The sequence below is a fragment of the Castor canadensis genome, chromosome 5, assembly GCF_047511655.1.
Source record: "Castor canadensis chromosome 5, mCasCan1.hap1v2, whole genome shotgun sequence".
In the NCBI taxonomy this organism is placed as follows: domain Eukaryota; kingdom Metazoa; phylum Chordata; class Mammalia; order Rodentia; family Castoridae; genus Castor; species Castor canadensis.
Window position 1 is genome coordinate 47705063 of NC_133390.1, and position 72089 is coordinate 47777151.

General features: G+C 37.1%; 1 protein-coding gene and 2 long non-coding RNA genes across 6 annotated transcripts in view; 2 read left to right on the plus strand and 1 right to left on the minus strand.

The window, feature by feature from the left end:
• Window positions 1–24531: 24531 nt before the first annotated feature.
• Window positions 24532–36570, minus strand: Cpox (coproporphyrinogen oxidase). Its single transcript, XM_020182809.2, has 7 exons — window positions 35882–36570; window positions 34015–34158; window positions 33670–33780; window positions 32287–32428; window positions 30932–31150; window positions 26439–26543; window positions 24532–25802 (listed from the first exon to the last, which is right to left on the minus strand). The coding sequence occupies exons 1-7, from the start codon at window positions 36399–36401 to the stop codon at window positions 25715–25717; spliced, it is 1329 nt and encodes a 442-aa protein (XP_020038398.1). The 5' UTR covers window positions 36402–36570; the 3' UTR covers window positions 24532–25714.
• Window positions 36571–36586: 16 nt separating this feature from the next.
• Window positions 36587–38449, plus strand: LOC109698532 (uncharacterized). Of its 4 annotated transcripts, none has more exons than XR_002213545.2 (3): window positions 36587–37182; window positions 37283–37372; window positions 37519–38449. It is a non-coding gene; the product is annotated as an uncharacterized lncRNA (long non-coding RNA). The 4 variants fall into 4 exon arrangements; XR_002213547.2 differs by having other exon boundaries at window positions 36588–37182; window positions 37522–38449; XR_002213546.2 differs by having other exon boundaries at window positions 36589–37172.
• Window positions 38450–71261: 32812 nt separating this feature from the next.
• Window positions 71262–72089, plus strand: part of LOC141423054 (uncharacterized) — a 1857-nt gene continuing 1029 nt past the window's right edge. Inside the window, exons 1-2 of the long non-coding RNA XR_012447712.1 lie at window positions 71262–71392; window positions 71911–72054. This is a non-coding gene — a long non-coding RNA (uncharacterized lncRNA). The remainder of the gene's footprint in view (window positions 71393–71910; window positions 72055–72089) is intronic.

Sequence of the window (72089 nt, forward strand, 5' to 3'; positions counted from 1 at the left end):
TAGTTGAAAACTTATTTCTACACCAGGATGTCTAATAACCATACGGAAGTAACTGATTCTTACTGATAAATCCTTCTAAAGTCAGTGTAGCCCAAACTCAATTTTCCCTTAGTCAGATCTCCAGAATGCCTTCAGCAACTCCAGACCCACCTATATGAAAGGAGACATTTCTTGTTGTGATGTGTGAGAGTTGGCAAAACCATTTAGCAAGAGCCAGTTGTGCCTATTTTTTTCCTAACTCTGTGTCCTGTGAAGTCATATTGGGAGCTTGAAATTGGACATGGTGGGAGTGCTCACACTTTAGAAATTGGCAAATACTAGAAATCAGGGCTTTTGTTGTTATTATTGTTGACAGTCAATTTCCCAGTTACTAGTGTTGGTAGGAAAAAAACAAAAGATTTAAACTATAATATAATGTGGTCTTTTTTCTTTTAATCATTTTAAGTGAGTTAGAAAAAGCTATTTATAAAATCCCAAATCTTTTTAAAAGCTACATTATACCAAAAAATTAAAGAGCTTATGCCCTGAAAAATTTTCATAAAGAATGTTGTAAAAAAAAGTTTTACAACAGTGAAAAATATGTGTACAAATAAAAGAGAGCTAATTTTCTTATGATAAAAAGAACTCTAACAGGAAAAATAAGGGAAATCCAATACAAGGATAAGCAAAAGACACCAATTAGCAGTTAAGAGAAATATAAATATGAATGGACAAAAATATATAAGAAATGCTCACCCTCATACATAGTTAAGTTCAAATTTTAAAAAGAAATCTTTTAAATTCTTTAAATTCTACTGTAAGCTACAATGTTGCTGGGTTGGTATTGGAAAGTCTACTCATTCACTATAACATATTGTTAAATAGTATATTATTAAAATTCATATTGCTTTTAATTCTCCTCAATTCTACTTCTAGAATTTGTCTTACACACGTTCATGAGCAGATGTGAATGATCATTGTGGTACTCTTTGTCTATTAGTTATGTACTGCTACATTAAAAATCACCCCAAAGCTTAAAAGCAGAAAGCCAAATTAAACACTATGATCCCATATAGTTTCTGTGTCTTGGTAATTGTAAAGCAGGCTGTAGTCAATGTGCCGGTGGAGACTATAGTCATCTGGGGTCTAACTGGGGCAAGAATGTCCATTTCCAATGGGATTGTCTCATGGGGTTGCCAACTTGTAGGAGGTCTAAAATCCTCACCCACAGACCTCTTAATATGACCATTGGAGAGTCCCCATGATATGCTACTTGTCAACCAGTGTGAGTGATTCAAGGGAGAGCAAAGCAGAAATCACCATGATTTTTATGGTCTAGTTCTGGAAATCACAACCTGTCATTTCCACAACATTTACACAGGTCAGCACACTCAACATGAGAAGGGAATACACAAGGGCATGCATGCCAGGAGATAAAGCTCAGTGGTGGCCATCTTTTGTGACTGCCTACCATAGCTTGGAAGAACAAAAAAGAAAGAAACAAAAAGTCTGTCAATATCCATTATTAAGGTATTGACTAAATACATTTTTAAATTTTGTGGAATGTTATTAAGTTATTAACAAGAAAACAAACTATTTGTGCTACTGCGAAAAATGCCCAAAATATAAAGTGTGTAAAGCACATGTATACATACTTATAAGATTGCTTCAGTATTTTTTATAAAAATAGACATCAATGCATAGTTATATGAATAGGAGTGAGAAATTTCTGCAACACTTTACAATGAGATCTATCAGTGTGTGGTGGAACCAGAGGTGGTAGTGATTAGGGACATATAACATTTCATTTTATGCTCTATATTTATACTAATTTTTTAAATGTTAAAATTCAAATTAAGTTTCCAACACATGAAATCCCATTTCATGTATTAGAAACTCAATTCTCAAAGTCATATATATTAATGGAATTTGATAGGTGGAACTTCTGGGAGATAATTGGGTTATGAGGACTGTCCTCTCATGAGTGGAATTCATTCATAGATGAATGGGTTATTAAGGAAATGTCTTTGTTATAAAGGGAGCTACATCCAGCATGCTTGCTGTGCCTCACATGTGATGCCCTATGCTGCCTCAGGACTCTGCAGAGCCCCTGCCAGCAGGAAGGCCCTCCCCAGATGAAGCGCCTTGATTTTGTGTTTCTCAACCCTCAAAACTGTTAAATAGAAATACATTACTTTTCTTTATAAGTTACACACTTTTAAGTATCTTGTTACAGCAGCCCAAAATGGAGTAAGATAATTCCCTTCTATAACAAAGATCTGATGATCCTATGAGAATAGAGACTCCACTTTGCTATCCTTCAGGTTGAAGTGAGTTGATGCTTCTGTATGCAAAATGCCAAAATAAGTTTATTTCTTGAAACTGTGACATTTTAATAACCGTGAATACTTTTTATGCACCAAAGACTGTTTTACATATATTAACATAGGAATCCTTTCTACACCATATTTAGGTAGCTATTATTTATATAGAATTAAATGGAATTCTAACCTCAAAATCTTAATACCAATTCCAGCACTCAATAATATTTATGTTTCATTTAGTACATAGTTACAAATACACGAGCGTGCAAGTAGAGAAAGGTTAGCTCCAACACTGCAGATAAATGAATAAACAGATGCAGGAAGTGGTTTGTTGCATAATACTGAGTTTCTATCCATAATTCTATAGTTGTATCATCAAATCACAGGTCTGAAAACAATCAGTGCCAAAAACATCTCAATATTATTAACATTCCTAACTTCTGAAGTCAGCAAGTCAGATTAATTTAAATCTTTAAATTTAAAATAAAAAATTCTAAAGAGAAAACCATAGAGGATTCATAGAATACAAGTTCTCTAGACTCTTTTTTTTCTTACTTTCTTTGTTTCCATAACTATAGGATTTGTTTTCACAGAGCACCAACCACAAGACATTTACAAATCCTTTGGAGATTTCCTACATCAGTGGCTCTGAGTGTAACCTCAGAACCAGACTTCTTTTGGCCAACACTTTGCTTTGTGGTATTGAGCAAACACCTCACATATACAATGAACTAACTCCCTTACAGAACTCTTTGAAATATTGAATAAGTTCACATGAAATTTTAGAATAGTGCCTGGCACATAGTGACCCATCATTTAGTGATAGCTTCAGTATTAGCTGGTATGAGAGGAAGTGGAGTGTTTAAGGCAAATTTAAATTTTCAAAGAGATAAATAATGTTACCAGATGTCATGGGAGTCAGATGAGAGTTATAGATAACAAATATGCCTGGGTTCAAAGTGGGGTGAGATCGTTAAGGGTGGGAGTATTTGGGGCCATTGGTGTAGATTCTCAGTGTTAGAAGATTTGAGCAGGGCCAGGAAACAGACTATTTGGTCCATCTTTGATGTGGCACAGGTGCACACATTGTCACAGTATAATGTTTTCAGCTACATTAAGGTGGACTATGGTGTTCAATTGACCACAGAAAACAAAGAGAATAAAAGTGTCAAATAATAAGTAGAAAACAATGCTAAAGAAAATAATTAAAATGTACAGAAGGCAACATGTTTTCTTTCCAAGTAAAACATATAAAATATGTATAATGTTTGATGTAATTATAAATACTTATCACTGTTTTTTTTACTTTTTGAACCAAATTCCTCTATCAGATTACACAAATTTTTAGCATAAAAATAGTTATTTTTGATGTTGACCAAAGAAAGTAAAAAGCAAACTACTTTTGCACTATCAATATAATGTAAACATATATACCCACTGGGAAAGGAACAAACCTGACATGAAAATGAATAAACTCTTTTTTCTGAATAATCTGATCTACATCTTCTTACATTTAAGGGGCTTACCAACCATATGACAGTTTCCTATATTTGAAATATCTAATCATTGGTTTCAATGTTTTCAGTATGGCTTTAACTGATTAAAAGAATACCTAACACACATATATCACTTAACAGTTTACAGAACTCTTTCCCATATATTATTTCATTACTTCTCACAGTGATTTTTGGAGGTACATATTACTCTCCACATTTTATGCATGGGTTAACTTGAGAGTAGATTCTTTCTGATGTCCCCAACACTGCTGTGACTAGTCTGAAATCTGGGCTCAAATAGTATGGAAATACTACAAAAGCTTTCAGAAATGATCATTATGTATTTAAGGATCCTCTGATGTTGGGTTGAAGAGGAAAAGAGGGACAATAAAGACTTACATTCAAATCTCAACCTATAAAGTTTTCTCGTGTTGTCACTTGTCTTATTTTTTAATTTTTGTTCTCCTGAAAAAAAAAAAAACTAGAGCTATTTTTCCTCATAAGCTTCAGAATCCTGACAGGTACAGCATCTGATTCCCATAACCTCTGAGTATGACCGAGGCTCCTATTCTCAGAGGAGCAAGAGGTAGACTGGTGAATCAAGCTCTTCTTATAGCGGAGAGACGCTGGACTATGTAGTCTTGAGAATGTTTCCCTAGGAACTGTCCTTCTCACTCCACCCTCATGAGGCATTGACAGAAGTAGTTAAAGCCGCATCCCTGTGTCCAGGCTCAATTATTACTACCCAGAAAATGTAGCCTAGTGTAGCAAAGCTAATTCCAACTGTAAAACCCTTTAGCAGAAGTAGCTAATGACAGGCCTGCAATAACAAAAGGAAGTTGTACAAGAGCTGGAAGGTAGGGAAAGACAGGGTGGTAGAGCTACTGGAGGAGAACCAACCTGGAAAACCAAGATAGCCCACCCATGAAGGCAGAGAAAGTTCACCCAGCCTGAGAAATATGAACTCATGACAATGTACCCTCTGAAATCCTGAGTTTGTTTAATGGAAGGTGCAAAAAATAAAAAGAAGTGAAGTATAGGTGAGGGTTCTTGGATTTTGGAGAATAGAAAGGGGGCATGTAGGAAGGACAAGAAATACAAGATGGAGGGTAGGGGCAAGTGGTAGACCCTAGTGGTGGGGTGATGAATTTAATGTGGCTACATGGCTGTGACACAATGCCCAGATATGTATCAAATATTCATTTTTCTGGATGTTTCGGTGAAAACATTTTTGAAAGAGATTTATATTTAAACCTCCAGAATTTGATGATGGCAGTCTGCCTTCCATAATGTGTGTGGGCCTCATCCAATCAGTGTACTAAACTGAACAAAATGCTGACCTACCTCCCTCAATCAAGAGGGAATTCTGCCAGTACACCAGACCTGCAGAATTTGGACTTTCCAATCTTTGCATTCATGAGTCAGTTCCTTAAAATAAGGCTCTTCTATATATAAACACACATGCATCCTATTGCCTCTGTTTCTCTGAAGAACCCTAACTAATACAACTAGGTTGTGACTATCAGGCTACAAACTGAGGGACTTAAAGCTGGTCAAAAACAACAACAACAACAACAATAAACCCAGGGACATAGCACCAAATCTGTGGCTATAAGTATTTGGATACCTCACTCTTGGTCTCATCTTAATTTCTCATTATTAGTTTCCTTTTGCTAACTTTTCTTATTTTTAATTGGATTAATCCCATTATATTTTATGATCTAGTACATTTCATCTTAATTCCTTTCTTGGAGGGGGGACAAATTAGGAGTTTAAATAAATAGATTCACATCCAATGAAGCAATTATGTAAGGTTAGACTTAGACTTTCTATGTACAAGGAAGGGGAATATGAATTATACAAACTTAAGAAGAGAGTGATGACAAGATATAGAAGTCCAAGTGTGTATCTAAGAGAAAGTATTTTAGTAATAAAACAGAAAGTATTGAGATTAATCTATGGTATAAACATCAAACCACAGAAGTATAAGCAAAAACCAAAAATTCTCCTTTAACAAAGGCGATGTATGAAAAAAGGGAAAATGAGTTTTGTGTTACTATGCCTACCTATATTTTTATGAGCATTACATTTTTTTAAATATTTTCCGATGGGAAAAAATTAAAGTGTTCAAGGATGAAGACATACAAGTAAAAACTTTTGTACATAGCTGCTTCTAACTCTATATTTTTCCAAACTAATAAAAATCCAGATACAGTTTTGTGCTTTTCCATAAGAGAAGTTTGTGCATTTCTGACTTTAAGTTTATAGCAAAGCACTAAAACATTGAGGAACAAACAACAGTGAACGCAGAATGTCACACCACAAAAGCAGAGTAAAAATAAGATAATGCCACCCAAACTAGCCACACAAGACCCTGGCCAGTGTATAAACCAAACCATGTCATATTTATAGGAAGCCCAAGGATTTCAGGAAGAAGCATTTTTCCTAATCAGAAATTGTCCTTCAATCTTTGCTCATCTGGGTTATATCTCACACCAGTTCCACAAAATAATATAAAGCTGTGGTAACGCACACACTTTGTGTGACAGTCCACCAAGCAAGCAGGCCAGGTGTTTTCTGTAGGCTCCAGACTGGCTCATTCTCTTGGCTAAACTTCCTCTGATTTGGTGGGGATGGAGGAGGAGCACAGAGGGGTTGTGAGGGTTTCTTCTTTAATTGGGCTACCTTACTTTCATTTTACAGTTCTACTGATTGCCAAGAAAACAATGAGGTTTTGCAACTGTTGATAGTATCTCCTTCAAATTGTCACTAAAATATAAAACACATGTATGCATAATCTCCTCTAGAACTCATGAAATGTTTTCATGGTTGAGTCAGAGTTTAGAAAACACAACCCCAGAAACAGCGTTCAAGTTGTTTAACAATCATTGATTTAGATGCAACTCTAAACTCTCAGGCAAAATATTTCAAAAGGTCATACATCTTAGACATAGTCTAGCACCAGCCTTCAGAAGTAACTTCCTGTGTGGCCTGAAGTGTACAAAAACTGTGATTTCAATTGCTTCCATTTCTTTTCAGAATAAAGTATGTACACTTTATTTTTTAAATATTTTTTAAAGTTTTAATTCAATAAATCTTCACTACTTAAACACACTTGTATAAGCAGCATTTCGCATAAAGGAATCAGAATATTATTGGCATTTCTGAAACACATCAGGGACCCTCTCCCCACTTCTTATGCTTTAATGTCAGTATGCAGTTTCCTCACAGAACTGTTAGTCAGGCTTCTGGTATAGCGTGAGTTCACATTTCTTGTCTTTTTTTTTTAACATGATATGAAGAGATTCAATAAAGATATATGTATTCTTGTGTGTGACATCTTTCACTGAACATCAGGTATCTGAAATTTATCCATATTATTGAGCATAGCAATGGTGGTGTATTTTCATTACTATATAGTATTTTATTCTATGAGTCATCATTTCCACTGTTGTTTTCTTTTATTTACTTATTTATTAGCATATTGTAGTTGTACTGGGGTACATTGTGACATTTACAAAAGTACTTACAATAAATCTTAGTTAGGTTCACCCCCTCCATCTTTCTCCTTTAGTCCTCCTCCCCCATTCTGAGAATAGTTTCAATAAGTCTCATTGTTCCATTTTCATACATGAATACATTATATGAACAGTAGTTTTGCTTAATAGCATAAGAAGCAAACATACCACACAGAAGTTCTTTGAATCTTTAGAACCATTAGAACCTATTAGTAATTCTTTTCTCTGAGCATATCTAACTGCTTAAAATAAAAACTAGTTAGAAGATGTTATTTAATTAACCTTAACAGTGAGGTAAAAAACAGTAAGAGGTCTTTTAAAATACTGATAATGACCACTCATAAAAAATCAATGTAACAGGATGGTGAGCTCTTTTTGATAAAAAAAAAAATCTATATAATGGAAACATATATACGATTATAATGATGTTTTGAGGGCCAAAAAAATCCATGGCCTTTACTTTGCAATATTTTTAAAATTTGCTAGTATATAATAGCTGTACAGGGAGGATTCATTGTGACATTTACATATGTTCTTATAATACATCTTGGTTAGATTCACTGCTCATTCTCCCTCCCCCCTTCTTAGAACAATTTCAGCAGGTTTCATTGTTTTATTTTCATACAAGTATACAAGGTACACCCACCATATTTCCCCTCCTTCACCCTCTCCACTTTCCCACCCCCTTCCTACTGGTACCCACCTGGTAGGACCTGTTTTACCTTCCTGTCCTTCATTTTTTTAAGTGTCTATTGATATTCGCAGGGCTTTCACATTGGTATTTCACACATGTATTAACCTAATAAGTGCAATCAGTTACAAAAATCAAATAGTTGTGAAAACTAATAATGAAAAACATTAATTTCTTTCCCATTTTATCCTTATCCTGCTGTCCAAAAGCAGCCACTTTGAAATTGTTCCAGTCTTTTATTTATCTCCATATTTTGTAATAAAAAGTTCAATCTTATATCTGTCTGAGGATATTAGAAGTCTGTTTGTGTCAGTCTGCTCATTTTTTCTCTCATATTTGGAGATTTTCCACAAATATCTAAAGATTGTTGGCCATCCAATCATATTACAAAACAGTAAGAAGCTAATTAGAACCTCTGAGGTAGAAGGAAACTTAGGGGCAAAGAAAGAGCTAGTCATTTTATGATGAAAATACCAAAGCCTCCAGCTGTAAAATGTTAAAATGTTTTTTCCTCTGGAACTATTCATTTTCTGCAGGAAAAAAGCCCATGATTCTCCTGCCCAGCTAGAGGTCAAGATCCCATGGAGGACTGGGTAAGTGATGGATTAGGGCCCCCAATCAGTAGCTCACTTTCAGGAAAGCCCCTATTTTCAGTCCCAGTCTGTCCTGTGCCTTTGAAGTTTTAAATTACTTGGAGTAACATTTAAGGTGTAAAGTTAAGGGAGAGAAACCAAGATACAAAATGATATGTAAATACCCAGTATGATTTAACTATACAAAATATGCATAAATAGTTAGAAAGAAATACAATAAAATATGGAGTTGTCAAGGTTTTTTCTGAGTATTGCAGTAAAAATGTGATTGTTATTATCTTCTAGGTACTTTCACTTTCCAAAATTGCCACAAGTATAACTTGTTAATTTACATATTAGGGAAAATACTTGATTTTCAAAGAAACACGTATCAAGATGCCAACAAGAAAACACACCAAAATAAATGCTAGCAGTATCAGAGTAAAAAAGTTTTTCTGCTTTTAATTTAAATTAAATTATTTGATATATATTGATATTTATAAAATATAAGTAAGATGTTGAGATACAGCTATGGACATATTGAAATGGCCACTTGAGTATCAGAGCCCAGCTCAAGAAAACTTTGAAGCCCTTCATGAATCCTGCTTCAATCCCACCCCTTTCTCACTTGAATTTGGTGTTTGCCATGGGCTTTTCATTGGCTCTTTTGTGTGTGTCTCCAAATAACTTACGTCCTAGCTTTGCATCTTTTAGATTTTATACAAATGGATTCATTCTATATATATTATTCTGTGGATTTCTCTATGTTCCTTTAAGATTATGTTTGTGATAGTCAGCCATATTAATCTTTACTTCTCTATAACATATACATACAGAATTCATAGCATTCTCTTTGATTAATGTATCATTACTAATCTATTATCATAGTGAATAAACGGGTTGTTTATAGATTTTATTAAAACAATTTACCTCTTTTCTAAAAGAGTACTTTTAATTCTCTTTTCTAAATTTATTAGGTTGGCATTTCTCTTTTTCTAATACTGGGGTTTGAACTCAGGGCCTCCTGCTTGGTAGGAAGGTACTCTACCACTTCAGCCCCTCTACTAGCCCTGTTTTATACTGGGTTTTTTGGAAATAGGGTCTCACAAGCTATTTGCCTTGGGCTAGTTTCTAACTGTGATTCCCTTGATCTTTGCCTCCTGAGTAGCTAGGATTACAGGCCTGAGTCACTGGAGCTGGGCAAGCTTGGCATTTCTAATGCAGCGCCTAATAATAGTGATACCGGGCATGCTTGGCGTGTTCCAGCTTACTGATTTATTCCTTTACTTTGTTGTGTCTTTTATCACTTCTTAGTTAAGAAGTGATTTGTTTTTATTCTCTCTTATTTATCAATATAAATATTTATTGCCTTAAGAAAATGCTGTATTAGTTATGTCCCATAGGTCCTAGACTATATTGTTCATACTATCACTACTTCCTATTGAATAATTTTGGTTTATATTTCTCTTTGATGTAAAACTCTACTAAAATATTTTAATTTGCATATGTAGTTTTTAATTTACTTATTTATTTTTGTTTATATTATGATTTGAGAATATTGTCAAAAGTTATTGTGTATTCTCCCATGTAGTTGGGATTACAGGCATGAGCCACCACTGTATTTTAAGTGTCCTTCACTTTCTTACTTTATGCTTTTAGATGTGAATTCCGTGGTGGCTGTTTCACCATAACTCCTCCATACTGTAAATTTGTACTTGCCTGGTTTAGCTATCATTTTTATTTTCTAAGCATTTTGTCCTAAGTATATCTCTTATACATAGTATATTTTAGTTTTGCTTTTTAGGTACATCTGAAATATTTCATTTAAAGAGGTGTGCTTGCTTAGCTTTATCATATTGTTTTATATTATATATTTTAAATTTATGTTTAAAGTCTCACTCTAGTTTGGCTTATATTATACCTTTATTTAATATCTTAGTTCTACATTCATTTAGATGGTACCTATTAGTCCACTCTAAACCAATGTGAAATTACCATATTTCCATTTCCTCCCCTCTAATTCCAGCCAGAGGTAAGAAGCCAAGGTTTGTCATTATGTTTTCTTTCTCTGATTTATTAAGATGTTCTGCTTTCTGTTTTTCCACCTTCATTTTAAATTCCTAAAATTTAAAAATCTATAAACTATGTGGACAAATAATTTTGAAATTTTTATTATGGTCTACTGATTTTGTACCCCCAAACTATGCTTGCTTACTTCTGAAGTAAATATATGCTTTTCTTTGTACTAATTTAATGTGGACATAATTTATCTACACATCAAAACAGACCATTGAAGCTAAAGTGTTTTCTTGCCTTTCCTCCCTGAAGACCATATGCAAAAGTATAAACACCCTACTTTGTAAAAGCAAATTTGGACACTCCAATAGTTCAGTAGTTTCTCAGGATCACATGCTTTTGAGAGTCAAACTGTCATTGTACATTCTCAGAAAAATATACACATTTTCTTATGATGTTAGGCAACTCCCTAGTTCAGAAACTCCCTAGGAACTCAAAAGAAATCTACTTTAGTCATTCAGTATTATTGGAACTGTGGACAGTGCCACTTTTAGAATCTTCCAGTAATAATATGAAATATGAAGCATAGTAAAGACATCTGACCAGATATAAGCAAATTAATCATACTTGCTTGAATATGATATGCCTCCTTTAGATAATCTTTCCAGCAGCAGCATAGTTCAAGGAAGTTTAGGTTGCAAATAATTCTCACTCCTCCCTCTTTTCCTGCCTCCCTCCTCTTTGACTGTCCTGTTCAACTCTTCCAGTCCCCTCCTGTTTTTCCCTCTTTTCACTCTCTCCTTCTTCCTTATATCTGTGTACTTTCTCCTCCCCTTACCCCCTACAAAACCCAGGGATTAGATTCTTTTGAGCAAACCTGCTCCACCTACTGGTTCTTTCAAGACCATAATGTTTAAGCACAATTTGAGAAATGGGAACACTATCTGAATGTCAATAGACATAACTTTATCAACTAATTTTAGTACCTGAGAAGACCTTTGTAATTAATAGACTAGGATAATTTTTTAAAGTGAGTCTAATTCCAAACTTACAAACATATTAACATAGAGTATATACCACATTCACATTTTCTCTTATATTCACAAGCAGCCACTAAAGGTTTTAAACCTTATTACTATACACTCAACTCATCCTTCAGTTCCCTTCCTTATTCCATATGTTTGCATTGCTTCTTATCCTCTTTCCTTGGTCCTGTGCTCATTTCTCTGCCCCCATTTCAGGCCATGCTCTATTTTCTTATTATACTGCATGTACTTCCTTAGGCAGTTCATCTTCTTCCAATTTTTCAATTATTACCATTATAAAAACAAGAGTACAGACTTACATCTCTAAATAATAGTATAGATGACTTGCAGACATTTCAAGCTCATAATTACTCCCCTCACTTTTGTTAATGGCATCTAACATGTTCTAACTATCTATTGCTTAACAAACCACATTTAGTGAGTTACAACAGCAACTATCTTATCATTCTGAGTCAGGGATTCTGATAGGGCCAGGGCACAGCAGGGATGGCTTGTCTATACTCCACACACTGAGGCGTCAGCTAAGAAGACTGTCTTGCTGTTAACAAGAAAGATATCACATCATTCACATTACTAAAGTGGCAGGGGTGACAGGGCAGGAAAGTAAAGATGAAAAGTAGATCCTTGTTCTTTGCTTCCTAGAAATAAATAGCTTTTTAAGTACTACCTTCATGTTAAGTAGCATAAGATCAAGTACACATTAAAGAATAAAAACTACTTTCAGCAGGAGTTAGTTCATTCATATTGTAGCTATTACTTAAAATGTTGTTTGAGGATATCTTCTGTGTTGGGGATAACAGTGAGGACAGCCATGTTAGGACCAGACCCCTCCCCACTTGTAAGTGGCATACTGGAAACTCCCCACCTGACCCCATAGACTAACAAAGGGGCAGTTGTTAACCTTTGTCTCCCCAGATGGGTGCCCAGGACAGTTGAGCAGACAGTAACCTAGCTACAACTTATCTTTCTTGGTTACCTAGCAACTGTATCCCTTAGTGACCTTCCTGGTACTACCCCCACTAGCCCCCTATATTTAGCCCATACCGGTGTGTGGCAATGGGCTCCAGCTCTCTTGTTGGGGACCCTTCCACAGGGCTCCTACCAGAACAACACACCCTGTGCTGGTGTTTGAGCTGTCTCTCTGCCTCTTCCATGCCTCTTTCATTTTCTAACATTCTGAAGTAGTTATTTTTAATAGTTAAGCTACAACATGAATTTTTAGAACTTGGTTAAGTTGGATTGGATTTGCACATTACACTCATTCATGGCTAGGAGTGTTACTGGAAAAAAAGGTCTTGAAAATTACTTCAGTTACTGTGCCCAGCAGAAGAATTCAAGCGAGATGCAAAGATTTAGTAAAAGTAACAGTAAAATTTATTAGGAGAGGAACAGGGAGAAGAAGAGAGAGAGAGAGAAGCATTTCCTATTCCCCACACAGGAAATGAAAGCAAAGACTCAAAATGGTGGTCCTCAACTCCTAGTTTTATACTGGAGAGCTGGGGAAAATAACGTGGTCAAATATAACGAATCTGGGTGGGTGGTATGGCTAACAAAGCAGGAAAGGGTCACCCTCCCAAATCACCCCCAGTCATACCCACATCCCTCCCAAGTCACAGAGACAAAAGGTGTGCTCTGGAACTTCCCTTTGATTATACTGTACTCATCCAAGGATCCTGGTAGCTTGTAAACATCTGAAAGAGGAAAGCAGAAGCAGATAGCTCCTCTTTATCTTCCTGTTCCTGTAACTTTATCATCTAAAAGATGGGTGGGAGCTAGTTGCTCTGGCTCTCCTTGTTCCAATGTCAGAGTCTGACCCTTCAAATATTTATTTAAAATTATATAATTTCCCTGTCTCCTCTTATGGCCACTAATTATGTCTAACTGCTACCTTTCAGGAGGATGTCAAGTGCTTGCTGGCATAGAACAGATTTTTTTTTTAAAAAAGCTTTCTGCCTCTGCCTCACCCACTTGGAAAATGGAAGCAACCTTGACTGGCTATGCACACAGATAAATCACTATGAAGAAACTTATGAATGATTTATTATAACAAAGACATTCAACCCATACAGCTTATTTGTGCACGTTAGTGTGATACCTCACGACTGTTTCATAAGCTCATGCATCCATGACAGGGAGAATGCTGCAGCTCTAAAACACTACCAACTCCATTTGCTTTCTTACTGGGATGGGGCAGATTATGCCAAATTTTTATGTTCAGACATATTTTGAAATGTGAAAGAGGACTAGCAGGCAAAAGATGCTGGAACAATGCAAATGCTGGAATTGCTGGAATGTTGAGAAAAAAACACACATACCTGCCCAACCCCAATGACCTTGCCACTAATATCCAGCATTTCCACCCAACCTCCTTCTCAACCATCTTACCTAATGCCCATCCCCCTCCAACCTCCCTTTTTCCACCGCAGGATGTTTAATATCTCCAGCTTGCGAGAAAGGCGTGCTCTTGCCCCTCTCAGAGTGTTACTCTGATGGCCGAGGGTCACTTTCACAGGTCTCCTCTCCCTAATAAAGGCCTGCTGCTTATGAAGTTCTCAGTGTTGGGTCTGGAGACCTAAGGCAGATGAGTGAGTATCCCATCCCCCATGGAGAGCACTGCATTCCTGCACTCTGATGAGGAGATTCAGGTTCTGATAGATCTGCCACAGGGCTGATGAGCAAAATGCTCTCAAGATTGCTTCTCCTCCCCCAATAAGGGACAAACAGACCAGTTCATCTAAGAAAGCCCACGAATCCATGGCCAATGAAAAGAGACCACCTAATCCAGAGTTAAAACGTCCATAAAAACCCTGCCTTCACCTGATCAGTGAGCTACCGGTTTCCAGGCTCCTCTGCATGCTCTAAGTGTAGCCTTTCCTGTCTCTCTAATAAATCCTACTTCGTATACCAGCTTTGGCTCATCATTCAGCTGCCTTATGAGCCAGTTCTCTGGCCTGTGAAGGCAAGGACCCTCAACACCAGCCCACAACAATTCAAATTGGCATGTAGAATAGCAGATTCTTTCTTAGTATGTCTCTTTTCCACTTCTTCACTTTCCCTTCATTTGGTGCCAAAACCCAGGAGAGACTTTTGAGCGGGGAGGGGGATGGATGCCTTTCTTGGGTTACTGTGATTCCATGGCAATCCTCATATGGTCAATGGTGCACCCCCATGGGGTCTCTGGTCCGGGGCTTGATAGGGATGCACTAAGGCCAAGCATGCCTAAATTCTTGTGAGGGGGCATTACTATATTTTCTTCTGAGCCTCCCCATCACACTGACAATTGTTTTGGGCATAGGATTAGGAGCAACTGCCTTTTCCAATTGGACTTGAGCCCCCAAATTATTGTTAGTTGCCTTTTGATACCTAATAGCCACACTGCTCTGGGGCCTGACCTTTTGGTCATACATACGCCCCTAACTTCCCATTCCTCTGCAACTGCCTGCAGGGCCCTTTGCTAATTCCACTCCACACACTCTGCACTGGCTCCAATTTCTGTAGGGATGTGTAAGACCTGGCCTCTCCATCCTGCACTCCATGGCACCTTGGTGTGCTGGACTCTGGTCATTCTCACCTTCAGTATCCATATCTCTTCCTCTCACCTTCCAGTCATTTGGCCCCTGGTGAGTCTGGCCCCTAGTTATGTAGTTAAGAGATGTCTACTTATGACCCCAGATTCATTTTTCTGGTTTTGCAAGTTTGCTAGGGAAAACTTTGTAACCTTGGCCATGGGTAATACCTACTCAAAGATTCCTCTGATTCACCCCTGGGGAGTCTTATACAATCTTACCAAACTGGGCCTAAAGGGTGATCTAAAACCAAAAAGTCTTCATCCACTTTTCTATGACCTCAATACAAATTAGATAATTCCTCTAAATGGCCCAAATTTAAAACTTTTAATCTAAATGTCCTCCAAGACCTTGACAACGGCAAATGGCAAGAGGTATCTTATCTTCAGGCCTTCCTTTATCTCAAGTCCTGAACCTCCCTTTGTTCAAACTGTTGGAGCTTGTAGGTTTGACTCCAGCTCTCTGCTATCACAACAGCAGCAGCTCTTCCCAGGTTCACTTTCAGGCCCTGAATGGAGGCTGGAGTCTTCCTCCCCTATCCTTGCTGTTTCTCTCATTTTTTCACCACTTTCCCACCCTGTCCTTTCTTTCCTTTCTTTGACAGGTCCACCAGAGACCATCTTCCATCACTGGATTTCCACCCAATACCTTACCATCCAGCTATATCACCATTAAAAATCTCCTCCTCTGACTTCAACCCAGTTCTATGCCACCTTTTCCTTTTTCTCATCTCACAAGGTATAAATAACATGTATCTTTAAAACTCTTCTCTCTAATCTAGCTCAGCCATAATGGAGGATATTTTCACTGCTCCTACTCCATGTCCAGCCCCTGTCTCTTCTTCTGAACTGGCCATCCAGATGAGGACATGGAGACAGAAATGGGCAGGGACAAAGGGAAAGGAAAGTCCTGCTCAAGTCACATTGTCAATTCTTTCATCATCCTGAGTGACTCACATGGTCCCAGGACTACAAACATAAAATCAATTGGAAATTTAAAAGACATGTGGCCAATGACTGGAGATACTTTTCTGTTCTGACCTCCTGGTCTCCTACCTAAAACTAAACCTGTAAGTCTGCCTAAACACTCTAACAACAGTTTTCTCCTTTAAGTCTTGCTTTTGAGACAGGCAGTTTTCCCACTGCAGACATGTCAAGACCAAGAGGGGGATCAGGTCATATCCAGGTCACTGCAGTTGCCTGGGCTGGCCCATTTGCTTTCCTGGCCAATGCACCATGCAGTTGGAATGATGGCCCCATGACCTCAGCCTCTTCTGAGCACAGGCTGGAAAAACCAATGCCAGAATTTCAATTCTCTGTCTAAAATGCCCCATGTATTTAAAATTAAAATCTCAGTTTTCTAGGTTATAGCATTAACTAAAAGACAAAAGGGCAGTCTTGCTCAGTTCTGCTTCAGAATCAATAAGGCATTTGGATTTTTTTCATTAGTCCTCTTACCTAAAATTAAGTCTTGAGGGACTAATTCATTCTACCTTTTCCATGCTTACTATCACCAGTTTCAATGGAGACGTAATCCTTTTTACCTTGCACTCTGCCCTTTTACCAGTCTGTCATACAAATTCTAATTTAAAAACAATTTTTTTAGTTTAAAATAAGAAGATGGACTTGTACATCCCTTCGTGCATCTTGTATTCTTTGTCCTGACAAGGAAATAGGATGCCAATACTACACCAAGACTAGGCCCCCAAAATTTACATTAAAGATTTGGCTTATAACAAAGTTACTGTAGCCAAAGTTAAACTATTATTAAAAATTTTTTAAAACACCCTCTAAAGCCTTCAATATCTAAGGGTGCACTTGAAATTAATGTAATTGTTTTGTGTTTCATTGTGTAAATTTTATGGCTATTGTACAATTAACTTATTAGAGACAAATCTTATTGGTGACTGAGACTGACTCAAAACACTTTCCAAAAACTCAGCTGTTAAGCTGCCTAAAATGAGTCCTAAAAGAACAGAATAGGACACATCTAAAACTGCTCCTAAAAATTTTTTTAAAATAACCAATCAATGTACTTGTGGCCACTTAATTTTTACATATTCTTGAGCTATTCAGTCTGTGCATGCTTAAATTGACATTTATGGCATGCCTAGTTTAAATCTTTTTTACATATGCGTGTGTTTAAACATCTTTAGGATGATTCTTATTATAGAGTTAATGTAAAGAAATAAAAGGCTTCTGTTGTCTTCTCTCCCCCACCTCTTCTACTGCTAATTTTTAGAAAAAAGAGTTTTTCAAAGGTTATGTCAATCAGTTCTAACTAAATTGTAGGCATTATTTTATGGACAATAATCTTAGTCTGTTTCATCTCATCACAAGTAATTTACATTCAATTCTTTTATAATTAGATCTATTAACAAATGGTGTATTTTTATAAAAATTATTTTTAAATACAAGTTACAAAGTCAACAAGTAGAAAGGATATAGATAGGTATTGAGTGTATTTTGGGGGAAAAGTTAAAGGGAAAAAAGAGTGCTTTTGGATAAGAAAGGATTTTGTAAAGAAGGGTTTGTCCTAAAGATTGTTCCCAATATGGAGAGGAGGGGTAAGGACAAACCATCAGAGGGTTCAGAATGCTATAAGAAAGTTCTGAGCAAGTCTTAAAAGTGTCTAATAAAAGCTTCAGTGTGTGATAAAGTTAAAGTTGACTATAATCTAAGAGCTCCCCAAAAGATTTTCTAGGGTCATGTCAAACTAAAATCTAATTCTCTACATCCATAAAATAACAAGATTATCTTGATATTGTTCTGCTCTGAGTAATGCCTGCAAAAAAACTGTTACAGGGAAAGATTTTATCAAAGCAATTACTTGTGTTTTCTATTGATCTTGTAAAGTTTTAAGTATTACTAAATCAGAGTTCATTTACGTATTTGCTCATGGAAAAGTTTCTTAAATGATCACCTTATAACTGTGTTCCATGTGTAGACTTTAAATATGGTACACACATTTGCAAAGTTACAAGTGTCAGTTTATGTAAAATAATGAGATAAAGCTCTCTTTTATCCAAAAGCATTATGTTTAACTGATCAGCTAAAATTCTTTATCCAATAGTGTTACATCTAAACAAATAAAATGGTTAATGAAACTTTTGGTATGTGTACTATTTGTAGTCAGTAACATTCAGAGAAACCTTGTCATTTGGGCCATCCTGCTACTTACAACCCGGCCTATATTAGTTTTAGGCAAATAAGTGTAACTGTATATATATGAAACGTACTTGTACATTAGAAAATAAGGCTATTTGGGATCACAGGCATTGTCCCCTTAACTTGTAAGAGATCTAAAGTTAATGATGCTAGACTTTTGCAAGCTTGTGCCCATATGTTCCTAATTGTAACAAGAAGCATTTAGTGCTGCTGTTTTAATACTGTCATAATTATTTTCCTAAAAATGTGATCTACAATGGCAATAATTAAATGTTCTGACAATTCCCAAATTACTTGTCAGTATTTTAACCATGGCTGTTCTAAGTCTTTTCATTCTCTGTCTGGGTCCTTCTTCAGAGCATTTGCAATTAAACCCCCAAAATAACTCACTACCTATTTTTCAATTGAGTCAGCCTTCTAGATATTTACTTTTTTGGCTTTTTTCAAAACCTTTAACTGTTTTCTGCTGACATTCTGCAGCATTTTTAAGTTGTCAGGATATCATCTATAGTACAGACAGAACTAAAAATGCATACCAGGTAAGCCCACTTCTTCCAAACCTCTTTTGTTGCTTATAATTTGGCCAAATGGGTCTTAATTGGCACTGATTTCCACCTGACCTACCCAAAGCTTCCTTTCCAATGCTGAGAACATCCAGGGAAAGCTTTCCTGCACCAACGGATTCTCATTAACCAGAATGGTTAATTAACAAAATCTTCAGAGGAGACTCTTCAGAGACAGTTTGGAGACAAAAGGGGAAAGCTGTCACAATCTAGATGGACTCACCTGTGCCAGACCTCACAAAAGTTACTAAAGTCAAGAGGTTTCAAAGAAGTGATCTTACACAGAGCTACTGGACATTCAAGCCCTTGTAGGCACCTCTGACAGAAGGCAAACTCTGTCAGAGTATATTTTTGGGCAAGACCTTCCATTTAAGTAAAAAATCATTTTTTGCTGGCTCCAAACTTCTCTTTTCAGTAGTTCATGCTCATGGAGTTATTTTCCCTTAAGCAGTCTATTTAACTGGGAGCATTCTTTTACTTTCTCTGTACTCTACTTGATAAAGTTGTTCTAATTTTAGACTTAAACTGCTTCTTCAGAACACCCTCCAGATAACAACTCTGGAACCTCTTCCAAAACAAAGATTGAGGTAATGACCAACCAGGCCACACCTGTGATTGGAACCATTTACTATGCATACCTTTGTCCCCTGCCCCCAGTTCTTTTGTCTACTTAGACCTATAGCCAAGGTCTATACCCCAAGGTTCCTTGGTTTTTCGTCTCATGCTGATAACCATTAGCCCATGTGTATTTAACTGCAGGCCTCACTTTATCTCCTGAAGGCTACATTCCTTCATACAGGTTGCCACTCAAAACCATGTCCAAGAATGCTGGTTTTTATGTCAGTGCTGCTTTTATATCAGCCAGCCCAGGATTATTCATGATACCACTAAGAGACTTTGGGAACACAAGGCCAATCTCCAACAATGAACAACAGACAACTGGAAACAGTGGTCTTCCTGGGCTAAATGGACATAATGGGTCTTCCCTTTACTGGGACCCCTTATTTTTCCATTGTGAAAAACAGGAGGGGATTAGATCTTCTCACAGCTGAAAAGGCAGGCTATGCCTCTTCCTAGGAAGTCTGGGCCTAATTAGGGACGGGATTTAAAAAAAATTTAAAAACCTCACAGCCTACTAATATTCTTTCCTCCTTGTTCCCATGGTTCATCCTGCTGGTGGCCCCTCTCATCATTGTTCATCTGGTTGTAATGTTCCTACTATGCTTCATTAATATCCTCCAAAAATCTTTACAGGAATGTAATTACTTGCCATTTCTTGGGCTACCTCAGGGGAGTAGTTCAAGGCCATCATGCTTCTACAAACTCTCCAGGCTCAACAACCCCCCACATTGCCCCTAGCCAGCAGGAAGTAGCCAGAAGACAGGTGGCACCCCTATGCCACTCTATGTATATGTATATATACAAATATATATGTGGTTGTGTGTGATATATATGTAATTCAGAATGCCAAATCTCGAGAAGCACAGAAATAATGCAAATGCTGGAATGTTGAGAAAACAACGCGCATACCTGCCCAACCCCAATGGCCTTCCCACTAATGTCCAGCACCTCCCCCCATCCTCCTTCTCAACCATCTTACCTAATGCCCATCCCCCTCCAACCTCCCTTTTGCTGCCACAGGATGTTTAAGATCCCCAGCCTGTAAGAAAGGCGTGCTCTTGCCCCTCTCAGAGTGTTACTCTGATGGTCAAGGGTCCCTCTCAGGTCTCCTCTCCCTAATAAAGACCTGCTGCTTATGAAGGTCACAGATTCTTTCTCAGTATGTCTCTTTTCCTTTTCTTCACTTTCCCTTCAAAAGATAGTTTAAAATCCTGGTTAAATAAGTTCAGCTTTTAGAACAGAACCAGCTACATTGAGGGAAGATTGTATGCTGTTTAATTACCTTGCTCTCCTGGTACATTTTAGTGTATACCTGGTTTAAAATCACCTGTAGAAACAGGTCTGTGAGGTTTTATGTTTTACAACATATGACCTGATTTCAGGTAACAACACAAGATTAGTCATGTCATTTGTAAATATCTAAGCTTCACTAACCTTAAATGTGCTAATTAAGGCTTATTATGAAATTAGAATTTAACATGAGTTTATTTGGGAGGAACTAAATTTAGAAGTGAGACTTTAAATGCGTAACTAATACTTGTGGCAAGAACAATACATCCTTGAAAGCAATTTCTAAATGAGATTTTAAGAGATGTATACTGGGAATTTATGCCTTCACAGATTTAGGAATGAGATAATTATACAGATGGCCAAACAATACTAAACTTGTTAAAAATATATTGCAAAACAGTGTTGGAAAGCAAGAAGAACAGGTTATTCATAAGGATTATTATAAACAAGAAAAACTCCACCTCAAATATTTTATAGAGTGGAATATACACCAAATGACTATGTGAATACAGACTGCAATGAAAGTGATGCTAAAAGAAAAAAATGTGCTGAAGTCAGGGTAGAAGAGATTGTTTCCAAGGAAATTTTCTTAGAGATGTGAACTGGGTTAGGAAGGATGGATAGAAGCAAGAGCGATTCTCAGCAGAGATAGCAGTTCCCCGAAGAAAGGCCAGAAGGGACATAATTCAGAGGATTTATCTCAAACTAATGAAAATGTCATGTTTTTCTTTCTATATTTCATGTTTTTTCTTCTACAAAATTGGAGAACAGAAGGGTAGAACAGATTCTGCTGGGGGGGCAGGGGTCTGGCAACGGGGGAGGGGGAGAGGTGGTAGGGAAAGGGGGTATTAAGGAAGTAGTAAGATGAATATGGTGCAAATAATGTGTACAGGTATGTAAATGCAAAAATGATACCTGTTGAAACTGTTCCAGGAATTGGGGGAGAGGGGATGAAAGAGAGCGGTGAAGGGGGTAAAGTCAAGTATATTTGATACATTGTAAGAACCTTTGTAAATGCCACAATGTACTCCCACCCAGCACAACAATAAAGTGAAAAAATAAAAAAACAAAAGAAAAATAGGCTGAAGTGCATGGGTGAAATGTAAAGATAAGGATGAAAAGAGAGGGAGGGGCCAAATGCTTTGAATACCAGTCTTAGTTTAGAATATTTTCTGTAGGAGGAATGCTTTGAATATTCAGCCAGGTAGTGATAATGGGCTTCAAGGAAATAATGCTGAAAGGAAGGAATGGAGACCAGAGTAACAGGAAGCAGGCAAGATATTGCAAGAGACCCAAGCAAGATATCATTGGGATGAGGAAGGAAATGCAGAGACATTTCAAATGTAGTCTCAATAGGAATTCATTAGGGCAATAAGAAAGAGGAATAAAACCTGTTTTGTGGTTTCAAGTAAAAAGGTAGAGGTTTTGAAGATAGCCATAAATTTCTTGACACTCTGCCCACAGAGTTGGAACCTTATTCTCTTCCTCTCGAATCTGGAAGTGGCCTTAATAACTCATTTGTAACCAGTGGAATGTGGAAGAAGCGACATAACCTCAGAGGCTAGATTAGGAAACAGCCATGATGCTTCAGCCTTGTTCTGTGGAACATGTGTTCTAAGCCATCTGTAGAAACTGTGACCTACCGACCAAGATGGGCCTAGTTCTTGAGTTGTCCAAGTTTAGGCTCAGATATGGGAGATTCAAACATGCAGATGGATTCCTGCTGTGATAAATTATATGAAGACACATGGAAGTGTAAGTCCTAAAGAAACATGTTATTTGTCTTGGTACTCAAGTACTCTTATTGGTACTCTTAGCATTCAGAAGTATTTATTTCAAACACTCAACTGAATAGGTGGGTGCTGTTGTTTTGCTACCAAAGGTTCATATAACAGAGGCATGGTCTTCAGCATAGAGGTGTTGAGGTGGTGGAACCTTTAAGAGATGGGTCTTACTGTGAGGTAATTAGGCCATTGGGGTCACTACCCTTAGAATAATGCTCATCTCCTGGGCATTAGTTCTCATAAGGGTGAGTTATAAAATGAGAACACCCCACACCACACATTTGGCCTCTCCTGCAATGACCATTTCCTTTCCCACTTCTCTACTGTTGTAACACAGCCAAGAAGGACCTCACCAGAAGTCAAAGTGATGGGGTTTCCTGATCTTAGATTTTTAACCTTCACAACTGTAAACTAAATAAACCTCTTTATAAAATATCCAGCCTCAGTTACCTCATCATAGGCACAGAAATCAGACTAATATAAGTAAGTAAGCAAAGCACTGTGATGGATAGGAAACAGTGGTTAAATACTTGCTCTAGCACATTTATTTCTCTTCCCCAGAATACCCCATGACCACTAAGATACATGCTAAAGGTAATAGGAGTTAGGTGTTCAGGTCATTTGGAGGTTTACTCTGGTCTTCTAATAGACTTAGAAGAGACATCAGTAAGAATTTGGAGGAGAAGTTCATTTTGAAAACAGTAGAATGTATTTTCCACAAGCAATTATTTTTCCTCAGATATACCTTTATCCATAGTAAAAATTCCTGGTTATTGAAGAACATGAAACAGATGCATAGAAAATTTTTTAAATTTCATCTAGCCCAGTGTCCATCCCAATAGCCTAAAACAGAACTAAATAGGCTGGCAGATCTACATAGTAATTTTTTATGTTTTAAAAGGTAAACAGGTTTATTTGAACATTTGTTCCTATATACTAATGTTTTTCCCCAATATCAGTTTTATTGAAGTATCATTCACATATACAATAAAATTCCATTATATTAAGTGTCAAGTTAGATGAATTTTGATAAATGTATACCATCTAGTAACCATGATCTCAATCAAGATGTAAAACACAATCAATTCCGCATCTCTAGCCTTTAGCTAGAAAAGATTTCTGCTTTTCTAGGTTTTCCTATGACATCATCATACAGTGAGTATTTGTGTCTGGCTTCTTTCTCTTGGCATAGTGCTTTTGATGTTCATAAACATTGTTGCATTTATCAATACTTACTTCTTTTCATCATTGAGTAATATTTCAATGTATGCAGTGTTAGAAAGGGAAGAGACAGAGAGGCGGCTCAAACAGGAGCGCAGGGTTTGTTGTTCGGGAAGGAACTTTGTGGAGGGGGACCCCAACAAGAGAGCTAGAGCCCACAGCCACTAACAGACTTGGAGTAGATATAGGGGAGTAGTCTAGAGGGGAAAATTCTTCCAGAGTGGAGTCAACCATCACTGGGGAAAGCTAGAGGAGAGAGAAGTGGTAACTAGGTAGATAAGTTGCTCAGGGAAGCTAGAGGAGATAAGTGGAAATTAGGTAGCTAAGTTGGTGAGTTTCAGATTCCTTGGCAAGATGGTGGCTTGTCATTTCCTTGAGGCTAGATGTGGTCCTTCCGCTGTGGTGAGGTACCAGTAAGCTGCCTGCAAAGGTAGAGGGTCCAATCCTAACGTGACTTCTTTTTGTTCACCCTAACACATAGGTCATAAGTTGTTTCTTATTCACCTGCTGATGGTTACTTCTAACTTTTGGCTAACTCCTATGAAAATTAAATACAAAACTTCTATTTTTCCTATGTAAAATACCTAGCAATGAAGAACTATGCTCTTAGTACTGAGAAATATTTGTGTGTTCTTATATCAGATATTTCAATAAAGAATACAAATACTTCTTAGATATCATTTCATAATAAAATTTATCAGTGGATCTGTTGTAATTCATACATTTCCTAGTCCAAAAAGCCACACAATCACATACATTCAACATTTTCCAGGATAACACTTAATGATATGCATGAAACACTGTTCCTTACAACCTTCAACATATTATAAATCAAATAAAATACATTCATAATTCTATATGAACAAAGACGCCACACATTAAGAATTCTGTTGTGATTTTTCTCTTAAGAGCAAATAGGAAAATTTCAAATAGTCCATTTTACCAAAAAAAAAAAAACCCACCAAAAAGCATAACCACTACATGCCACACTTTTACATTTACTATAATTAAAAAAGGAAAGTATTTCTCGTTTCATTTTCCAAATGAAAAATATCTCCTAAATTCACATCCTAGGATTATTCTTAGTCTAAAGTTCCAGGTAGAAATGTATGGGATAGAAAACTTTAAGTATCAGAATCCAGGGATATAAGCTTTTGCTTTCAAAAGTATAGAGTATTCCAACATTAACAAATTATGATTTCACAAAAAAAATTTTAAAATTACAACTTAAATGTCCCTTATTTAAGTAACAGTAATGTCACTTTAGAGTTAAAAATTACAGGTAGTCACTGAATTTTAACACATGAAGACTAAAAAAGTTTCAAAGGCTTCTAAATACCTATCACTATAAAAATGAGTACTTTATAATATTATGGTCTCTAGAGAAAGCTACATAAAAATTACATCGAGATTTCAGAAATGATAAAGTAACAAGATACACTTTAAAATGACCATGAAGTCTTACCTTCACTGAATTAATGAAGATAAAAGAAATATATGAAACAAAAACAAGACAAGAAGTTTCCTGGTGCATATTATAGTATATTCCCTTATCTTAAAACTTGGAAACTCAATGTCAAACTTTACTAAAGTAGCCATACAAAATGATTCTAAGAGTACAAATGAATTAAATGAGTTTATATCAATTGACTCTGACAACAACCATCTTACCACCTGTCATTGACAGGAACCAAACATTCTACCATCTGCTGAGGAGGTGGGGCCCAAAGTGGAGAAGACTGGACCACTAAGGCACAGGGAACTAAGTAAGTAACTGCCACACAGTGGCAACAGTGCTGGCCAAGAGACAGAGACAAACACCTGTACCCTCCAAACCCCAGCACAGCTGCTCTGCAAACATTAATGCACCCAGTCCCTGGGATGGCGAAGAACTTCCAGAATTTCAGCTTCTTTGGAATTTTCTGAGGGTGAATGCATGTACTCCCATCTATATGTCCAAAACAAACAAAAAAAGCAGTATTAATTTTTAAAAAGGACACACGTAACTCTTACATGAAAAGTAAAATCCTAAGAGCAAAAAAAAAGTCTTATACCTCTTTGTCTCCATTGTGCCTAATATCCCCTAATGTCACTTTTAATACTTGCTGCTAAGAAAGTTTGTTAATTCTTGGGTGTACTTGGACTAATATTATTATCCCAGGGCCAAAATACACTTTTACTGTAAACCTGGGCTTCATAAAATACAGAATCTCAGGTGATCATGGGAAGATGTGAGCTTAATTTTTATGCATAGCTATTCCCAGAAAAAAAAAAAGAAAAAACAACAACAAAAAAAACCAGGTAGGGATAATCAGTCCATCCCCAATACATATACAACTCCTTGTTCCCTGTGGTTTTTCCTATTCACACGCACGCACGCAAAGCTGCATCATTGACCCTGACTCCTTTTATAAAATCCAATTTGGTTTGTCTTAACTGTCTGACATGATTTTCTTATAAAATCAGCAAAGTAAAAACCAATAAAGTCTGAAGTAAGACACTGTTGGTGTTAGCTTGCATACTTTGTGGAGGGTATGGTGTGAGGGGTGGACAGATGGACTACTATGATGAGTTATCTCCTTACCTGGCGGTTAGAGGTAAAGACATCAAGATGCTTTCAATCCTGGATCCTGGAGTTAACAGGCCAAACTTTGTGCCTCGATCATATACCAGATTAAATTCTACATACCTGACGTAAAGACATCAAAAATTGTTAAGCGCTGCTAAGTAAAATCTTTCTGAAACCAAAAAATACTTAAAAGGGAACATCTCCCCAGTTCCTGTCAGGTGGAACTGGCACCCAAAACACTAGCCAGTAGCCCAATGATCTTCCTCCCCCTGGGCAGCATAAATAAAAGTATTGTTTGATACTCTATCACCAAACAATAGGATACAGATCCTTCACTGACAAAGAGCATTTACAGAACAAGAAGGTTCTGTCTTTCCATAAACAAGCAGAATGAACACAAAGCTTTAAAGCACAGCAGTTAGAGAAGAAATGGCGTCCTTTCTCAGATAACAGTGCTCCTTTGAATCCTCCAAAGGAGATGTTTCAGAGCATTGTAATCCATTAAGACAGTGTAGAACTTCTGTAACTGAAAGCCATGTATAGTTAACTGTGATCTATTAATGATTAATATATCCTATATATTCATTTTTTAAAGTAGTACATTTATAAGCAGTTGTATAATGCATTTGTCCTACAGATTAATAGAAATCATAATAAAAGACACTATTTTGCATTGCAGTGCTTAGTTTTATTTTTCTTAGGAAAACATCCTCAGCATAAACTAAGACTTATTTCAGTATTATTAACTTGTCCAAGTTTTCATTAACTGTCATGGAATGAGGGGGAAAGGGAGGGGGCAAGGGGTGAGGGAAGAAATGACCCAAACATTGTATGCACATGTGAATAAACGAAAAAAAAAAAACTGTCATGGACACAGATCTGAACTCCATCTAGCTTAAAAATTTTTTCTGCCTTTAACATCACAGGATATAAAAGGATCTCTTCAATTTCAAAAGGATAATTTCTACTCTCCAAAATGATTTAGAATGATATATACATGTAAAATTTCAGTAAATAGTCCCCCTTTCAGATCATTTCTCAACTCATTTATAAACTACCCTCTTGTTCTTAACTTCCCTCAGATATTATTACCTAGCCCTCTGGTGACGGTCTTTAAGCCCACTCATAGCAAAAGATTCTCTAAAATCCCATAGTATTTCCTTTTTTTTTGTCATTTGGTTTGGTTTGGTTTGGGGTTTTTTTGAGACAGGGTCTCACCAAATAGCCCAGATTGACCTGGAACTTGCTATATAGCCTAGGCTGGCCTCAAACCTCCCACCTGCTGGTATTACAGCTATGTCACACTATACTTGATTCATAGTACTTCACTTTTCTTGAGAGGGGGAGTGCAGTGCTACAGTTTGAACTCAGGGCCTTGTGCTTTTAAAGCAAACGTTCTATCACTTGAGCCATGCTCTCAGCCCTTTTTGCTTTAGGATTTTTCAAAGAGGGTCTTACATTTTTTGCCCCAGCTGGCCTGCACCACGATCCTTCTACTTAAACTTCCCACAGAGGTGGGATGAGAGGAGCATGCCACTGTGCTCAGCTTATTAGCTGAGATGGGATCACATAAACTTTTTGCCTGAGCTGTCCTTGAACTACTATCCTCCCAAGTAACTGGGATTATAGATGAGAGCCACTGCACCCAGCCAATACTTCAATTGGTTTAAAAGGCCACTTTTTTAGTGTGGAAATTTAGCAAAAATTGTGTAAAACTTTAAATAATTGTACCTATTGATTCCTTTCTAGACTCACCATTTATCACTGATTGGCTTTTATGTACTAATGACAATTTTATACCATCTTATACCTGTCTCAAAAGATAATTTAGGTAAATCTTTTTAATTTCTTCCTAAGACTATGGAAAATAATTTCATCTCTCAGCCACGTTTTTTACCTGATATTAACTTTCTGAAAAATGATTTCTAGGGGACGGCTGTAATTCTCTGATTTGTGTAGATGTGTTTAAAGATCTGCCCCAAAGACCCTTGTAAGGAACTCCTGAAATTAATTTCTGCAGGATCTCTATTTTCTTTTTTTTTTTTTGTATTGACAAAACCTTATATTATTTATTTTGTTTTGGCAGTACTGTGTTTTTTAAAGACTATATATATATACACATATATGTATAAATTCTATATATATATTTCATATATATATATATATTACATTTTATTCCTTTATTGTTGTGGTGGGTGGGGGTACATTATGGCATCTACACAAGTCCTTATAATGTAACAAATATATAATACATGAATTCACCTCCTCAACCGCTCTCCCTCACCCCTCCCATTACTGGAATAATTTCAACAGGTATCATTTTTGCATTTACTTACATGTGTACACATTTTTTGTATCATATTCACTCTCCTGCCCCCTTTCCCCATCACCTCCCACCTCCCACTGGTACCAGTCCTTCCCATTGGGCAGGACTTGTTCTGCCCTCCTGTTCTCCAATTTTGTGGAAGAAAAAAAAAGAAAAGATGACACGAAAAGCTTGTTTGATAAAGGTAGCTACCTCTTTCTCTACATCGGCTTCACTGCCTCGTGTCAGATTCCACTTAGATCTGATCATTCCACACATACATTACTCTCTGAGGTACCTATAAGTTAAGGGCTTTAAAGAACCCCTCTGATTTTACTAATGCCTATGTTTTATCCTACTTCTCGCTCCCAAAACACAGAAAAAACTCAGCTGAAAGTCTTTAGTTCTGCTCTCCTATGAAAAAGATGATGATGAGGGTTAAATACAAGGTCTGAAAAAAGAACAGTAGTAACTAAAGAAAACAGATTAGGTGAGGTGGTCAAAAAAAGACATTATAAAATCACAAGGGAACCTGAATGACCTCTGAAAGGGAGACTTATTTTTAGAAGGAAAGGTGGCAGGGGGAAGAGCAATCTGTAGAGGATACAGACGATGGGTTATGAATATAGTATAAAAAACTCAAGACAGTGCTAATGTCTATGAATCTCTGCTATAAGGCTGGGATTATTTTTAGCCCCAGAGTCTATTGTCTTCTTAGGGCCTGGAGACAAGGGTGACAAAAAGAGACTTTCTTTAAAGAATAGTCATATACCACACCATAAACTAATCTAACATTCTACGCTTCTGCCTAACACCAGATATGCAATGATACACACACAAAATGGAACTTTCAGAATGAACTGTCATTAAATCATATTAAGAAAAAAATCCTTATTGCTATGTCTAAGGAGTTTTAAAAGCTTCACCTAAGCAATGTTCATAAAATTTTCTAACTTTGTATATAAAATCTTATGCAAAACTAGCTCATTTCAGTTTCCACAGAGGTTTAAATTATCCTGTTAGTCATGTCGCCCTACTGAACTGTGAGCCTCTTTTCAGCACATATTGATAGAGCTGACCTCAGGAGGCCCAAGATAAATGTAAACAGAATGAAGGAAAGAGTGGCAAAGGTATATTTGAGAGATTTTGAGCGGGGGTGTGGGGGTGGGAGGCCCAAACCATGCATTGTGTAGAAATTCCAAAAAAGAAAATTTAATTAATTCTCTTTGCCAAGTTGATAAATGGGGACTAGATAACACAGATAATAATTTTTTTAAAAAGGTTAAATGTAAACATTTATCTTTGGACTGAGAACATTATGTAAGTTGTCCTTTTTATGGCAAAAGTTTTAGCTTCTAGTACCCAAAACTTCCTATTACTGGGAAAATTACCATAAATTAGAAAATCCATTTTATAGCCACAGGCCAGTGGTATACATACAATTTAGATGGCAGTGAAAAACTAATGTGGTCTGGCAGGGTGGATATTTGAAGCTGATTCACAGGCACGCTGCCTGAAAATTACCTTTTTTGGCCACTCAACTGAGTTCACAAAGCTAAATGAACAGAGCCAGGTGACAAAGGTGAATATCATGGTAAGTACAAACCTTACTTCAGTTAGGTAGCACCCTTTGTATGATGAAAAGACCACAAGTTTTGAAGCCTTGATGATCTGGTTCCACATCTGGGAACTTTTATTACTTGCCATGTTATTTTGGGCAAGGGGCTTACCTTTTTGAGTCCATTTTATCATGTATAAAATGCCGATCACTCTTACTGCACAGGTTTGCAGAAAAAACCAAATGCCTACCATGGGAGCTGCAGGTAGGAAGGGTCCCAAAACTAGTAAAATTTATCACTGAGTGTAAATAGTTTTTGAAATTATTTAAAATAACTTTCAGGAAATTTTTCAGATGAATGGAAAAAAAGTATGATTCCAAAATTACAAAGCAGAAAAATGTGAAATGATGCCTATATCTCAGCATAAGGCTGGAGAATATTGCTAGAAAACACTGTTATTTTTAGATTATGTTACAGATGTTATTAAATTCATGTTTAATATTCATCTAATTATAAAAAATACTTAGGGTGTGGATTAACACAACTATTACACGGCATCTGCCTAAGACAACACCGATTACTATATTGCAGCTGCTCCACTTCCCCAGTTACGCAAGGAAACATCTGACCCTCCTGTCACTCACCGTCCTCTTCTGAGCTGCTGCCATAGCTTCTCCTGGGGGGTGAATGAGTCATCACAGTGCTTTTTCACAAGAGGAATGTAAGAAGGAACCACAGCCTGGGCACAGCTCTGCACAAAGCGAAATACCTCCTCTTTGGATGGCGAGTCAAGATCATCAAAAAAGATACCACCGATGCCCCTCCGCTCTCCACGATGGGCTATGAAGAAGTAATCATCACACCTGGAAAATGCAGCAGCGTTAAACCAGGGATCCAAGAAGAAGAAAAGAGATGTGAAAAATCAATGTCGGCCTTTCGGTTCAGAGCACTCTCCCCAACTAATGCCAGCAGGATGTCCTTACTTTCAGTTCAATTATGAGTGAAACTCTGGCCAGATTTTCTGCAGGTATCACCAATGTGAAAAATACTTATATTCTTATCTTCAGAGCAGCCCAGCAATTTAACACAAGTCTATCTAAAGGATCTGGAACTCTAAGAACTTCAGTGAAAAGAGCAATAGAACTCAACTAAATACTGTACTTCTTGAAACCAGTGATGCTGCTGCCCTCGAATACTGCTACTTTTTTTACAGGAGGCAGGAGGCAGGAGGCAAGAGGAGAGGAGTCTTCTAATAATTACACCAACCAGGGAACAAACCAAAGCTCTCGAGTCAGTTCTTTATTCTACCAAGGAGGGGTACAATAAACAACTCTATAGTCTCCTTCAGCAATAAACTGATGATTCTATAGTACACATAACTAAGGAAAGGGCTGGTGGAGGGAAAATTTCAGAGTGTTAAAAAAAAAAGTCCCTGTACACAACACATCTTAGACTTCTGAGCTTCTGAGCTGGCACAAAAAACTACTACTCTGTTCTTCAGTCTTTTTCTATGTTTACCAAAATAGGTTTCCTAAGAAACTATTTACTAAATGTTAAACATGTAAAATAGTTTACAACTTGGAAATAGTTCTTTTGATGAAGTCTATATAACTAATATACCTAAATAGAAAACTTGTTCCACCGAACAAATGATTAGAAACTGTTCATAAGGCCACTTTAAATATAGCCTCAGTAGCTTAAATTCTTTTGGGATGAGAATTCAACATCACCCTCCTAGGATTAGTCTCTGACTCTTAGGCATCGATCACCATAATTTATACTCTACATTCTAAATCATTTGGGATCAAAAAATGATGCTTCTACACAATATACATTATAGACATCCAAATATTATTTCAAAAACTTAAAATTCTGGTGAGCAAAATAAGACTCTTCATAAGCTGAAGAAGGTGTTTTGTGATGTAATAGTTACTCTCAGGATACACAAAAGGAATGGGGTATCACTTGGGGTCATGAAAAGTTCAATGCCTTTACCTACCATTTTTTAAATTTGGGGTAGAGATCTGGACCATGCTGGTCACAAGCCTCCTTAAGAGTTCGGTGAAAATGGACAGCATCCTCTTGGTTCAAGTATGTTGGAGTAAGGTCACATCCACCACCAAACCACCATTGCTTGTTACCTACCAAATCAAGACACTGGATTTGATGGTGGCCTTGATATTCGATATACTACTAATTGTCTTAACAAACCTAATTCAGCAGCTTAATTTATTAAGCATAACACTTTCTGAAGGCCAGTAAGGCAGCAAAGACGATGTAAAAGCAGAAAGAAAAAGAAGTCAGAAACTAAAAAGTGAAGGATAGAAGAAGGCAGAGAAATGAGATGTAGAGTACTGAATGATAAAACTCTGTACAGGTGGACCAGGCGGTAAATCCCAATGCTGTCTCTACATTAGAATCACATGAGTATCGTAAAATATCTCTGCTAGGTCACCATCTGAAAAAGCTAACTTCAAGCCTAGACATGTAGTTTATAAAAGCTCCCCAGGAGATTCTGATGTTCCCAATAGTAAGAACCACTGCCCCCCTTCCATTTTCCCCACAAAGGTTAAAAACACTTGTGGAGAGAACGACTTACCATTTGAGAATAACTGTTTTGTGCACTTACTTTGGTAGATGAATTATCAATACCATTTACCAACTATTTTTGGTCTGGGAGTTTTGATTTCAGTACTGGGGATGGAACCCAGGGACTTGCACATACTAAGCACACTACCACTGAGCTATATCCCCAGCTACAGTTACCATCTTTCAAACATTACAAGGTCAAAACAAACTGAGTAACTTAAAAAAGAAATGACTTTAAATGCCATCACCTGAAGAGACACCAACAGGTGTAAGCATGGCGCTGTTTGGATGCTCTGACAAGTCATTAACAGATGACCTTACTGATAGGTGATACAGGTTGAAACTACATGCATAGCAGATATGATCAACTGCACCCCGTTTTAAACCCAGTGATAATGCCATTATGACTAGCAAAGCTATGCATGCAAAAAATATTTCACAAAGGCAAGTTCTCAATTTCAACTTAACCTCATACAATGAGGTCTTCTGTCAGATATAATGATTTTATATTTGCAAAGAACACTGCGTGCACTTTGACATCAGGGTTTGCTAAATCATTCTTTCTGTGCTGGAAGAAATATGGGGAGGTCAAAGTAGTCAATACCTTTCTTACTTTTCATATGTAGTGCATAATCCATTGTACCTATCGAGGAATAAGCCTTCATTTGCCCCCTGAAAAAACCTCCTTAAGACTGTAGTTATTCTTTCTCATGTTTAGATGTGATACCTTTTTACCTGTCTTAAAATATAGACTCTGCTCAATAATGCTTTCCATAGCTCCTTAGATACTTACCATCAGCTTCTTCTACTTCAAAGTATCTGTAGTTGAAATGGATAGTGGGAGCATGAGGATTCTTGGGATGGATAACAGAGCTCACACCCATAGCAGTAAATGGCAATTTACCTGGAAAGTGAAATATGAAGCGAAATGCATTCAATCACCTGATACCAGTTAACTCCTATGTGATTTCTGAATCAATTTCAAAAGCTGCTTTTGAACTTGCCTCTTAAAATAAAATTTTCACAAAATAATTGCAAACATGCTTACCTGGCATAGGTACCCAAATGGGAAAACCAGAAACAATATTTATTTTATAAATATGAAAGGGAAGGTTTGCAGGGGCTACTTAAGATTTACCCTCTTTAGTCTTCAAAACTTTTCCTCTGCTTCTCATTTGTTTTGTTGCATCCTCAGAAAGATTCCCATGAATGACAGAAATGCTCACCCCAGCCTTTTCAAAAACACGCCCATCTTGAAGTACACAGCTGATGCCACCACCTCCTGTTACAGAAATGGAAAAGGAGGAGAGGGTACAAGAGTATCAAAACTGAAAGCAAGTCTTGCATGAAGGTGGTGGGATTAGGAGTTATCTGCCTCTTCTATGTCCCAAATCCTCTGTAATAGTATATTTAGAATTTTTTGTACAATAAGATTGGATACTTGGCTTAGCTTTATGTCATAAGCTACTGATACTAGACCTCCCAACACCACTAAACTTATTTTTTTTTATGCCATCACCTAAAATAAGTCATTCTAATAGTTTCCCTTCAAATACAACACAGTAGAGCCCACTGGCTATGACATCTAAGAGAAAGGTGAATTAAAAGTAGGAATGGACATACTTGGTGGGTGTCCTATTAGAAGCTCCATATTGCTTTTGTTTGTTTGTTTGTTTGCTGTTTCCCTTTTACCTTTGTTTACAAGTAATTTAAAAACACTAGATATTAAAATTCTTAGGGGATTCAGAACCAGAATTGAGTGGCACATACATTAATATTTAGGTGTAAGAGGTTATTAGCTTTTTTTTTTTTTTTTAAATCACTAGAGTCACCACAAGGCCATTGTTTCATAAAGGTTCGTGTTTGGCTTGTTTCATTTCTAAAAACTTTTAGAGGTGAATGGGATATAAGATGATCCAGTACAACCCTTTTACATCCCAAATGACAAAACAAAGATCCAGAGAGGTGAAATACTATATTAAGATCAAATAAGCCAGCAAAAGACTCAAACAATTTGTCCAAGTACTATTTGTGTTTTGGGCAATACTTGAAGCACTTTACCTATATTCATCTCATTTAAATCTCATACTACACATACATATGAATTATTTTTCATCTCCTTTCATAAGTAGAGAAACAAAAAAGTTAAGTACGTCCAAATGTCACACAGCTAGTCTGTAATTCAGGATGTGTTCAGTGGCCTTCACTTGAGAACATTAAAAGTGCTATGAAACATTAAAAATGCTATGCAACCAGACTGAGCTTCACTTAATATACATGTGGCAGTATCACAGCTCAAAATCAGTTGGTGAAAAGATGCTGCTGTCTTCCCAGGTAGCAAAAGTCAAGAATGGTTCACTTTTATGATCAAGATGTGGCATTTCACAGTATAGACAACAACATGGTCACCAATATATGACTCTGTAACAACCGGATTTGATATTTAAGTATTTTGGCAGTCAGAGGAAATATATTCCTCCAGGAAATCTTTGGGTACATTTGGTAGAACTACTGAAAAAAAACAATCAAATATTTCTTGGCAACAGGAAAAGGAAGCACAAAGATTTCTAATGCATCCGCCCATGGAGGAGTCTGACAGTTAGCATGAAGGAGAGGAGTTCCTCTATCTCCAAGTAAGGACAAAGGACAAATGCACCTAGAGAAGCATGAAATGCAGGAAAGTCTATGCTCAATAACACGTCTATTGCTCAGACTCACAAGCTTGTTGACTGCAAATATGCCTTAATATTTCTAAGCAAAGGTCATTATGGAATTGCAAACATTTTCCTGGGTCCACACGAGCAAGTAGAAAGCCAATGACCCTCCCAGTGTCAATCGTTTTAGCAGTGTTCCTTCAAATCAAGCGATTTCTCTGTGGGTACACCCTATCTTACCCCATCCCCAATTCCTAACCATTTTTGTTCTGCAACCTAAAACTCAATCTTTCTCTCCTCCTCCCCCATCTTCATTTCCCACTGGGACTGAGGTGGGGGAGGCGTCCTCACCTTCCTTCCTCTCCCATCGGTCCACAGAGAAGCTGGCGACCCCGTCTACCTGTGCCAGCGCCTGGCACACCTGGGCCTGGGTCTCCAAGATCAGCAGCTCCATCTTGGTCTTCACGTCTCCTGGCCTCCTCCGCATCTCGCGCAGATCAGTCACAGGAGGAGCCATGAAGCAGCTGCAGCGACGAGCCAGCTCGTCCTCTTCCTCGGGCCTCGCAGGCGAGGAGCTCCGCGCTCCCGAGCTCTTGGGCACCATCTCGGCGCGCTGCACATGCCCGAAGGCGGCAGCGGTCAGCCCCGCCAATCCCGCCAGCGCTGCGGCTAGCCCGGTCCCCAGCCAGGGGCCGCCTCTAGCCGAGGGCCCGTGCCCCAACCCGCGCCTGTGCTCGGTACCAGCCGTGCCAGGGGGCCGGCAGAAGCGTCCGGATGCGCAGCGCCGGGACCAGGCGCCCAGCTCTCCGCAGCCGCCCCGCGCCGCACTCCAGCAGGGGCCTGCGCCCAGCCTGCCCAAGTGCAAGGCCATGGTCCCGCCGGAGCCTTGGCCGCTGCCGGCGTCCTGGAGAAAGAATACTGAGCGCCCTGGGGTGTCCTGAGCCAGGGACCCACGAAGAATGGGAAACTCTCGCTCAGAACACTTGCTGCTCCCGTAGAGGCGGGCGGGAGGCGAAGAATTCTGGGAACTGTAGTCCGCTCGTATCGCTACTGCACCCGCCCATCGCACTGGAACTGCACGATAAGAATCCACCTCGCCCCGAAAGTCTGGTTGGACTGGAAGAGCACTGGGACACGGGCGGAGCCACAGGCCTGCGGAGGCTAAATGAGAGATAAAAGAGGCTTTCTAGTCACGTATAACCTTGGCTCAGCTGTTTTCTCACCCACAGAGAGGAGGCAAAGTAGAGCTGGGAGGCCCAGGAGAGCGGCGGCAGAAATAAGACTTAGGGACACGCCCACCATCTGGCCTTACATTTTCAAGCCGGGTTTGCAGAAGGCAGTCTCTGGCTCAGGATCCGTGGAATGTCACTTTGTCTGGGTCCCGGGCCTCTACAGTTCCTTGAGCTGGCGGGAACAGGGAGGACGGGGCCTGGGAACTCCATGCCTTAAGAAGTTTCTAAAGGAGTTAAACAAGGTAGTAGAGGGCTCTTAAGAGAATTCTAGGAAAGATTCTCTGGGATCAAGTTCACATCACAGTTCTGTCCTTTTTTAAAATCTTGCTTCCACGGTGCCAGTTGGTGATTTTAGAAACAAGAAAAAGAAAAGTGACTGTTTTACTTAACCAGCATGAAATTCCTGACCTGTATGTTTGGGTAATTAAGAAACAAGACATTTAATATTTATCTACCATTGTAGAGTTTATTTCTCACCTGTAGGGTTCTTCCATTGAAGGGTTTATTTCTCACATTGTAGGTTTATTTCTCACCTTTAATACTTGCACCAACTCCTTTAAACTGAGCAGAGCAAACATCCAAGATCCAATCTACTCTTCCCCTGTCTGAGGTAAGAGGCTAACATTTGATATGCAGGTGTTTTGCCCTACTGTGCCCAGACATATAAAGTATAGGAATTAATTGTCAACATTTTTACAGTTATCTTATGGTCTAATTTGTCCCTGAGGTATCCAGAATGATTTTAATTTCTACTAGCAGATAATGTAAGCCACGGGTCATTGTTCCCAGAAGATCTTCCCAGTGACTGGAGCACCGATGGAAGTTCAACACTGCTTCACATCAGCAGGTCTTCTCCACCCACAGCTGCGGCCAGCAACTCTCACCCTGGGACATAATGTTAGCTAAGTCAATGGAAGGTAAAGCCTGGATTGAGAAGTTAGTAAAAAAAATTTAGGGAAGAAAAATAATTAGTTTTTAGTCATCATGTAACCTGCCATGAGGCTAAGTTAATAGAAGACAAAAAAAGAAAGAAGAAAGGAATTATCCATCTGGAATGGTTGTTTGCCTCTTCTGAATGTCTGTCATGGGGTTTGGCTGGGACTGGTGATGATAAATGAAACTTCTTAACAAAAAAGGAACTTCTCTGAACAATTACCTATAAGAAAGCCCTTTGTCATTGCTCTGATTCTGAAAATACCCATAAAGTTAGTAAAAGAGAAACAAAAGCAGACCATTTTGAACATTTGCCAGTTGCAGATCTGATATTGAGCAAATTGTATACCAGCTTACCTATCCTTAGCCTGTCTGTGCAAAGGGCTCCTCTCCTTCCATCCCCTGGCTCCCAGCACCATTCCTACCTTCAAATTAGTATGCAATATTTAATGGAGGCCTTAAATACCTTACACCTTGGTGTAAACTGAAATAATGTTCCTAGGTTTCAAATTGTCCCCAAATGAGATACTTGTATTTAACTTTTGTTCATGAGTGTGAAATGAAAGACATCTAATTTCTAAGCAATTTTATGCAGCAGAAAGCTCATGAGGACAAGTAAAAAGTTTATAAGTTGTAAGACATAAAGTATAGTGGGCTGGCAATGTAGCTCAGTAGTAGAACACTGTTCTAGCATGTGCAAGGCCCCGAGTTTCATCCCCAACACCACAATAAATAAATGAAAAGGTAAACACTATATATGAGTCCTCATCTACTTATGAACTCAGTTTTCAACACTGCCTTATAACTTTATTTTCTACATGACCCCAGCAGTCAAAAAACTCTTATGGTAAACAAATTTACTAGATACAGGAAATATGTCAATTTTCAAGCTCCACATGCTTCTCAGAATCTTATGAATTTTATTCTTTCCCTATCCCCCAAGACCTACTGAACATAACTGATTTTAGACTGTGGCTAGCACATTGGTATTCCCTTTCACAGAGAATTTAAAGAGGCCCCCACTTGATCTCTCTGGCTTCTAACAACACACACACACACACACACACACACACACACACACACACACACATTTGTATTTACCACTATCTTTAACAAATTGTACTATTTTCACCAGTTCCCAAATTTTGACAGCCAAGCACAAGAAATGTGACTCAATTATGTTGCATTCAGATCGATGCAGACACTCAGGCTAATTAGTAACAAAGAATTGCTAAACATATGTGTGTCTTGGCATGCTTCTGAACAATTTAGAAATATTGGTGGAGGTTATGGAAGGAGTAAGATTGGCAAAGAAATGGACTTAAAAAATTTTTTTTGTTCTAGAATTTATATTTTAAACTTTTGGATCTTTATAGGCAAATGCTTACATAGATCCTTAAAAGAATAGCCTTCACAAGATGGGTACTAAATATTCAATTTATTTTTGTTGACTCGCTTTCTCTTTAACTGAAATAATTTTAAATAGATTTTCACAGAGATATAGATACCACTCAAAAATTCCAAGAAACTTTTATAAAAGGGACAAGCTAATAGTGCCTGCTACTTCTCTACTTCACCTTTTGGCTTTAGCTTCTCTCTAATTCTCTATAGAAATGTGGATGTCTAGAGTTGCAGCAACATTTATGTATTTAAAATTATTATTAGTGTTTGGTTCAGAAAGGGGGATAGTGAGAATATAGGATGTCATTTCTAGAAAAAGGGAATTATAGACAACAACATATATGACCACAATAGGGAGAAATTTTTGAAGATGATTCTAAGAGTAACAAAAAAAAAAATAGGGAATTCAGAAAGAACTAGCAAGCACAGAGCAGTAACTTAAAGGGGAGACAGAAGGTAACCAGTTTGATATAGATGGTTGATAATAGAGTTGTTTCAACCAATTTAACCAAAGCAGTATCACTGTTCCCATTGTTCAGGTATATGAATTCGTGGTCACTCCATCCCTTCAGTGTTAAATGCTTTCAACAACCTTTCTTATGTCTTGGGCCAACTGATAGGGTAGATCATTTGGGAAAATGTTGGGAACAAAGTTTTGGAATATATACATGTATTCCTTCTGTTAAGCAATCAAAGAACAATGGGTGTTGGGCACCTACTCAGGATCCCTATCATACAGTAGTAAAAGAGACACTTGACATTAATCTTGGGTACCTGCCCTCATGATATCTTCATGGCACTTACAAAGCAAAGGTGCTCCCACTCATGACACCAAGCATGCATGTCATTTGATGGACTGGATTACTCTCTTGAAAAATACACATTAAGACCTTCTATTTAAAACCCATCCCAATATCTTTTTAAACTTAGTAGTCAAGAACAGTTCTCTGATGTTTGCTCCTATCAAAAGTACCCTTTTACCCACATCTGTTTAGCCTGTATCCTGTTTTTAGAAGTGAAGAGGTTGAATGAATACAGAGGGAGGGAAAGCATACTTGGAACACTCTCTTACTGCACACATTCTGAACATGAGTCTTGGTTGTCTGATAAATGAAAATGTAGGCCCACAGCAGAATGAAGACTAGAAAGATAGGTGTGGGGGATATCCAAAATGCTTAGTGGTGAGTTCACCCAGAACAATTCCTAGGACAAAAGGATAAAGGCCTCAAAGTCAGCACAGAGGGCAACAGGCAAATTTAAGAAGAAAGGAAACAAGAAGTCTTTGTGCCTTTGTTGTGATGTTACAGAATCAGAGGGGAAGAAGGCATCCAGGAGGAGAGTAGGTCAGTGGGAAAAAAATGTTACTCTCTGATCAACAAAGAATGTAAGTGCCAACTAGAGGGTGCTACTAGAAACCATGAATTCACTAGCTACCTTTGAGATAATAGCTTCAGAAAACTTGATAAGATAGCAGCTAAACTGAAAGAATATTCAGAAATACAGAACAACGGTAGCTCAGGTAGGAAGTAATAGGATTGACATATTATTGTAAGAATACAATAATATGCACCACTAGCAGAATTCATGCCCAGAACAAAGGTTTGATTTCTCTCCTTAATTCCTCAAATTATACCACTGAGTCTCCATTGAGGGAACATAAAGATCAGAGCAAATTGAAAAGAACGGGGCAGAGGAATAGCCACTTTGGGCCCTAATCTATGTACCTTCCAGGACCTGGCTCTCTTGCTCCAAATATTTGCTCTGATCCTCACCCTCATCCTAAGCAGCATTCAGGCAACCTTAGAATCCTATTCTCAGCTGTAATTCAAGGGTTATGAGAACTTTGTTACCCAACAAAATTTTCATTTTGTTTAAACTAAGCCCAGAGTCATTTATTTTTTTCTATATGCATTTATTTAGCACCTTTTCATTTTTATTAGGATAAAATTAGGGGGAATTCATAGTGACAATTCCAAATATGCTTATATTGTATATTGGTTAAATCACCCCCACCACATCTTCCCCTACAACCCCACCCCACTCCACTTAAAGCCATATTTATCACCTTTTTATGTGCATAGCAACTTCATAAGCAGAGAGGACTACTGTGGTCACCTTCACATGATATACTAGAAAACTGAAGTTTGGGTAGATTTAGGGTAGAACAGGTGCATTATTTCTATGATGTCTTAACATTGCTACACTGCTCTTCATCTCTGAGTTGTCCACTAATATAATATCAATTATATTTACTAAACATGTACCTGAGAACTACACAGAGGAGTTAACAAACTTCACTCACCCTACATAGCAGTTATTGTGCACTGAGGCTATGACATTCCATCCCCAACAATCTGATGTATTGGATGTGGACTTCCAATATTGAAAGAGAACTTCTGAGAGCAGCTGAGCTGTAGTGACAGAGACAGATTTCTGACCCTATTTATAACATTTGTGACAAAAATAAATTTAATGTATTATTAACCAGGTAAGTCATTGACATAGAAATAATTTATTCTACTCCAACCATTCAACATGTGCCTCATGAAGTCTGGCTCTTGTGAAAGGGGCAAATTAAAGTAAGATCTGATATAGTACTTAATTGTACACACTAGAGGGCACTCACCTATTAGTTCTCAAATCAGTATATAGGAGAACCACCTTGAGATCTTGTTAAAAAAAAAATCACAGGTTGTGGAGGGAACAGTGAATGTGCATTTTTAAACTGATACTGGATTTTTTTCTTTAGTGATAGGGGATTGGAACGCAGGGCCTCATGCTTGCCAGGCAAGTGCTCTAGCCCTTGATCCATGCCCCTAGTCCTTTTTTACTTTAGTTATTTTTCAGATAGGGTCTTATGTTTTTGCTGGGACTGACCTCAGACCACAATCCTCCTATTTATTCCTTCTGTATATCTGGATTAATAGCCACTCAGCACCATGTCTGGCTTGTTTAAGATTAGGGTCTCACATTCATCAATGAGATTGAGAAATCTACCATTAAATTTACATGGAAACACAAGAGGCCACGGATAGCCAAGGCAATATTCAGTCAAAAGAACAACGCTGGAGGTATCACAATACCTGACTTCAAACTATATTACAAAGCAACAGCAATAAAAACAGCATGGTACTGGCACAAAAACAGACATGAAGACCAGTGGAACAGAATAGAGGACCCGGATATGAAGCCACACAACTATAACCAACTTATCTTTGACAAAGGCACTAAAAATATATGATGAAGAAAAAACAGCCTCTTCAACAAAAACTGCTGGGAAAACTGGTTAGCAGTCTGCAAAAAACTGAAACTAGATCCATGTTTATCACCCTATACCAATATTAACTCAAAATGGATCAAGGACCTTAATATCAGACCCCAAACTCTAAAGTTGGTACAGGAAAGAGTAGGAAATACCATGGAATTAATAGGTATAGGCAAGAACTTTCTCAATGGAACCCCAGCAGCTCAGCAACTAAGAGATAGCATAGATAAATGGGACTTCATAAAACTAAAAAGCTTCTGTTCAACAAAAGAAATGGTCTCTAAACTGAAGAGACCAACCACAGAGTGGGAGAAAATATTTGCCAGCTACACATCAGACAAAGGACTGATAACCAGAATATATAGGGAACTCAAAAACTAAATTCTCCCAAAATCAATGAACCAATAAAGAAATGGGCAAGTGAACTAAACAGAACTTCCTCAAAAGAAAGAAATTCAAATGGCCAAAAAACACATGAAAAAATGTTCACCATCTCTAGCCATAAAGGAAATGCAAATTAAAAACACACCAAGATTCTACCTCACCCCTGTTAGAATAGCCATCATTAGCAACACCACTAACAACAGGTGTTGGCGAGGATGCGGGGAAAAAGGAGCCCTCTTACACTGTTGGTGGGAATGTAAACTAGTACAACCACTCTGGAAAAAAATTTGGAGGGTTCTTAAAAATCTAAACATTGATCTACTATATGATCCAGCAATACCACTCTTGGGGATATACCCAAAAGAATGTGACACAGGTTACTCCAGAGGCACCTACACATCCATGTTTATTGCAGCACTATTCACAATAGCCAAGTTATGGAAACAGCCAAGATGCCCCACTACTGGCAAATGGATTAAGAAAATGTGGTATTTATACACAATGGAATTTTGTGCAGCCATGAAGAAGAACGAAATGTTATCATTCGCAGGTAAATGGATGGAACTGGAGAACATCATTCTGAGTGAGGTTAGCCTGGCCCAAAAGACCAAAAATCGTATGTTCTCCCTCATATGAGGACATTGGATCAAGGGCAAACACAAGGGGATTGGACTTTGATCACATGATAAAGCAAGAACACACAAGGAAGGTATAAGGATAGGTAAAACACCCAAAAAACTAGATAGCATTTGTTGCCCTCAAAGCAGAGAAACTAAAGCAGATACTTTAAAGCAACTGAGGCCAATAGGAGAAGGGGACCAGGAACTAGAGAAAAGGTTAGTTCAAGAAGAATTAACTTAAAAGGTAACACACATGTACAGGAAAGCAATGCGAGTCAACTCCCTGTATAGCTATCCTTATCTCAACTAGCAAAAACCCTTGGTCCTTCCTGTTATTGCTTATACTCTGTCTTCAACAAAACTAGAGATAAGAGCAAAACAGTTTCTGCCTGATAGCGAGGGGTTGGGGGGGTAAAGGAGGGAGTGGAGGGGGGGAAGGGGAGGGGGCAGGGGGAAGGGGAGAGAAATGGCCCAAACATTGTATGCACATATGAATATAATAAAAAAAGAAAAAAAAATATTAGGGTCTCACTAACTTTTTGCCCAGGCTGGCCTTGGACCACAATCCTCCTGATTTCAGCCTTCTGAGTAGCTGAGATTCAGATGTGAGCCCAGCCATAAGTATATATTTTTAATGTGCAACTACATGAAAACACAGTTAAGAGGACCACTCATGAAGCCAGAATGCCAGTGTTTGAAAATCGACTTTACCATTCATGAACTTTGGCAATTATTTAACCTCCATGAGCCTCAGTTTCCTCACTGGCAGGATGAAGTTGGAAATAGCACCAACCTTTTAGAGTAGTTGTGATGATTAAATGAGTTTACTTAAGATACAATTTAGTAGCTGGCAATAAGTATTAGATTCAAATATAATACATTGCAGTTATTATTTTAATAAAGATGTTCATTGATGTTGTAGCAGGGAACCTCAGAACCGCACTTGAGAAATACAGAACTACGTAAAAGACTCATGTTCTGATTCTCAGCTACAGTGATAATGGAAGGCTAGAACCAATGGTGCAGGGTTGAGAGTGGAGCCAAATGAGGCTGGTTTTTATATGACCTACCAAAGACTTTATACTGTATTCAGAAGTCAGTGGGAATCCACAAAATGGCATTGGGCAGAAGATGTCATGGTCAGATTTGTATTTGAGATGGATCACTCTGGAAGGAAATGTAGAGGGTGAGGCTGGAGGCAGAAAATAGAAAAGCACAAGTAGATATAATAATGCTCATTTTCCTACCTAGCCAAAGGATCTCTATAAAACACTGGAATCATTCACATTAGTGACCCTAGTAATAACAATTTGAACTTGATAAGTCTTTTCTTCTTAGGAGGTCAAACTACAGAAAAGCTTGTACTAAAACACTTCCCATACCTACCCTATGATTTATATATGCTATTTTTATAGAGTACCTTGCAGGCATTCTCCCTAAATTTTGAGGAAGCAGGTCTTACAAAGAGGACTTGTGTGAACCATGAAGTCACCAAGAGAAAACTGGTCTTCTCTCTATAGCCACTGAGACTGAGATGAGTGAGCATTCTTCATCTAGCCTGGAGATCCTGTAGATACTGGAGTAGATTTCCAGGAACCATGGCAGCTTTGAAGTGTCTGACATAAAAGATATTGAAATTGGCTTCAGTTCTGTTTATCATGCCAAAAGCCATAAAGGGTGGGACCACCACAGTAGTGGCCAATAGAAAAGGACACAAACTTTGAAACTTTGCAGTCTCTGGCCTGGAATCTGTACAATGCAGCAAAACTGCTCATGTCTCTAGAAAGAATCAAAGATAGCTTTTAATTACAGTTCACCATTGAAGTGGAGGCCATGTCCCACCAAGCATTAATCATCATCCTTGACATTATCAAACATCCATTTGAGGTCTGTACAGGTTAAACATTCAAGGTACTTATCCCTGGACATCAGTTTTATAGATCTACAATTTAGACAAACAACAAACAACATGGTCATTTTCTGATGATTCATGGGAAGAATATTGCCTAATTCCAACCTTTGTTATTTTCCTTTCTGTTTGAAAATTAAACTTAAAACTTACCTGCCTCCAGGAAATGTCAAACCACGTGATTCCACTAATCATTGTAGCAACTTCTGCTCTGAATTTATTCCAAAGAACCTGTGTTCCTCATCTGTGAGGTAGAAATAAAAGGGGAAAAAAAATCTCATTATTTTTATGTGAGTAAAAGGGGGGGGAAAAGATGTGGTTGCTCTTTAGCACAGTGCCTGGAATATGGCAATAATTTTAAAACTTTAATTTCTTTTCTGGCATGCATCTCTCATAAAAGATCAAATTAATAGGAATTTTAAAGAGATCAAGTTTCTCTTTAGGTATCTTCCCATCTTTTTTATTTTTAAGAATCCAGCTAATATCTAGGCTCCATCAATTTCATTTCTTCCATTCCCCACTTTATTTTGGAACAATTGTGGTCAACTTTCAGTAATATGAAAGTTAACTATTGATATTAAGAATTTAAGTGTAGAACAAAACTGATATATACTGCAGTATATATCAGTATGCTGCAGCTTACTTTTAATTACAAAGATTTTAAAATCACTTTTCCTAAAACATTCACAGGAGAGGTTTTCATTTCTCATACTTCTTTCATCTTTGCATAGAAAACATCATTATCATTACTTAATAATTTCTATAGCATTGACCAAGGTTAAGTATCTCTAGACATAAGTATATGGTGAGTTCACACCAGTTGAAATTAACCCATGTTATTCAAGTGGAAATTCTAGAACAGAAAAATTCAGTATCTGAAATTTAAAATAACTAGACGGATGTGGCTACCAACAGATTGAAGATTTCAGAAGAAAGCTTTTTTTTTTAACTAATGACAAATCAGTAGAAATTATCCAACTCGAATAATAGAAAAGGAGATAGAAATAAGAATGGGCAAAGCTTCAATGACCTGTGTGACAATATCAGGAGATCAATGGATCTTGGTGGACACAAAATGACAGAGAAGAAAGAGGAAATGGAGCAAAACAAATTTGAGGAAATAATGCTCCAAACTTCCCAAATGTAATGGAAAATATCAGCTTAGAAATTATAAGAGCTCAGTAAACATTAAGTAAGAGAAAAGCAAAGAAAACCACACCTCAGTATTTTATAGTCAAACTGATGAGCATTAAAGATAAACGATACATTCACACGAGGGAAAAAATAATATGCAGGATGGGTGACTTCTAATGGAGGCAGAAGACAATGCAATTACCTACTTAGAGTCCTGAAAGGAAAGAAAAATCTATTCATTCAGAATTCAATGTTCAGTGAAAATATAACTCAAAAATAAGGTTAAAATAAAGACATTTTAAGATACATAAACACTGAAAGAATTAATCACTATCAAACCATAAGAGACTTTTTCTCTTGCTAATTTTTTAGAAAAGTAACAAAATACTTAAAGTAAAAATAACATTGTTACTGAATTTTTAACATACATATATATAAAATATATAATAGCACACAGGATGAAGGAGGGATATATTGATTATACCACTGTGAAAATTCTATCTGTAAATATTACAATATTAACTCAAAGTAGATGATGATGATTTAAGGGGTAATATTGTAATCACCAGAACAACCATTTAAAAATACTGAGTGGGTATAACTCAGTGATAGAGTATCTGGGAAGCTCTGTCTTCAATCTCCAGCACTGCAGAAAACTAAACAAAAAGAAAAAGAAAAATACAAAGAGCTATAACTAAAAATGCAGTAAAGAAATTAGGATAGAATACTGAAAAATTCGTTAATTCAAAAGAAAAAACAAAGGCAAATGGAAGAAATGCAAAACAAAGCATAAGAGGGTATTTTGTGATCCCATCAAATAGAATGGCTCCCATTTCTGCACATTAACCATTATCACAGAATTTTTTTTTACATTATGCTTTACACGATAGTGTTATTTACTTTTTTCTTTCTACTAGATGAATGTTCTTTGAGAATGAGGACCATGAGAAGAAGAGATAAAAACTACACTAGAAATTCAATTCATGTCTTCTGAATGTCTTGTTTGTTTACATTTAAATTTTTTAAAAATGAGTTACAATTTTACCAGTTTTTGTACCATTTCTAATAAACTTTTGTTCCACTGGCCAATTAGTCTAATCATTTACACTTATTGCCAACTTTTCACCAAAAACTACATCTCCAAATGACACAGTGTTTCTCTTTGATAAGGGACAACGCCAACAAATTGGCCATGAGGCCTTCAACAGTGAATGTCACCACAGTTGCCTTAACATCAGCCAGAGGTACAGGAGGGAGTAAGTGAGCACACCTGGTGTGTATGAAGATGTGAGGCAATGTTAATATTTACTGTAACTACAATTCCTAGATTTCTCAGAACAATATTATACTATATTCTTAGTTATTAGATATATGCTCAAACTAGGAGTTTAAGGAACATAGTCATCATATTTATGATAATCTTGACACAGAAGTTCCTAAAAGACCACCCTTCTTCAAACCTCCTCAATTGTCATTGCTCCCATAATTATCTTGCCAATGATGAGATGATGCAGAGTAAACAAATTTACTCTATTATTCCCAGAGTAGTCATTTACAAATAAAAATTTCCCAGAAATTTTTATTCATTCATTCAGAAATAAAAATTTTGGAAAAACAGGTTTCCATCTGTGACTCTTGATAATTTATGTATAAATACACATTGAATACTTTCTGAACATCATACCAGTGAAAGTTTTTAGTCCCTTTATTTTCATATCACACTTGAAAGATAAAAGAAATAAATTTTCTATTGGCTATATGAAAAATTTTAGAATTTTCTATAAAACTTACTGAGAGGAAAAGCCAACATTAAAAACATAACTAAATGTTTTATAGTGTAAGAAAATCAGAATTCTAAGAAGTCATGAAAATTAGGATTCATTTTACTGACATTGAGGTATTACTGTGACCCATGTCTAGTCTCATTGCACTTTTAAAAATTCCACCACATGATCAGTCAATAACTGTCAATGTTCTTCTCTGACTTCTGGTCAGAGAAGTATCAGTGAGTTAATTGGCTAATATTCCAGGAGAAAAATTTAAAGCAAATACTTTTCCATTAAATTTAATTTTCTCTGGTTCATGGGAATTTTTAAGATTTTTTAATCCTTACAAACTTACAAATGTTGACATTTTAAATTATCTGCATTTTGCACTTATCTCCAAAAACATAAAAAGGATAGCTACAAGTGTGAAAGACAATTCAATTTTCCAGCAGAAGAATCAGAGACTATTGAAACAGCATGAATTTCATCTCTTTTAGTTTTCTTTAGACCCTCCTGGTGTCAGAATTTTTAGAAGTCCTTTTATACTTACAGTCAACAACACGCTTTATACCATTTGTTTTTAATATATATAACAGTTTCATTGATAGACAACTCATACTATATACTCACCCATTTAAAATATACAAAATGCACAGAGTTGAACACCTCTCATCACAATTAAGATTAGAACATTTTTCATCATCCTTCTTAGTGAGTTTGTTCTATAGAAAAGGTTCTGATTTTGATGTTGATTCTGTAGCCTGCTACTTTGCTAAATTTATCAGTTCTAAAGATCTTTGGAAGAAGGCTTTGGGATATTCTAAATATAGCATCATATCTCTACAAACACATAATTTAATGTCTTATTTCTAATTAGTATCCTTTTTACTCTTTTTCTTGTCTTTCATTCCTTTTTTTATGGTCACAGGATCATGCAATTAATCCAGGTTGGCCTGAACTCACTATACATGCCAGAGTGACCTCAAACTCATGACCCTCCAGTCTCTGCCCAGTGAATTGTTGGGATTAGTCATGTGCTACTAGCCTGGACTATTTTTTTCTCTTGGCTCATTGCTCTAGCTAAAATTTCAAGTACTATGTTGAGAAAGAGTGGTGAGAGGGACACCCTTACTTCATTTCTGATGGTTTTTGATTTTTGCCCATTCAGTATTATGTGGACTATGGATTTGTTGTATACTGCCTTTATTATGTTAAGGTATGATCCTTCTATACCTAGCTTATTCAGGGTTTTTATCAAAGGAGTTTTTACCAAAGGAATTTTTTAATTTATTGAGATGTCATGTTATTTTTATCTTTGCTATGTATGTGTTGTACTACATTTACTGATTTTCATAGGTTAAAACATCCTTGGAATTAAACCAACTTTATCATGGTATATGATCTTTTGAATATGATACTGAGTTCAATTTGCAAGTATTTTTTATTGATATTTTTATATCTAAATTCATCAAAGATATTAGCCTATATTTTAATTTTTCTGTGTATGGTGACCTTATTAAGTTTTGGTCACAGGATGATGCTTGCTTTGTAGGATGATTTTGGAAGTGTTCCTTTGCTTTCTATTTTATGGTATAGTTGGAGTAACATTGGTACAAGCTCTTTAAAAGTCAGGTAAAACTCAGCAGTGAATCCATCTGGACCCAGACTTTTCTTTGTTGGGAGACATTTCATTACTGCTTCAATCTCAGTGCTTCTTATTAATATATTTAGGTTTTTATATCTTCTTGGCTCAATTTTGTTAGGGCATAGGTATGCGTCTCAGAATGTTTTCATTCCTGCTAGGTTTTAAAATTTACTGTCATGCAATTTGTCAAAATATTCACAATGAACCTCTGGATTTCAACGGTATCTGTATCCCTAGTGTGTGTGTGTGTGTGTGTGTGTGTGTGTGTGTGCCTTCCGTCTCTTTTCTTTGGTTAATTTGGCTAAGAGTTTATCGACTTTTTTTTAACATTTTCAAAGAATCAACAATTTGTTTCATTAATCCATTCTACCTTTTTTCTTTTTCTTTTTCTTTTCTTTCTTTTTTTTGCTTCTCATCTACTTCTGCTCTGATCTTTATTATTTCTTCCTTCTAGTAATCTTGGTTTAGTTTGTCCTTGTTTCTCTAAGACCTCAAGATGAATCATTGGTTTATATGAGATCACTCTTTTTTTTTAAAGATAGGTAGTCACACCTCTAAACTACCCTCATAGCACAGTTTCCACTGTATCCCATAGATTCTGATATGCTGTGCTTCCATTTCTATTTGACTGTAGGATTTTTAAAATTTATTCTCCCTGATTTGTTCAATCACCCACTGATCATTAAAAATTCTCATGTGTTTGTATAATTTCCATAGTTTCTCTTGCTGCTGATTTCTAGATTATCTAATAAAACACAAGAAATTATTTCAACTTTTGTACTTATTAAGAATTGTTTTGTGTCCTAAAACAAGATTTATTTTGGAAAGTGTTCCATGAGCTGATGAAGAGAATGTGTATTCTGTAGCTGTTGGATAGAATATTGTGTAGATGTCTGTTAAGAATCTATTGTTTGATCTAATGTCCACATATGAGGGAGAACATACGATTTTTGGTCTTTTGGGCCAGGCTAACCTCACTCAGAATGATGTTCTCCAATTCCATCCATTTACCAGCGAATGATAACATTTCGTTCTTCTTCATGGCTGCATAGAATTCCATTGTGTATAGATACCACATTTTCTTAATCCATTCATCAGTGGTGGGGCATCTTGGCTGTTTCCATAACTTGGCTATTGTGAATAGTGCCGCAATAAACATGGATGTGCAGGTGCCTCTGGAGTAACCTGTGTCACAGTCTTTTGGGTATATCCCCAAGAGTGGTATTACTGGATCAAATGGTAGATCGATGTCTAGCTTTTTAAGTAGCCTCCAAATTTTTTTCCAGAGTGGTTGTACTAGTCTACATTCCCACCAACAGTGTAAGAGGGTTCCTTTTTTCCCGCATCCTCTCCAACACCTGTTGTTGGTGGTGTTGCTGATGATGGCTATTCTAACAGGGGTGAGGTGGAATCTTAGCGTGGTTTTAATTTGCATTTCCTTTATTGCTAGAGATGGTGAGCATTTTTTCATGTGTTTTCTGGCCATTTGAATTTCTTCTTTTGAGAAAGTTCTGTTTAGTTCACTTACCCATTTCTTTATTGGTTCATTAGTTTTGGGAGAATTTAGTTTTTAAGTTCCCTATATATTCTGGTTATCAGTCCTTTGTCTGATGTATAGTTGGCAAATATTTTCTCCCACTCTGTGGGTGTTAGATCAAGGGCAAACACAACAAGGGGATTGGACTATGAGCACATGATAAAAGCGAGAGCACACAAGGGAGGGGTGAGGATAGGTAAGACACCTAAAAAGTTAGCTAGCATTTGTTGCCCTCAACACAGAGAAACTAAAGCAGATACCTTAAAAGCAACTGAGGCCAATAGGAAAAGGGGAACAGGTACTAGAGAAAAGGTTAGTTCAAGAAGAATTAACCTAGAAGGTAACACCCACACACAGGAAATCAATGTGGGTCAATGCCCTGTATAGCTATCCTATCTCAACCAGCAAAAACCCTTGTCCCTTCCTATTATTGCTTATACTCTCTCTACAACAAAATTAGAAATAAGGGCAAAATAGTTTCTGCTGGGTATTGGGGGGGGAGAGGGAGGGGGTGGAGTGGGTGGTAAGGGACTGGGTGGGGGCAGGGGGGAGAAATGAACCAAGCCTTGTATGCACATATGAATAATAAAAGAAAAAGGAAAAAAAAAAGAATCTATTGTTTGACTCTATAATTTAAAATAACCCTGATGCTTCTTTGTTGATTTTTGTGTGTATGTAGATGATCTTTCTGCTGTTGAGAGTGGGGGATTAATATTATCCCCTGTTGTTTGATTGAACTTATCTCTCCCTTCATATCCATTTGTGCTTGTTTTATAAAATTTGAGGGTCAAATATTTATGCATATGTATATTCATATATTATTCTAATTATCAATATGTAGGTACCTTCTTTGTCTCTTCTAATTTTTACTTGAGGTCTTTTGTTAGATACAAGTATAGCTATACTTGCTTGTTTTCAGATTCCATTTGCTTGAATATCATTTTCCATCTTTTCACATTCAGTCTGCTTATGTACTTGGTGTTGAGATGATATTCTTATAGGGAGAAAATTGCTGGATCTCATTCTTTAATGCAATCATCCAGTCTGTATTTTCCAATTGCAGAATTAAGAGCAATTACATTCCAAGTTATTATTGAAAAGAATGCTTATAGTTCCTATCATTGCAATTTTTCTTGTGGCTGTTTCTAATAATCTATGTTCATTTCTTTCTCCCTATTCATCTTAGATATTTGGTAGTTTACTGAATGAATAATGTTTATGTGTTTTCTAATTCTCATTTGCTGATTTACTCTTTTGTTGTGATTTATTTTTAACTATGTTTTCATGATTGTGTTTTTCTTTCTTCTTCTTCTGGATGCAGGATTCTTTTAAATGTCTTCTGCAATGCTGGTTTAAATTCCTTAGTTGATGGTTATAAATTCCTTTCGCCAATACTTTTCCTGGAGGATTTTTATTTCTCCTTTGATTATGAAGGACAAATTTTCTGAATATAGTAATCTAGGTTGACAGTTATTTTCATTCAGGGATTGAAATACATCATTCTGTGTCTTGAGAGTTTCTGCTGAGAAATCTGCTATTATTTGGATGAGTTTGCCCTTATAAGTGACTTGTCATTTCTCTCTTATAGCTTTTAATATTCTTTCATTATTCTGTACTATTGGCAGTTTAACTATAGTATTATGTGGAAGGGTTCTTGTCTGGTCTTATCTACTTGGGGATCCTAAAAACCTCCTGTACCTAGATGTCCATATCTTCTACAAGATTTAGGAGTTATTCTGCTATTATTTTGCTGAACAGCTTTTCTATGCCTCTAGCCTTTACCCCAGCTCCCTTGTTTATTCCTACTATTTATAAGTTTTGCATTTTAATATGTTCTGTTATTTCTTCCTTATTTGTTTTTCTTTATTACTCTCTGAATAAACTATTTAATCAACCCTGTATTTAAGCCCTGATATTCTTTCTTACACTTGTTCTAGTCTATTGGTAAAAATTTCAGATTAGTTTTTGTTTGACTTATTGAGCTTTTCACTTCTAAGATTTCTGTTTTGTTCTTTTTCAGAATATCTCTTTACCAAATTATTCATTCACATCCTGCATTATTTTCTTTAAATCAATCATCCATTAATTTATATCTTCTTTGAATTCACACATCACTTTAAAAGTGATTCTTTTGAATTCTTCATACGATATTTCATCTACTCAAATATTTTGGGATTCCATTACTAGAGAGTTATGAACCTTTGGAAGAGTTATGTTGCCATTTTGTTCACGTTTCTTGTGTTTCAAAAGATGTCAAGATTTGAGCATCTTTTGAAATTGGTATCTCTTTCACCTTTATGTGAAGTCCTTCTCCGTGAGCAGCCTACTCTTGATGTGCCCTGAGATATCAGTTTATTGTGTAATATTGAGTTTAATTCTAACTGGACTTTGTAGTGTACTTTCCTTGAGGTTTCTGTGGCTGTGATTAATGGGCTTCAACACGGTGCATATTTTGTCAGAGTCTCAGAGACCAACTTTTTTTGTAGCTCTCACAATGGTAGAGTCCCTCTAGTGGTTCAAGCAGGTGTGACGTAGTCTGGAGAAAATTTGGGCTATACCATCTCTGGTTACTTCTCCAGACTCACTGCTAATATGCGTCCTGACAGGTTATGGTAGTGATCTATGGTGTGGTCCCTCATAGATGTGGTGTCCAAAATCTTTGTATTATTTCTCTCTGTGATTGTTGTGTGGAGGTGAATGTCCAAGAAGAGTCTTCAGCTCCAGTCCAACTGTACTGCTTGGTGATGGATCATCAACTGAGATGCTATTTTTTTTAATTCCCCTATTCTTTTTTTTTTTTTTTTTGGTGGTGGTCCTGGGGTTTGAACTCAGATCTTTGCACTTCCTACCCAAAAGTGCTCTACCATCTGCACTACATACCCATCCCTTTTTGATCTGGTTATTTTTGAGCTAGTATCTGTGTTTATGCCCAGGCCAGATTGGACTACAATCCTCCTATGTACACTTCCTGAGTTGCTGGGATGACAGGTGTTTGACACCACACCCTACTATTTGTTATTGGTTGAGTTGGGGGACGGGTCTCACAAATTTTTTATCCAAGCTGGCCTTGAACCAGAATCCTCTTGATCACTGCCTATCAAGTAGCTAGGATTACAGGCATGAGTCATTGTACCCAGGTTAACTCCCTTGTTCTTCAAGTTGAAGTATCCATCAAGGTTCAATTGCAGCTGGGTTGTGGGTAGAACAAGTTACAATTTTTCTCAGTTGGGCTGGGAGTATAGCTCACCAGCAGAGCATCTATCCAAAGTGCTCAAAATGTGGGACTCAAAGTGCTCAGTGCTGCACCCAGAACATCATTAAAAGAGAAAGACAAATAACAAGAACCACAAATAAAATCAAATCAGATAAAGAAACAAAAAAAAAACCAATGACAACCACAATACCAACACCATCTACAACAGAGAAGAAAGGGGCAAAAACAATATAGAACAAACCAAAAAGTCTGGAAAAAACAATAAGATTAAATTTTAAAATAAAAAGATTTCATAACCAAAATATAAAACAATGAGAAAAATTTTAAATATTTAAGATTTAGAAATTGGCCTAAATTAAAACCAGACACATCTTGCATAAAATAAGATTCTATTTAAGGTAAATGAAAGCCACATAGTAAAGGAAGGAATGTGGAACATATATCACGAATGAAGGACTAAAGTTTGAACTTTCCTGAAATCAAAGCTTGAGAAAAGAATGTGGGTACAGAAGGTTTTATGGATTCTGCTATGTGTGATTTTTCACAGGAAAACAGGTTAATGGCAACCAAAAAGGAAAAACATGATTCCAAATGTAATAGCCTAACCCTTGTTAAATGCTTTCTATGTGCCAGCTTTGGTTCTAAGTATTTTTTGTCAGCTCATTTTATGCTTAAAGCAGGCCTAAGAAATAGGAACTCTTATTATTCATATAGAAAAGGAGTTATAGAAAAATGTGCCAATGCTACTAGCTGTAGTTTATGAACACAGGGATTGTTGTCTCTTTGCTTAACTGCTACATTTCCAGTGCCTAGAAAAGTGCACTAACTGAATAAAGTGGCCAGGATGTAAATGATAAAGCCTATATTCTTAATCATGGTGCACACAATTCACAACGTCTTTCATTTTGAAAACTCCTATTCAAGTCCGCTCTGCAAGAAAACATATAGCAAAATAATTATAAAATTTCATTCATTAATCTAGAGTCTAAGAGGAAAGGGGGATGGAAAAAAGTAAAGACCTGAAGAATGTTTTGAAATACTTTGCTTTTCCACTAGGTTTTCTTAAGATCATATTCCTATTGTACCCAGCCAGCATTTTAACCCTTGCTAGTGAAATTTGCAGATTGCAGAAACTCACCTTCATTATCCTTCTCCCAACACCAAAACTAATGCTGTATGACCTTCTCCCAGCTGAAGGACATGTTAGTACTTCATATTAGGGCTATTAGAGCAATAGTCCTGTTTCCAGCCACTGGATCAAAGTAAGCTGAAATGAAAGCCAAACATATGTTTCTCTAAGAAGCAGACAGCTGGAATGCTCACATTAAATATTGAGCATTTTTCTCCAGCAGTTCACGGACACTGACCCAGAAATCTATTGTCTAGACTACAGATCATTTTAGAAGTTTTCTGTAACTTCTGCCATTATTTTTGTTGATGCTAATAATGATGGTGATGGTGGTAGTGGTGGTTTTGTGTGTGTGTGTGTGTGTGTGTGTGTGTGTGTGTGTGTGTGTGTGTTTGTGTGTGTGTGTGTTTGTGTGTGTGTAAAAAACAAGTGGATAAAACTTTACACAATGTTCTACTCTCATTTTAAGAAATGATTACCAGAATAAATTCATATAACTCAGACTTAATGTCTCTTCTGAGAAGTCATAATTTCCTTTCTCTTGGGAGATGACTGCTGTTCTTTCTTGTGAGTGAGTGGAATATTCAAAACTATTATTTATATTTTTCATTGAAACATGCATTTAAACAAACCACAATATCAATATTTGTCAACTGAAACATCAAGTTTTTATTTATATATTTCACTGAAATACGCACTCCAATGCCCCACAATATCAATATTTATCAGTTGAAACATCAAAAATTACTATTATTGTTACTTTAGATACTAATTTTTGATGCTCAGGAATATGTGGCCGTCTAAAATCCTAGTGTATTTTACTATTCTACTGTTCCCCACCATTTTATTTTCTACAGATATACATTCATATTATCATGTAAAACTATGATGCCTGCTGTTTTTCTGAGCCTATTGAAAGTAGGTGACTGCTGTTTTTCTAAGAATGCACTAAGGTTATAATCAGTGATTTTTTATTCAGTTACAAAACGGTATTCATTTTTAAATCTCTCATTTCACATACTGCTACTAGAATTATAGGTTATAAAGTTCCAGCCATCAGGAAACAAGTACCTTCAAAAAAAGTAGACATAACTGGAAGACTAAAACACAAATTTCAATATCTAAAATTATAAATAGCTCTAGTCAGTATTTATCAAATTTTGTACATTATGTTTTCACTTTTAATATAGAAGAGTCCACAAGTATAAATCTTTGTGTCTTTGTTTTGTTTCTCTGTTGCTTTACAGTCCTTGGGAACAAAACTAGGGCCTTACATGTTTTGCAAGTACCCTCCCTAAGCTACATCCCTAGTCTTAGTAGTGTTTGAATGTTTTATCCTTGTAGTTCTTTTTATAGTCTCACATTAATAAATAGGAAAGAAAACATTTATTTGAATACAAAAAGGTAAATGGTATATTAGAACCAGCATGCATTTTTGAAGTCAAATCCAGATGAATTCAAACACTAACTATACCATTAACTAGCTGGGTGTCTATAGGCGAGTGACTTGACCTTTCTTAGATTTTGTTTTTCACCTTTGTGAAAAAGAATAATAAAACCTGGCTTGCAGAGTTATTGGGAAGAATTTTTATCTATCAATTTCTTCAATCTTTAAATATTTCTAAACCCTATAACTTTATAACACAAATATTTAAATAAGTCCCTTCTTTATCTAATTATACTATAATTTATCAATATCTCAAAAATGTGACACCAGAAATGAAATAAAAATACAATTCCTTGTTTATCTCTACTACATATAGCACTGATTGCTTACTTGTGAGAAACTCTAGCCAAGTAAGTGTGTATTTTATAGCTAGACCTAAGACCATGAGTCATTGCATGGTTACAACAGGAGTTGTATCTGCTAGTAGGATATGATTACCAGAATTTTCCATTGAAAACTAAATTTTAACCATGAAACTTCAGAACAGAACCTGCACCTTCTATTGTGGCAAAAAAGAGTTCTGGTTAGGCCTGAGGAGACCAGTGAAATCATTGATGCCATTACCCATCAGTTCATCCAGAAGCTGATCAAAGAAAGACTGACCATAAGTAAGCCACTCCAGGGCTTGATGGTAGATAAACACCTTGGCATCCTAAAAGGGTAGTCACAAGAGCTCAGATAAATGAAAGGGTACTGTCAGTACTCAAATGCTAGCCCAAAAGGCCACTTGGTTTGCAGAGAATGATAGCTCTGCTCCAGCTACTTAGACATTATGAATGTAAAATTAACCACACAGCTTGCACAGTCTGTACTTAAAGGTGAAGAGGAATACATTAAAGGACTAGTGGATTCTCATGGAACATATCTGCGAGCCAATGGCTGACAAGGGCCACAAAAATCTCCTGCATGGCCAGACTGAATCTCACGTTTGACATAAAGGGAGCACAGAAAGCCATCGGTATGGTTTCAGGCCTACAAAGAAAAGATCATCAATCCTCAGACCAGGAAACAAAGTTCCCCCTCTCTTGTCTGTGGTATTTCTGTTTCAATTATATAGATCAGTTATTCAATTAAATATATTTTCTGCCTGAAGGAGGAGAATGAATTGCATTTGCTTCTCTGTCAACTCTCTGGTCATAAAGAACACTCAACCCATTAGAAATCTAAGTCTTTAAACATGAACTATTTAATAAGATCTTCACCTTTCAGTCTATGATTTAGTGATTTATTAAATATAAGACTTATATTTATTTTAATTACATGTAATCATATTAGTTTCAGGTGACCTAGTGCCCTGAATTCTCTTGACACTTGATTCTGTCATTCAGCATGCCAATTAGCCCTTCCAGACTTCTGTAGATGACATTTACAGATTTGATTAAAATGTAAAACTCTATATCCAAATTATTGTTTTAAAAAAGAGAAAAGGAAAAGAGGATATGGTTGAGTACAATGCCTTGTGTATGTTATCAGAAACTTCCATTGATTTTTTTCCAGTCCAGTAAATGGCCTTTATGATATTCACATGTCAGTTAGTCTGAATGTATTATCTATTGCAAATTTCCATTGCCACCTAGGTAACATGAAAGTCATCAATAGCATTTAGGCATTTCTCTTCAATATTCTTTAAACATTATCATCAGTATTTCCAAAGTAACTTCTAGAATTCATTACTTCAATTAAAGAAGAGGATGGTGGAGTGGCTCAAGTGGTAGAGTGCCTGCCTAGCAAGTGTGAGGCCAAGTTCAATACCGGTTCAGTACCACCAAAAAAAAAACATTTGAAAATAAATCAGATATCCTGATTTAAATCATCTAGGTACTCTGATACAGTACCACTCTACCTGGACTTCCCCAAAACTTCCTATCTCTCTACTATTTTACTTACATTTCTATATTAATATTAGAATTTCATTTTATTTATATATATTCCTCTTGGGTATAAAAATTTATTTGTCCTATTTTCTCTGTGTAGTTGGCTAACATTTCACTATTAGTTTGTTTCTATATCCCTACCTTATATTCCTTGGTCAAAAATTTCTCCATCCTCTAAACCCACCATGTACTTCTCTCACTTAAAATTCTTATTGTTTATCTTAGTTTTAAAAAGGTATACACAAACCACGCACTGTGATTCAAGCCTATAATCCTAACTACTTGGGAGGTGGAGATTGGGAGAAAAATGGTTCTAGACCAACCCAGGCAAAAGTTCATGAGATCCCATCTCAAGCAATGACTGTGTGCAATAGCACTTGCCTGTCATCCTAGCCATGAAGGAAAGCACAAATAGGATGACTGTGGTCCCTGCCAGCCTGGCCATGTGGTCCCCTGGGCTGCATAGCACCATTTTGGGGCCCTGTCTTCCCACTGCCCTACAAAGCAAGTCAAATGACCTCACCACACATCCTTACCCCTAGGAATCAATCAAGAAGCCCACCCTGAGTGGCTTGGCCCACCAAAGCCTTAGGAAGGTACCTATATAACCTTTAGGCAACCCCACCCAAGTGCACCAATGTGGCATAGTCACCATGTGATACTCAAACACTGATTAGTGCCCCTCCCTTTACTGCTGGGAGTTCCATGCAACATCCACCCAGGCCCACAGCAGGGCCCTGTCACCATGCAACACAAAGAGGATAGTGGACATCACACACCCAGATCAGTGAATACTGTGCCCAGAACTGCAGCCTAACCTATCCACCTAAGAGAGTACATAGAAGTTGGCAGAGCAGTCCACAAAACTCTGAAGCCTATGTTCCTGAGGTATCCACAGACTTTACTGACATTAACTACAGTTAAAGAATCTACATGGGTATTACACTAATGGGCCCACCTTGAACCAAACATAGCCTACCCAATGAAGCCGTGCAAGAAACATGAAAAAGTAAGGTAATATTGATAGGTCCACTGGTACTCTAGCAACAGACCCCACAAAAAGGAAGTCAGTGAATTGCTTAAAAAAGAATTTCTGAAAACTCATACAAGAGAATATAGTCAGGAAACTCCATGGAAATAAGGAAACAATCATGATCTGTATGAGAAATTCAGCAGAAATAGAGATCACAAAAAAACATAAATATTAAAGTTAAGAAGTAAATAAATGAAATAAAAAATACAGTTGCAAATTTCAATAGCAGAGTAGATCAAGCTAAAAAAGAATTTCTGAACACCGTTCTTTAAGAATAACCAGGCCAGACAAAAAGAAAAATACTTAAAAATGAAGAAGCCTACAAGAGTTATGAGAAACCATTAAGTAATCCCAATACTCTCAGTATGGGTGTTCCAGAAGGAGAAAATAATGGGCTCAAAATTCTATTAAAATAATAACTGAAAGATTTCCAAATCTTGAGAAAAACATAAATATCCAGGTTCAGTAAGTTTAGGAAGGTCAAAGGACCCCAGTCAGATTCCACTAAAGAAAAACCTTTCTGAAACATACTATAAATCATCCAAAATCTAAGATAAAGAAAGAATTCCAAAAACAGAAACAGAAAAGTGTCATGTCACACAAAAGGGAATTCTCATTGACTAACCACAGATTTTTCACCAGAAATCACTTAGGACAGGAGAGAATGGGACAAAGTACTCAAAGTTCTGAAAACAAAAAGAACCAAACCTGCAAACCAAAATCAAAAATAGTATAAAGACCAAAGCTACCCTTCAGACAAAAGAAGAAATAAAGATTTTTTTCCTAGGTAATAAAAAATGAAGGCAATTCATCACTATCAGACAGGTCTATAAGAAGTGTTCAAGGTATTCCTACATAAAGGAACAAAAGATCATAATTAGGATCATGAAAAAATATCAAATTACAGAACTCTCTTCAAAGTAGATAAATGAGAGAAAGTAAAAAAAAAAAATGCATCAAATCAATATATAAAACCACCAAGCCAAAGAGAGGAAAAAAGAACAACAGATACACACACAAAAAAAGTAGAAATTAACAAAATGACAGGAGTAAGCTATCAGTAATAACCTTAGAGGTAAATGAATTACTACCCCCCAATTAAAAGATATTGACTGTACAAATTAATTTTTAAAACATAACAATATGTTGCCTGTAAGAAACTCACTTCTCTGGTAAAGACATACATAGACTGATAAAGAACAGATGGAAAACGATATTCCACACAAAGGAAAAAACCAGAGACAGGAGCAACTATGCTTATTTACCTATAGATTAGATCATATAAACAATAATAATCCAGATTTTATTGGCACTTGCCCTATTGCTCACATAGAATTCTAATGTCTTGAAAATTTCCACAAAATTTGGAAAGGGAGAATTTGGGTAATGTTTTACATATACTATTAATGAAACCAGTGAAAAAGGTCATTATCATTTTCTTTCCTCTGCTCTGACTGTCAGACATCTGATATTGCATACGACCATAGCCCTGTTGCGAGGTGATTCATGTCAAACTAGGGTTTGAGAAGCACTGTCATTTTTTTTTCCATTTTTCTTTTATTATTCATATGTGCATACAAGGATTGGTTCATTTCTCCCCACTGCCCCCACCCCCTCCCTTACCACCCACTCCGCCCCGTCCCTCTCCCCCCCCAATACCCAGCAGAAACTATTTTGCCCTTATTTCTAATCTTGTTGTAGAGAGAATATAAGCAATAATAGGAAGGAACAAGAGTTTTTGCTGGTTGAGATAAGGATAGCTATATAGGGCATTGACTCACATTGATTTCCTGTGCGTGGGTGTTACCTTCTAGGTTAATTCTTTTTGATCTAACCTTTTCTCTAGTTCCTGGTCTCCTTTTCCTATTGGCCTCAGTTGCTTTAGTTTCTCTGCATTAAGGGCAACAAATGCTAGCTAGTTTTTTAGGTGTCTTACCTATCCTCATCCCTCCCTTGTGTGCTCTCGCTTTTATCATGTGCTCATAGTCCAATCCCCTTGTTGTGTTTGCCCTTGATCTAATGTCCACATATGAGGGAGAACATACGATTTTTGGTTTTTTGAGCCAGGCTAACCTCACTCAGAATGATGTTCTCCAATTCCATCCATTTACCAGCGAATGATAACATTTCGTTCTTCTTCACCACATTTTCTTAATCCATTCGTCAGTGGTGGGACATCTTGGCTGTTTCCATAACTTGGCTATTGTGAATAGTGCCGCAATAAACATGGATGTGCAGGTGCCTCTGGAGTAACAGTCTTTTGGGTATATCGCCAAGAGTGGTATTGCTGCATCAAATGGTAGATCGATGTCCAGCTTTTTAAGTAGCCTCCAAATTTTTTTCCAGAGTGGTTGTACTAGTCTACATTCCCACCAACAGTGTAAGAGGGTTCCTTTTTTCCCGCATCCTCTCCAACACCTGTTGTTGGTGGTGTTGCTGATGATGGCTATTCTAACAGGGGTGAGGTGGAATCTTAGCGAGGTTTTAATTTGCATTTCCTTTATTGCTAGAGATGGTGAGCATTTTTTCATGTGTTTTCTGGCCATTTGAATTTCTTCTTTTGAGAAAGTTCTGTTTAGTTCACATGTCCATTTCTTTATTGGTTCACTAGTTTTGGGAGAATTTAGTTTTTGAAGTTCCTTGTATATTCTGGTTATCAGTCCTTTGTCTGATGTATAGTCGGCAAATATTTTCTCCCACTCTGTGGGTGTACTCTTCAGTTTAGAGACCATTTCTTTTGATGAACAGAAGCTTTTTAGTTTTATGAGGTCCCATTTTCTATGCTATCTCTTAGTTGCTGTGCTGCTGGGGTTTCATTGAGAAAGTTCTTACCTATACCTACTAACTCCAGAGTATTTCCTACTCTTTCTTGTATCAACTTAAGAGTTTGGGGTCTGATATTAAGATCCTTGATCCATTTTGAGTTAATCTTGGTATAGGGTGATATACATGGATCTAGTTTCAGTTTTTTGCAGACTGCTAACCAGTTTTCCCAGCAGTTTTTGTTGAAGAGGCTGCTATTTCTCCATCATATGTTTTTAGCTCCTTTGTCAAAGATAAGTTGCTTATAGTTGTGTGGCTTCATATCTGGATCTTCTATTCTGTTCCACTGGTCTTCATGTCTGTTTTTGTGCCAGTACCATGCTGTTTTTATTGTTATTGCTTTGTAATATAGTTTGAAGTCAGGTATTGTGATACCTCCTGCATAGTTCTTTTGACTGAGTATTGCCTTGGCTATTCGTGGCCTCTTGTGTTTCCATATAAATTTAACAGTAGATTTTTCAATCTCTTTAATGAATGTCATTGGAATTTTGATGGGAATTGCATTAAACATGTAGATTACTTTGGGGAGTATCGACATTTTTACTATGTTGATTCTACCAATCCATGAGCATGGGAGATCTCTCCACTTTCTATAGTCTTCCTCAATCTCTTTCTTCAGAAGTGTATAGTTTTCCTTGTAGAGGTCTTTCACATCTTTTGTTAGGTTTACACCTAGGTATTTGATTTTGTCTGAGGCTATTGTAAATGGAATTGTTTTCATATATTCTTTTTCAGTTTGTTCATTATTAGTGTATAGAAATGCTAATGATTTTTCTATGTTGATTTTATATCCTGCTACCTTGCTATAGCTATTGATGATGTCTAGAAGCTTCTGAGTAGAGTTTTTTGGGTCTTTAAGGTATAGGATCATGTTGTCTGCAAATAGGGATATTTTGACAGTTTCTTTACCTATTTGTATTCCTTTTATTCCTTCTTCTTGCCTAATTGCTCTGGCTAGGAATTCCAGTACTATGTTGAATAGGAGTGGAGATAGTGGGCATCCTTGTCTGGTTCCTGATTTTAGAGGGAATGGTTTTAATTTTTCTCCGTTAAGTATAATGCTGGCTGTAGGTTTGTCATATATAGCTTTTATAATGTTGAGGAACTTTCCTTCTATTCCTATTTTTCTTAGAGCTTTTATCATGAAATGATGTTGGATCTTATCAAAGGCTTTTTCTGCATCTATTGAGATGATCAAGTGGTTTTGTCTTTGCTTCTGTTAATGTGGTTTATTACATTTATTGATTTTCGTATGTTGAACCACACCTGCATCCCTGGGATGAAGCCTACTTGGTCGTGGTGAATAATCTTTTTGATGTGTTGCTGAATTCGGTTTGCCATTATTTTGTTGAGGATTTTTGCATCAATGTTCATTAAGGAGATTGGCCTATAGTTCTCCTTTTTGGAGGTGTCTTTGCCTGGTTTTGGGATAAGTGTAATACTGGCTTCATAAAATGTGTTTGGCAGTTTTCCTTCCCTTTCTATTTCGTGGAACAGGTTAAGGAAGGCTGGTATCAGTTCTCCTTTAAGGGTCTGATAGAATTCAGCAGAGAATCCATCAGGTCCTGGACTTTTCTTTTTGGGGAGACTCTTGATTGATGCTTCAATTTCCTTTTGTGTTATAGGTCTATTCAGGTGATTAATTTCCTCTTGGTTCAATTTTGGATGATCATATGTATCTAGAAATCTGTCCATTTCTTTTAGATTTTCAAATTTATTTGAATATAGGTTCTCAAAGTAGTCTCTGATGATTTCCTGGACTTCCATGGTGTTTGTTGTTATCTCCCCTTTTGCATTCCTAATTCTACTAATTTGGGTTTTTTCTCTCCTCATTTTAGTCAGGTTTGCCAGGGGTCTATCAATCTTGTTTATTTTTTCAAAGAACCAACTTTTTGTTTCATTAATTCTTTGTATGGTTTTTTTTGGTTTCTATTTCATTGATTTCAGCTCTTATTTTTATTATTTCTCTCCATCTATTTGTTTTGGGATTTGCTTGTTCTTGTTTTTCTAGGAGTTTGAGATGTATCATTAGGTCATTGATTTGGGATCTTTCAATCTTTTTAATATATGCACTCATGGCTATAAACTTTCCTCTCAAGACTGCCTTAGCTGTGTCCCATAGGTTCTGGTAGGTTGTGTTTTCATTTTCATTGACTTCCAGGAACTTTTTAATTTCCTCTTTTATTGCATCGATGATCCACTCTTCATTAAGTAATGAGTTATTTAGTTTCCAGCTGTTTGCATGTTTTTTGTCTTTACTTTTGTTGTTGAGTTCTACTTTTACTGCATTGTGGTCAGATAGTATGCACGGTATTATTTCTATTTTCTTATATTTGCTGAGGCTTGCTTTGTGCCCTAGGATATGATCTATTTTGGAGAAGGTTCCATGGGCTGCTGAGAAGAATGTATATTGTGTAGAGGTCGGATGAAATGTTCTGTAGACATCTACTAGGTCCACTTGATCTATTGCATATTTTAGATCTTGGATTTCTTTATTGAGTTTTTGTTTGGATGACCTATCTATTGATGATAATGGAGTGTTAAAGTCTCCCACAACCACTGTGTTGGTGTTTATATATGCTTTTAGGTTTTTCAGGGTATGTTTGATGAAATTGGGTGCGTACAGATTGATGATTATTATTTCCTTTTGGTCTATTTCCCCTTTTATTAGTATGGAACGCCCTTGTTTATCTCGTTTGATCCATGTAGGTTTGAAGTCTACTTTGTCAGAGATAAGTATTGCTACTCCTGCTTGTTTTCGGGGGCCATTGGCTTGGTAAATCTTCTTCCAGCCTTTCATCCTAAGCATATGCTTATTTCTGTCGGTGAGATGAGTCTCCTGTAAGCAACAAATTGTTGGATCTTCTTTTTTAATCCATTTTGTCAAACGGTGTCTTTTGATGGGTGAATTAAGTCCATTAACATTAAGCGTTAGTACTGATAGGTATGTGGTGATTCCTGCCATTTAGTTGTCTTAGTTATTTGAAGGTTTGATTGTGTGTAACTAACTTGATGTTACTCTCTACTGTCTTGCTTTTTCTCATCCTGTGGTTTGGTGCTGCCTGCCTTTTCATGGTTAAGTTGGGTGTCACTTTCTGTGTGCAGGATCCCTTGCAGAATCTTTTGTAATGGTGGCTTTGTGGTCACATATTGTTTTAGTTTCTGCTTATCATGGAAGACTTTTATTGCTCCATCTATTTTGAATGATAGCTTTGCTGGGTAGAGTATCCTGGGGTTGAAGTTATTTTCATTCAGTGCCCGGAAGATCTCACCCCACGCTCTTCTTGCTTTTAATGTTTCTGTTGAGAAGTCTGCTGTGATTTTGATGGGTTTACCTTTGTATGTTACTTGTTTTTTCTCTCTTGCAGCCTTCAATATTCTTTCCTTAGTTTCTGAACTTGTTGTTTTAATGATGATATGTCATGGAGTAGTTCTATTTTGATCTGGTCTGTTTGGTGTCCTGGAGGCCTCTTGCATTTGTATGGGAATATCTTTCTCTAGATTTGGGAAATTTTCTGTTATTATTTTGTTGAATATATTACGCATTCCCTTCGCTTGCACCTCTTCTCCTTCTTCGATGCCCATGATTCTCAAGTTTGGTCTTTTGATGGAGTCAGTGAGTTCTTGCATTTTCTTTTCACAGGTCTTGAGTTGTTTAATTAATAGTTCTTCACTTTTTCCTTTAATTACCATTTCATCTTCAAGTTCTGAGATTCTGTCTTCTGCTTGTTCTATTCTGCTGGATTGGCCTTCCATTTTGTTTTGCAGTTCTGTTTCATTCTTTTTTCTGAGGTTTTCCATATCCTGGCAGTTTTTCTTCTTTATTGTTGTCTATTTTTGTCCTGAGTTCATTTATCCATTTATTCATTGTGTTCTCTTTCACTTTGGTGTTTATACAGTGCTTCTATGGTTTCCTTTATTTCTTCTTTTGCTTTTTCAAATTCTCTATTTTTATTGTCTTGGAATTTCTTGAGTGTCTCCTGTACATTTTGGTTGACCCTATCCAGTATCATCTCTATAAAATTCTCATTGAGTACTTGTAGTATGTCTTCTTTTAAATTATTCTTGTGGGCTTCATTGGGTCCTTTGGCATAGTTTATCTTCATTTTGTTGGAGTCTGGATCTGAGTTTCTGTTCTCTTCATTCCCCTCTGGTTCCTGTACTAATTTTTTGCTGTGGGGAAACTGGTTTCCCTGTTTTTTCTGTCTTCCCGTCATTGTCGTTGGTGTTGTTACTGTCCCTGTACTGTGTGTAATTAAGTATTTTCTAGCTTGTAATAATAACAATGGTAATATTGAGAATGGAAGAGTGAGCTGAGATGGAAAGCAAGAAGTTAAAGAAAAGGAGAAAACAAATATACAGACAAGAGGGAAAAAGCAAAACAAGGTATCAGACAAGAGAGTTTCAAAGGTATAAACAGGGAGTGTTAGTGTCCTAATCAACAGTAAGCTGAACAGACATTAGAGAGACAGAGAGAGGATTGAAAATCAAAGATAAAAAAATAAAAAATAAGTAAATGAAAGTAATATCTATATATAAAAATGAATTAAAATAAAATGGAAAATAGAAAATTAAAAAAAAAAACCAAAAAACTTCCAAGTTTATATGCAATGCAGTTTCAGTCTTAATAATTTGGGTGTCCGTCTCAATCTCCAGTCTTGGAGTTGGTGCCTCAGATGTTGTTCTGTAGTTGTCTCATCAAAGGGTATGCATAAAGTAGAACAAAACTACACACTCACACACACACACACACACACACTCACAAAAAAAAAAAAAAAAAGCCCCACCAAGTGTCCCCAGTTCAAATGCAATACAGTTTCAGTAAGTTTTTCGGCTTGCAGGTGTAATTCGGTTGTTCTCTCATCAAAGGTAAGGAGAAAAAGAAAAAAAAGCATCTGGAGACAGTTCTGAGAGTGGTATCTGCAACTGTGGCTTGCCTGCCTGCTGCTCTCAGCCTGTAGCTGGCTGCATTATTTATGCAGATCTCTGGGGTGAGCCAGCACTCACCTGGTCCCACAGGCTTTGTTTGCTCAGAGTTCTCCTGTGCGGGAGCCTCTGCTACAGGCTTTCCCCTTTCCAAGCACTGGGAAAGGTGACACTGCCCCACGTTGTCAGGCCTGCGTGTTTATTTACAGTTCATGTGGGAGCCCCTCTCCTCTGAAGTTTTCCTCCCACTGCCACTTTCAGCAGCTTTCCTGCTCCTGCTTACTGGGCGGTGCTGCTGCTCCTGCCGGCCGCCATGTTTGTTTACAGTTCACGTGGGAAGTGGGTCTTCTCTCCTCTCACAAGCTTCCCTGTTCCTGGTTGCTGGGCGCGTGCCCCGCTCCCGCCAGAGGCTCTCCGGCCCGCCCGGCTTGTTTATTTACAGTCCCGGGAAGGATTCCCTTCCCCCAATCTTCAGCGCTCAGGCCACCCCACCGTCTTTCCAGCATGTCTTAACTGTTCTTATTGCTTATTACTCAGTTTCTCTTTTTTCCCGGGTGGAGGTCAGTCTGTCCAGGGGGCTATGCTGAGAAGCACTGTCTTAATATACCTTTCCTTCTTCCTGAGACCAAGGCATAAATTAAGCTGGTGACAAGGGCAGAAACAAAAGCAAAAACAGGCCAATTTTATAATTATCCCTTCCCTAGGATGACCTTATCTATGTGACTGTGTGAAAGCTTAAGTGCTTGGATCCTTACTTAGGATGAATTGTCCTTCAGAAAGCTGTCCATAGAGATGGACTTTGGAGACCTGTCATTTCTACTTCAGTTCAACCAGGCATCCAGTTGAACCAGAGATCCACCAGACTATAGAAAATCTTATGCTTTACTTACAAGTAAATATATTTCTATTTAGTCAACATTGATTCAACCAGTGTTATCTACAAGTACCCCACTATGAGCTATAGGTTTTTGTTTTGGGTTTTTGTTATGGTCCTGGGGCTTGAACTCTTGCTAAGCAGGCACTCTACCACTTGAGCCTCTTTGCCAGCCCTGGCTTTAGGAATACTAAACTAGTTAAAACAATCCCTGTTCTCCAAGGAGGAAAATAAATAAGGTATATGTTGAGATATAAAGGGACCTTGGCTTGAAGAAGGCAAAAAGTTCCCAACTGGAGTAGTCTTACTGTAATTTAGAGAAAACACTAACTTATCTTGTACCTTCAGCCATGCGCTCTTATTTTCTAGGTGGACTGCCTTTCTTTCATTTTCACTTCTCTTATTGTCTCCCATCCAAGGCCAGTTTATTTATTTATTTTTTCTTTTTATTGTTTTTATTAGTGTATAATTGATATACAAAATTATGGGTTTCGTTATATTTTCATATAGGTGCAATATAATGTACTTTGATCGTATTTACTCCATCTCCCTCTTTTGTCCCTCTTTATATGTTGTTTTTAAATCTGAATTTTTTTTAACATTTTATTTTATTTATTTTTTATATATTTTTATTATTCATATGTGCATACAATGCTTGGGTCATTTCTCCCCCCCTCCCCACCCCTTCCCTTACCACCCCCACCCCCTCCCTCTCCCCCTCCCACCCCCCCCCAATACCCAGCAGAAACTATTTTGCCTTTATCTCTAATTTTGCTGAAGAGAGAGTATAGCAATAATAGGAAGGAACAAGGGTTTTTACTGGTTGAGATAAGGATAGCTATACAGGGAATGGACTCACATTAATTTCCTGTGCATGTGTGTTACCTTCTAGGTTAGTTCTTCTTGATCTAACCTTTTCTCTAGTTCCAAGGCCAGTTTAGAATGCCAATTAGTTTATTTGTTTATTTTTGTTAGATAGTATATATTTATTTCTTTTCTTTGTCTGGGTGCTTTCACTTTTTTTCTTTGTGTTATTATATCATTGTTGTACTGGTGGTACACTGTGACATTTACAAAAGTTCTCATAATATATCGTAGTTGAATTCATACCCTCCATCATTCTCTGTCACCCACCACCCCCCCATTCCTGGAATAGTTTCAACATTTCTCATTTTTCCATTTTCATACATGAGTACATAATATTTCTAATATATTTGCCTTTTCCTTATATCCTCCCCCCTCACACTGGTACCAACTCCTAGACAGGACTTGTTTTACCTTCCTGTTCTTCATTTTTGAAAAAAAAGATATTTTTAAGATAGCTCTACAGAGAGTTTCCTTGTGATGTTTCCATGTATATATGTATTATAACTTGAATTGGTTCATGTCCTCTAATTTTTCTCCTTTCTACTTAGTCCCCTTCTTACAGTGATTTCAACAGGTTTAAAAATTCTATATTCATTCTTATGTAGAAAGTACATCACCCATATTCACCTTCTTAACTTCTTTCTTTTACTCTCCCTCTCCCATCAATGACCTCCCCTTTGTGTAACCTGTTTTTCATAATATTGCTTAAATTTGTATTGTGTCTGTCTCCCATAGATGAAAGAAAACATGCATTCTTTGTCTTTCTGAGCCTGGCTTGCTTCATTTAACATAATGTCCTCCAATTGCATCCATTTACCTTCAAACCATATGGTTAATTCTTCCTTATGGCTGAATGAAACTCCACTATATATAATTTCCTTAATCCATTCATCAGTTGTAGAGTACATCTGGGTTGTTTCATAGCTTGGGTATTGTGAACAGTGCTGCAATAAACATTGGGGTGCAAGTACCTTTATTGTATCTTGACTTACATTCCTTCAAGTGTATCCCTAGGAGTGGTATTGCTGGATCATATGGAAGTTCTGTTTTGTTTTCAAGGAACCTCCATACTGTTCTCCATTGTAGTTATTGTGGTTGTACTAGTTTACATTCTTAACAGTAGTGTATAAGGGCTCCTTTCCCCCCACATCCTCTCCAACATTTGTTGTTTGTGTTCTTGATAGCCAAAGAATGCCAATTTATTATCAAATCTTCTCTAATCCCCTAAAACAACATGATTTTGATAATTCAGAAATTCATTATTTCCTGTATTAAGATCAGTTATGTCTGCTGAGGCCTTGTGGAGGAGAGGAGGGGTTGCAGGTTCCCTTATGCACAGAGAATGTATTTTGGCTAGTCTTCTTAGATCTATTATGGGATCTAGCATGTTGTGCCATGATCATAGTTTTGAAGAAAGGAAAAAAATTAAAGATAACTCATTTGTTCTGATGATACTTTACTATTTGGGAAATATATCTGCCTTCTCAAATGGATAGAGAGAATATGAGAAAAAAATACAACATTGATTGGAAAGATTAGGCCTGCCACATTTTTTTAATGTCTTTTCTCCAGATTGGTTCTTTCATCCAGACACAATGTCCTCATCGGTAGATTAGTAGTTGTTAATCTCAGCTGAAAGAAATTTTATCTTGTAAGGAGTGGGCTGGCTCTACTACTTAGTATTTAAGAAGCCCTCTAGCTTACAAGGTAGCACATCTTATGACTGGATTTGCCTAAAGCTGAGATGGATTCCAATATTAGCAAAGGCCCCTTTCCTGAAGAATGTAGAGTTTCTCTTAACCAAGTAGCATCTTATCAGATGCATATCAGTGATGTTTACTTATCCATGGTTAGTATGGGCTCTTGAGCGACTATGAGGGAGGGTTAGCTCTGATCTGGGTGGTAATATATTTAGTTGGGTTTTTTTTTGTTGTTTTTTTTAGTAATGATTGTAACTATATTTGTAATCTGAAACTACCTGAAACAGCAATTCAGTGGCTGGATATTGATGCTTTGTGGGCCAATGACAGTTTGTGACTGCAAACTGTAGGCTATAATAAGGAGAATCAGTGGATGCCGAAAGATACACAAGCATAAAACAGTGGTGGCAGGCAGACACAAGTCTGACCCTTAAAAAGGCCACAATGCCAATAGATTGGGCACTAGCATATTAGAATCCATGTGGCTTCTGTGTGGTGTAGGCTGGGTTCAGGAGGCAGTGAGAGTCTTTTGGAAGTCAAAGGACAAACACAGCACCCAAAAAATCACCTCTTTCTGGACAACTACTGAGACAAAAAAATGAGATTACTGTTTTAAAAATGAGCATCTGTCATATCCAGCCTCACTTCATTCTCACCTCTATCCCAGGCCTGCCATTACAATGAAGAGACAGGAATGCCTCCATTTGCCCTGTTCTTTGAAGAACAGGCTGAGGTGAAGAGGGAGCAAGCAAAGCAATTACTAAGATATCTAAGAAAACGTGAGGGTATGATCTGCCTTCCAGTTTTTAAGGTAATTATTATTTTGCTATTTTGCAATGATCCTGA

Bases quoted from the DNA above. Each gene is read 5' to 3' on its own strand.
- Cpox (XM_020182809.2), bottom strand. From the start codon at position 36,401: ATGGCCTTGCACTTGGGCAGGCTGGGCGCAGGCCCCTGCTGGAGTGCG. The intron at 31,151-32,286 runs GTAGGTAAAGGC...TGCATTTTCCAG, and splicing joins TACCCCAAATTTAAAAAATG to GTGTGATGATTACTTCTTCA. The intron at 26,544-30,931 runs GTGAGTGACAGG...TCTTTACGTCAG, and splicing joins CAGCAGCTCAGAAGAGGACG to GTATGTAGAATTTAATCTGG.